The sequence below is a fragment of the Euprymna scolopes genome, chromosome 41, assembly GCF_053919585.1.
Source record: "Euprymna scolopes isolate OS-2025 chromosome 41, ASM5391958v1, whole genome shotgun sequence".
Taxonomy (NCBI): Eukaryota; Metazoa; Mollusca; class Cephalopoda; order Sepiida; family Sepiolidae; genus Euprymna; species Euprymna scolopes.
Genome location: NC_136522.1, coordinates 66,754,992 through 66,827,080, shown reverse-complemented (window position 1 = coordinate 66,827,080; position 72,089 = coordinate 66,754,992). Strand labels below are relative to the sequence as shown.

At 32.8% G+C, this 72,089-nt stretch overlaps 3 protein-coding genes across 3 annotated transcripts in view; 2 read left to right on the top strand and 1 right to left on the bottom strand.

Moving 5' to 3' along the window:
• Positions 1–4,426, top strand: part of LOC145266578 (uncharacterized) — a 106,701-nt gene extending 102,275 nt beyond the window's left edge. Inside the window, exons 11-12 of the mRNA XM_080122418.1 lie at positions 1,256–1,340; positions 3,673–4,426. Coding sequence (XP_079978544.1) covers positions 1,256–1,340; positions 3,673–3,764 — 177 coding nt within the window. The 3' untranslated portion in view covers positions 3,765–4,426. The remainder of the gene's footprint in view (positions 1–1,255; positions 1,341–3,672) is intronic.
• A 22,170-nt stretch (positions 4,427–26,596) lies between these two features.
• LOC145266577 (NADH dehydrogenase [ubiquinone] iron-sulfur protein 6, mitochondrial-like) lies at positions 26,597–47,870 on the bottom strand. The gene is made up of 4 exons (XM_080122417.1): positions 47,653–47,870; positions 42,660–42,713; positions 29,265–29,384; positions 26,597–26,955 (listed from the first exon to the last, which is right to left on the bottom strand). The coding sequence occupies exons 1-4, from the start codon at positions 47,806–47,808 to the stop codon at positions 26,824–26,826; spliced, it is 462 nt and encodes a 153-aa protein (XP_079978543.1). The 5' UTR covers positions 47,809–47,870; the 3' UTR covers positions 26,597–26,823.
• Positions 47,871–50,988: 3,118 nt separating this feature from the next.
• On the top strand, positions 50,989–69,364 carry LOC145266576 (large ribosomal subunit protein mL62-like). The gene is made up of 6 exons (XM_080122416.1): positions 50,989–51,229; positions 55,631–55,676; positions 57,227–57,286; positions 63,516–63,598; positions 66,123–66,292; positions 69,116–69,364. Exons 1-6 carry the CDS (start codon positions 51,032–51,034, stop codon positions 69,207–69,209), a joined length of 651 nt encoding a protein of 216 aa, XP_079978542.1. The 5' UTR covers positions 50,989–51,031; the 3' UTR covers positions 69,210–69,364.
• Positions 69,365–72,089: the final 2,725 nt, after the last annotated feature.

The following is a 72,089-nucleotide window of genomic DNA, read 5'->3' as shown; positions in this document are numbered from 1 at the left end:
TTTCCGAAACGTTGTCGTTTTTAAATCATTTTTGAGGTTTTGATATTTCGTTATTTTTTTCTGTTCAGCTGTATTAAGACCACAGTCATTTGAAATTGTGGCGTCAATAATGAGTTCTTTCGGGCTTGTTCCATGTTACAATGTTTGGCTTGATGGCTTTGTCTTTTATGTATTTGCCTGCCTGTGTCTTTGTCATTAGAACACTGTCACCTTTCCGTTTGATGCTTCTGGGCTTGACCTTTACTCCTGATCTTTAATGGAACACGTACATCAAATCTGTTGCCAAGGCCGCTGGAAAAATGGTGGGACCTTTCTATCGATCCGGTAAATATCTCACTGCTGATGCTATTCTCTATCTATATAAGAGCCAGGTACGTCCAAGGATGGAGTATTGTTGCCACATCTGGACAGGAGCTGCTAGAAAGGACTTGTCCTGCCTTGATAGAGTTCAAAATAGACTTCGTAGCCTCATAGGAGATGTCCTTTTCTCTTCCTTGCAACCTCTATCTCACAGAAGAGATGTTGCGAGTTTGTCTCTGATGTATCGTTATTTTCATGGGAAGTGTTCAACTGAGCTTCAATCTATGGTCCTCCCTCGCCAAACTTTCACAAGAAACACTCGTCTAGCTGTACACACTATCAATAATTCCCCCCCACTCTTTATCTGTGACTAAACCTAAACGTAGATTCCATGAACAAAGCTTCTTTCTTAGAACTGCATGCCTGTGGAATTGTCTTCCGTTTTCCTGCTTTCCGGCTGACTACAATATGGTTGTGTTCAAGTCTAACGTAAATAAGTTCTTGATGAGCCGTTCTATATAAGTTATCAAATTTACCAAATTTTCATTACTAATGATTACTATATTGTCCAATTTCTACTGTACACTCTTTAACCCTTATCCTTGAGTGGCTTCTTGGCCTTGATAAGTGGTGATGCCTTTTAGTGGAAATATTTACATACTTTGTTCTGACAGACAGTGTAAAGACCATCTGTCATCTAGACATTAGGTGGCTCGGGCTCTCAAGCACTGAGTCGTAAAACCTGCACTGGCCATTTGCTTTATAGGCGAGCCATTTTTCATAGTGTGGATGTATGCGTGCAAGTAATTGTTTTCCTTTTCAAGATGATTTTATTTTTTTTCCTCTGCGGTGAAAATATCTGCCCAATATTTGACGCCCCAGTTGTTGAACGTCGGCTGTGCTATTTGAAATTGAAATTCATTTTCCTTTTTTTTTTTTTTTCTTCCGTTTTCAGGACGAGCAGGCCTCTTCCAGCAATACAACACCCTCTATGTCTTCCAGCGGATTTTGCCCGGATATGGCTAGACCAAATCCACCAGGTGAGATCAATGTTCATTGCTGTATATTAGTATAACTAACTGTTCATTGCTGTATGTTATAGTATACTTAATTACAAAATACAATTAAATTAGACTCTGTGCCTAAATCAAAACGTGGATTCCATAAACAAAGCTTCTTTCTTAGAACTGCACACCTGTGGAACTCTGTTCCGTCTGCCTGCTTCCCACCTGACTACAACTTGGATGTCTTCAAGTCCAACGTTAACAAATTCCTAATGAACCGCCTTAAGTAAACACTTCATTAAATCTCCACACTAATTGCAATAACTCTTATCCCTGAGTGGCTTCTGGGCCTTCATACGTGGTGACCACCATGTAAAAAAAAAAAAAAAAAAAAAAAAAAAAAAAAAAAAAAAAAAACAATTATTAGTTGCTTATCTATAAAAGTCTGTGTGTGTGTGTGTGAGGACACTTCTCAACCTATATACTCAATGAATTTTTGATCTACAGACTTGAAATTTGGTATATAGGGTATTCAGACATGTGTAAAACTTTTTAATCAGTTTTCATCCAGAAAAAAAGGGCTGCTAAGGGGTCAAAATAAAAATTGGTACTTGGGAGTCATCAGATTTTTTTCTGTTTGTCAACTATTTCACAAATGCGCATGCGTGAATCATTCACATTACAGATTCATTCAGAATAAGTAGGTTTGAAAACACTTTTTAAAGATCATGTCAAGCTGGCCTAATGGTTATAATACTTGACTCACTGTCTTTAGGCTTAGGTTTCAATCTCAGGTCGAGTATTTTTTTATTTACAAGAAGTGAACTGTTTAGAAAAAAACATAATACTCGCATGCACATGGCTCAGTTTCTGTATAAATTAAAATATAATATTCCTGTATATTTTACGACCGGACAACGCCGGATGGCCTGCTAGTAATCTATATTTGAAGATTTTTATGCAAGTGAAGAGAGCATAAAGTGGGCATTGGGTTTACTTACTTGTTTTGTCCTTTAGTCCTCACATTCCATAAGCGATGTTTCTGACAAAGGGGGAAGAATTGCTGCTTTCTGAATTGGAATCTGCTCATTTAACAGTTATCATTTTTGGTCTTTTAATAGTATAGTAGCTCCTTAGATCAAGTGGTTTCATGCCTTGTCTGGTGCAATTTCTCCACATGTTCATATAACATTTAGGAGCTTTACTTGGTCATGGCTGATGGAATAAGAATAATCTATCAGGGTTACAGAGCCGGAAGATATGAGGTCCAACTCCTAGGATTTAAAAAAGAAAATTCCAACTTCGAACCCTAGAATTCCAAAATATCTGTACCTGAAGAAGGCCGAAGGTTACATCAGCTGAAACGTAAATATAACAATGAGAATGGTCTTACGTTTCTGAATTTTTGAGATGAGGATTGGTTATTCGCATTATTTGGATTCTTAAGACTACTGTTCTCATCTTGAGTGTCATTTTCACAACGTTTACAATTGCAAATTACTTAAGACCTCTATCCAGTCATGGTTGATGGAACGGGAGCATACTACCTCCGTGAAGTAAATAGAAGGTTCCGTTCAAAATTTCAGTCCATATTCCCGAGTTCGACAAGATACAGCTGAAGAAGGTCGGAGGTTACATCATTATTTATTACAGATGATCTTAGTGTGACGGGGAAACAAATAACGACAGTAATCAACCGTTTTTTTTTTTTTTTTTTTTTTTTTACATGGAAGTCACCACTTATCAAGGCCCGGAGGCCACTCAGGGATAAGGGTTATTGCTTGTATAGTAATCAGTGGGACAATATCGTAGTAATCGCTAGTAATGGAGATCTGATAAAGTGTCTTACTTAAGGGGACGGTTTATCAGGAACTTGTTTATATTGGACTTGAAGATATCCAAGTTTTGTCAGGTGGGAAACAGGCAAACGGAAGAAAGTTTAGATGAGGATTCGTTATTTGTATTATTTGGATTTATCGAACTACTGTTCTCATCTTGAGTGTGATTTTCACAACGTTTTGGTTGATGTAACATCCGACCTTCTTCGGGTGTATCTTGCCATCCAGTTATGGCTGACAGAACAAGAGCATGCTACCCCCATGAAGTAATAAAATGGTTCTGCTCGAAATTCCGTCCAAATTTCCAAGTTCAGCAGAAGCATTCCCGAGTTCAGCAAGATACACGTGAAGAAGGTCAGAGGTTACATCGACTTAAACATTGTGAAAATGACACTTAAGATGAGAACAATAGTCTGAAAAATCCAAACACTGCAAATGAATTTGAATAATCTAAATTATTAATCCTCTTCTCAAAACAAAAAAAAATTCCGAAAATCTTAAAAAGTTTAACTTTCGTTTTGATTTTCCAGATGCTGCATTGTCCTGGTTCGGACCCAGGAATATGGACCCACCGATGCCTGGCTTTTTCAATAAACAACCATGGAATAACGCACCATTTTGAAGAGATCTCTACGTCTGCATTCCTAAAATGGGAAACTGATGGTCTTATTCAGCTGAATGATCCGTTTTTCCAAGAGCAATGTCATTTCTTGCTACTGAACTGCAGTCGACACTTTGACTTGCGAAAAATGGCTGGATCAGCAAACCCTGCTTGGAAAGAAACAGAGAGAAAATCCTTTTTGCTGTCAGGTTTCGAAGAAGCTATCACTTGCCTTTTTTCTAAAGAAAAATGAAGGAGAAACCGAAAAAGAAACGGTGGTGTTCTGACGTCTGTTTCTCTCTGTATTATCAAGAAATTACTACAACAAAGTTTTGTGTTTGTACTACAAACATGGCAATTTTATTCATGTGTTCATTCATAAATCCATCCATTCATAAATCTATGATTCTACTCACTCACTCATTCATAAATCCATCCATTCATCGAGCAGATTTGTGATGTTTATTTTTGTATATCTTCACAAATATTTTCTTCCAATTAAAAAAAAAAAAAAGACACACAAAACAAACAAAAAAAAAGACATTACCAATGACAAAACACCCTTCCTCCCTAAAAAAAAACAACCTAAAAACCAATTTAAATATTTGTGAAGAATTTTTGTTTTTTTCGTTTTTCAAATTATTTTTTGTTGTAATAAACCAAATTTTAATGTGACCTCAAAATCTGATCTTAGCTGACCCCTTGATCTTTAACTGCTTAAAAACGACATTTACAGGCGATTGTATGGTTATTGCCACAACGTTTCTTTTGTTTTTATTAACTCTGCACCTGTGGACTTCTCCAGGTTGTACCTTTGTAAGCTTCCGACGATTTGAAAATGAACACTATATAAGTAATGACCCTTTGGTTCTTATATACAATTAAAAAAAAAAAATATATATATATATATATCTATATATAGAAAATACAGATAAATCTATATGATGTATACACCTGTCAGGGAACAAAAAATGTCATATTCCAAAAACCACGTAAATTGGACAAGTAGTATTCTTTGTCTTTTTTAACTAAGAAAATCAATTTTATAAATAAATATATATATATAGACGGGCCTGTCTCGTGTCGCAATCTTAAAAAAAAAAAAAAAAATGAGTGCAGATAAATCCACAATAATTAAAAACATATTAAATCAGCCTTGTAATGCTGCTGATTTCACATTAATCGCTTTAAATTGTTAAAAAATGTTGTTTTTTTAACAAAAAAAAAAACCTACTTGATCATTTTGTGTGATTTTTGGAATATGAAATTTTCTGTTCCGTGATGGATATATAGATCATGATTTTTCTGTAGTTTTGATAAGGTGGAATTCTAAATTAGAATTGGCCATTCTATAGATACGATGAATATTTTAGGAAATTTATTAGCAGAAAGTAACCTATTCAGTTTTTTTTGTTTTTTTTTTTCAGATTAATTGCTCAAATTTTTTCAATGTTTCTATAAGACGAGATCCATATCGACTCTAATGTTTTTGATTTCCATTTATAGAACCGACTGGAAGTGGTCGAGCCATCAGCAATACTTGTGCAGAGTAGTGGATTTTGAAAGCTCTATTACATACTTACTTGTCATGTCAAAATTAGTACAGGAATGTTTTTAAGGAAAACAACAAACTAAACAGCATCTTAAGCAGGTTTAAAGACTACCTTCCTCACTCCGTACCCCCCTTACTCAAGGAGAGCAAGACGCGTTCTAAAAAAAAAAAAAACATCCGTTTCCCGTGACTCACCCTGTATAAATTCCAAAAGTTGCGAAAAATGATCCAGTAGATGTGCAAAAATTAATCCACAATGACAGCCTGCCATTTTGTATTTTGAAATGGTGGAATTTAATTAAAAGCAAGGGAGATAAGCCACTTTTGTCGGAATGATTGATTGCAGTGACATCACATGTATTTTGAGAACTCTTCTGCATTAAAACATACAATAAAAATCTCTAAATCTGATGAACTCGCTAAATTTTATTTTTACTTATAATTATTTTTTTTAATGGCTTTTCTTTTTTTTTTTTTTTTTTTGTGATTTTTTTGTAGTCTATACTAATTTCGACATGACACATAAGTACATAATAATGTTTTCACCTGAAGTGCATTACTTTAAAACATCACCAAACAGTCAGTTAGTACCAACATAAATGAGACCACTTTTTCATTTTATTTTCCCGTGACACTTAAGGTTAGAGTCAATTCTCCACCCCCATTTCCACGTTAAGAATGAGTTTAATTATTTTCTTCAAATCAAGAAATTAAATTTTATTTCTTTCATTTGTAGAAGGATATATGGGGGGGGGGGGGGCTGAAAAATTTTGTTCTTATTTAGAATTCGACTTATTGAAAAAAAACAAACAAAAATACAAAATAATCTATTTGATGTACATCCTCATCTGAGAACAAGGATGTCATATTCCAATAATCATCTAAATTTCTCAAATGCTTCTTTTTTATATAGAAAATCATTTTTAAAAGTTTTTAGCGATTTTTAAGAATAATTTGTGTCCATTACATGGCTGACTTTGATCTTGATAGGTCGAGTTGAGTTGTCTTCCCCTTATTTATAAATAAAGGTGGAACAAAAAAATAGCGTCTTGTTTCATAATAAAATTTGCTTTAAAAAAAACAAAACCACCTGATCAATTTACGTAAATTTTGGAATATGACATCTTTGTTCCATGGCAGGTATATACATCATAAAATTTTTCATGTATATTTTTTTTTAATCACGTCAAATTCTAAATAAAAACTAAAAAATTTTAACCCTAAATCTTTTACGTTAGTTAAATGTCATTTGCCTTTTTTACTTTATTTTTTTTTTGTTGTTTCAGCTTTCAAATCGTAATCGATTTGGGCTAGTTCGAGTTTATTCTGTATATTACAAGTGGAAACATTCTGCCAATATGGGTCTCTTTCTATAGAAGCATCGGGTTTGTATTAGTGTACACATAGATTCGAAAAAGTTGTCAAAAAACAAATATATAACAAATAAATGTTATCAAAGGCAAGATAAGTTACTTTTCTGCCAAACTGGATATATTTTTTGTGTTTTTATTCAATGTAACATATTTATTCAGCTCGAAAAACGTACAGTGTTTACCGATGTATTCGAAAATTCAAGATGGTGTCTCACACCCTCTTTAACACCGTAAGTTTGGGAAAAGGTGTTATAAATAATAAACTATACAAAATACTATTAAAAACCCGCCGAATATATGTCCACCTATGTCATGGTAACATATATTGAGCGAGTTTTTAGCAGTATTTTATTCGGTTTTTTATTTATAACACCTTTTCCCAAACTTACCATGTTAAAGAAAGAATCAGACGCCATCTTGAATGTTCCAATACATCGGTAAACACTGTATGGTTTTCGAGCTGAATAAACATGTTACATTGAATAAAAACACGAAAAATATATTCAGTTAGGTAGAAAAGTAACTTATCTTGCCTTTGATAACATTTATTTGTTATATATTTGTTTTCTGACAACTTTTTCGAATCTATGTGTACAGTAATACAAACCCGAAGCATCATATTTTTTCAGTATGAAAATCCTTAATTTTTTTTTTTTTTTTTCTTTTTGAAATTGAAATCTTATAAACAAAACTTTGTTGGATGTATGTTCATATTTTATTGATTGTAAGATTTTTAATTTTATCTTTCTTTTTTTTTTCTTTTTTTGTTTTATTATCTCCATTTAAAAATTAAAAAAAACAAACAATAGCGGTCCTGTGCTTAGGAGGTATTAAATTTATTTATTGGGGGGAGGGGGGAATATCACTAACATTAAAAGTCCAAGGAGCTCATTCCTTGCTAAACTGTTGCAATTCTCTGTAAAATATTATCAATTAAAAATTGATACCTCAGATGTTTAAACTTTGAAGAAAAAATAAAGTTTTTGTCTTTTTTTTTTTTTTTATTCTTCGCTTAATTTCATTAAGTGGAAAAAAATAAAATAAATTCTCAAAATTATTTCCGACATTTTTAAAAAGATTTAATTCTCCTTCATTTTAATTTTTTTAAAGTTTCAATTAAATTAAAAACAAAAAATTTGTTTGTATTTTTGGTCAAACTTCAGACCAAATCACTCACCCTATAAATTCTATAACCCCCTCCTCGCCAACATTTCACCCTTATAGGCAACTAGTGGTGGTTACCCGGCGTTGCCCAGGTGTTTGGAGGTGTGTGTGGGGTGGGGTGGAGGGATTAGACCAAAAAAACACTGTTTAAAAAAAAAAAAAAAAACGTTGGCTGGGTGTTTGGAGGTGTAAAAAAAAAAAAAAAAAAAAAAAAACAGGTTTAGTAGAAACGTAGGCTTGAACCCCGAACCTTTGACGCAGAGGTGGAAAGGAAATGAAAAAAAAAAAACCCTGCAACCTAACCCTCTCGACCACGGAAATAGATGAATTGATTAGTCTATTAAGTTGACGTTTATAAAGCTAAATTAACAGGTGCGAGAACGTTAAGTCGCGTGATGTTTTACCTATTTTTGCGCTGAAAGGCAGTTTCTGTTTTCCCCGCTACGCGGCGATCAAAAAATATCTCGAAAATAGCTTGTAAAAGTCGGGTAAATTAAAGATAGCTGTGACCAGAGTTCCTTAGTCGTAGATATTATTATTTAGACAGCATATAAAAAGTTTTAAGAAGGAGCGAGCCAACCGAGAATCATGGCCAAAAAAGCCTTTTGTAGACATACACAAAAAGCGAACACATATACATACATATATTTTCGCTTTTATATATATAGACTGAAAAACAAAAAAAAATAGACACACGTGCCGTTTTTGTGTTACTAAGAGGCAGTGAGTTGGAGGGGAAAGAAAATATTATTATAAAACCAATTCTCTATTGATTGTTATATTGTACCCAATATATAGTAACGCTGCCCCCTCCCCCATGGTATAGCCCAGTGGTTAAATAGGCTTAAATATTTAATTCATGCAGATTTTGTATTTCTTATTACATATTTATTATTATAGAGTTAATTCTCTATTGATTATTATATTGTACCCAATATATGAGTTATTTCAAAAGTAATAAAAAAAAAAAGAGAGCTCAATGATTACTATGATATTGTCCCATTTACTATTGTACACTCATTGACCCTTATCCTCGAGTGGCCTCCGGGCTTTGATAAGGCGTGACTCTTGTAAAAAAAAAAAAAAAGAAATATTTGGTTGTTTTTTCTTTATATATATATATATATATATATATATATATATATATATATATATATATATATAATAAATGACAAAAAGTTATATTCCAAAATTCATGATGTTGACCATCTTATAATTTATTCCTTTAAATCAGTTGACTTATACAATTCTTGGCAGTATCTGTGAATATATATATATATATATATATATATATATATATATATATATATATATATATACTGCTCTTGTTGCTCCTACACTATTCCAACATTTTACATTAAACAAACATTAAACGAACAGTTAGCATGCATTGTTTCCAATGAACGTGTACTTGTGCCGTTGTCCATTATCGCAAGCAAGTGATCAAAAATCAGCAAGACAGTCTTTTTACATACATGCGCGGTCAAAGTATTTCTTTTTATATATTCCCTTATATTTCTTTTTACATACATACGCGGTCACCGGTTTTTCATTCTCTGATTGTCGCTTTTCCATGCAGCGCTGTTGATCCCTTCATACATAAAATCTTCTGTTTAATCCAAGATGAATCTACTCATGCATAGAAACACAGTGGAGACAAGCTGGGCTTTTTAAAGGTTTTATTTAGAGTGTTTACAAAATGGAGAGAGACTGCGTAAATCATTTCCTACTTAATTTTCTGTTTTAGCTGTAAAATGTTCAATGCGTGGGCAGAGTCTTGAGGCAAGATTCACTTGGATTCTCTCTGCTTTTTCCAGGCACATGTCACCTCTCTCGCTCCCTAAGTCCAACTGCTAAAAACTTTGTTCTCTTCCCTGAACACATGATATCATATCTATGTAATATCATTCGACACCTGTATCTCTAACGCATTTTGTGTAGGGAGGTAACATTTGACCGATCTTCACCTCACACATGCTAGGTGCACTGGGTTTATTTCCATTTACTGCCAGGTCATCCTGACATGTACTTAATGTAACCCTTGCCAAGATTTTTACTAGTTAACATAATCTCTACTTACTACTGTAGGGTCCCAATATATAATAACAGGTTCAGAGCTAGATTTAAACATATGGGTATCTTTATATGTTTTGCTCGGGAGTTAACCCTTGATTCCTCCCCTTGCCTTTGCCACCAGGTTATTTTGACATGTACTTAATGTAACCCTTGCAAAAATTCATACTAGTTAATATAATCTCTATTTACTGGCATAGGATCCCAATAGATAACATTCATTTCTGGGAAATGCTGGGTATGTCTCGAGAGGGTTGAATTTATTACTGGCAGTGTATTTATGCCCTTAAGATATTAGGCTCTATCCCGGATATTTAATATTGTTAAATGTAAAAATTAAAAAAAAATAAAATAAAAAGTGATTGTTTTATCTCTCTCCTATGGCAAGAAAATGTGACATTAGGGTCAGAAAGCGGGTTTAAATAGCTAGCACCCCCCCCATACACACACACGAGGATAAGCACTCTGGTCTGGACAGACCTGTCAGCATTTCCTGGTAGGAACGCCTCAGCAATAAACTAATTGCCTCTCAAAGAGAAAAGATAACGCATGGGAGTGAGGATCTATTTATTGGCGTAGGGTCCCAATTTAAAAGAAGACAAAAAAAAAAAATGAAAACCAGAGATCAAGAAGAGAGAAAAAGAAATAAAATCCAGTCAAATAGTGACACAAAAAAAAGAAGTAATTAGGCCTCTAGCAATTTGAAAGAAATGAACTTTTTCTCATTAAAAGAAAGCGAATTTTGATTAAAAAGCAGAGAGAACTCACATCGTTATTTTATATAAAACAATTAGTGTGCCGTGGCACATTAGGGTTCTGTAGAATGATTACTGGTGTGTCGTGAAGGAATAATAGCTAGAAGTCGTTTAATTTCACGTTTAATAAAGACATTTAATTTTTTAATCATAAGACTGACTAATTGGTCAGCTTTTTTAATGTTTATAATTGTGATGGGACGATTGTATTGGGATAATCATGATTTTAACTCTAATATAAAAAAGCTATAAAAATCTGCAATTCTTGGCTTTTCATTAGTAGAAAAGAATGACAGTCTAATTGGATCCATCCCCGCCATTTTTAGGGCCACAATGCAAACATGGCTGCCGCTAAAACAAAACAGGTGATAAAGTATTCAACCAGCTGTCAAAAACTTAATTGAGATGTCATAAAAAATTTATAGTGGACGCGTGTACAACTTCAGCCAGGACAGACGGCAGGTGTTTCTTCCTTCTCCTCGTTTAAAACAGTGGTTCCCAACCACTGTGTCGCGGCACGTTAATGTGCAGCAGAATGATTACTGGTGTGACATGAAGAGATAACAGCTAGAAGCCATTTAATTTCACATTGTTTAATAAAGACATTTAATTTCGTAATCATGATGACACCACTAAATTTCAACTGGAAAATATCTCCATTTTAAAAATTTTCCTAGCCAGAAATTTTTTTTTTTTTTTTTTTTTTTTTAAAGAAACTGAAGCAAAACACATTTTGGTATTATAAAGAACATGCTAGAAGGAAAAATAAGCTACTAAGTCCCATCCCTTTACAGTAGAGATCCCTAAGTGTAAGAAAGTCTTTTACTCCAATAGTTTCTTCCCCAGAACTGCAGGTCTTTGGAACTCCCTTCCGGGATTCTGCTTTCCTAACTGTACTGATATGCAGAAGTTCAAGTGTAATGTGAACAAACATCTTTCTACTCATCTCCCTTCATAATGCCCCCACAAATTATGTCCCCGATAGTAGTCCCCTACTTCAAAGTGGCACTTGCCTTGTTTGGGGTGAAAATTGCATTTAAAAAAAAAAAATACAAATTGGCTAGACCAAATCAAATATTGACTTTTCTGATGCCATGCTATGGTCTAAATTCAAGAATTCAGCTAAATTTATTTTATATATTAGATTACAACAGTGGTTTATAATATGCTGCAGAATGATTACTAGTGTGACATGAAGGGATAACAGCTAGAAGCCATTTAATTTCACGTTGTTTAATAAAGACATTTAATTTCTTAATCATGAGGACGTAGCTCAATTCGAAAATCGACAAATTTCAACCTTTCGCGCATACTAATTAGTAAGTTTTTTTTTTTAATGGTTTATATTATTGATGGTTATCCTGACATGTACTTAATGTGACTCTTGCCAAAATTCATACTTGTTAACATAATCTCTACTTACTGCCATAGGGTCCCAATATATGAACACTGTTATTGATGATGTGTGATTTTTAATTTTATCGGGAACTTTATTAAATTATTAGTCTTATTTTTTTTTTTAAATTATGTTTTTATAGAAATTTTTGTGTTGTTGATAAGAATTTCTCTAACTTTGTTGTTTTGTGTGTTTATGTCATATGTATGTGCGTGGCTCAGAGGCTAAGAAATGAGGGTGCAGAGTTGTGTGTTTTGGTTTCGATTAAAAACCGATCATTTTAAAAGTAATACTTATAAATATTACTTTGTTTACAAATCTATATAATTATAAGATTGTGTGGACCTTGCTTGCTTGCATCTTGTTTTTGATGATCAGGCAATTCCATCTTTTAAATAGGCATGACAGACAGTGGTGGGATCCAAATTTTTTAAGAATAAGTTCTAAGTTACGTGAGTCACGCGACACATGTGGAGTTTGATAGTGGGCTAATTAATACAGGTCTGAATAGAGGTTTACATAATTTTAACAACCGGTTTGCCGAACTCATAATATTTTAAGCACCGGTTCGCACGAACTGGTGCAAACCGGCTGAATCCCATCACTGATGACAGGTGAATTTATATGTGTGTGTACGGGTGTGGCTCAGAGGCTAAGGAATGAGGGTAGAGAGTCGTAAGCGTATATATATGAGAACAAGTAGTTAATAAAACATGTTAAAAAACACTTTGAAAAAGAGTAAAAACCATATTTAATTTTAAAAAGGAAACACTAAATAAGTGGATAGTCCTTAATTCGCGGAGTTTCAAAGAAATATGTTCCTTCTCATCAGAGGGTAGAATTTAACAAAATGCGGGATCGGATTTTGCTTGAAAAAGTATTAAATGAAACTACAAGTAAGTCATAGATCTTACTTGATAACAAAAAGTGAAGCAAAGGGAATAGGGTGAATAAAAAAGGTGATTTCACGTGAATGGATAGTCTGGTGACGGGTAAAATCCAAAAATGCAGAATCCAAGAAAGTTAGTTAAATTTCCATTCGCACAAGTAAAATCCAAGGGAATCGCGTAATTGGAAGATGATCCAAAGTAATCCAAAAGACAAAAATCCGTGGAATAATTCACAAATAGGTACAAGGAAAAGGGTATGAGTTCCAATAATATTATTAAAAGAAAGATAAAATGTGCGTAAAAAAATGGGAGAAATTTAAAACTCGACTGTCGAGGCAAGGTTAAATGTAGAAAAATGAGAGGAAAAAAAATTGAATGGTGATTGAATTAATTTTAAAAATTTTATATATATATATATATATATATATATATATTTAAGTTTTTAATCTCACTACTATATATTAGGTTCAATATAATAATCAAGAGAGAATTGTCTCTATAATAATAAATACATAATCTGCATATCATATTTAAGCATATTAGTAGTAAACAGGCTTAAACCCGTAATGCGGTAGAGGAAAAAATGTGAAAAAAAACAAAAAACTATCTTATTGATGCGCTCACTGTGATTATGATGTCATGGGCAGTCGAAATAGCGTCTTTTATGCAACGTCATTGACGCAAGGTTTGAATGACTTGCAAAAATGTCAGTGAAAAAAATCGACCCCCTCCTTGTAGAAAAATGAATTAATGTTTTTAGCCAATTTTTCGATATTTGTCATCCGGAGGGTGGAGCTTCAAAATGAGACTGATCTTGTGAAAATCCTTCGCCTCTGTCAATCATTTTAGACAGACATAGATATATTTAAACAGACAGGTGAGATTTATATAATAGATGGATGCATATGGGCGTGGCTCAGAGCCCAAGGAATGAAGGTGGAGTGTTGTATGTTTTGGTTTTAATTCTAGCTGATGGCACCCAAGTCAAATATATAATTTTTTAGTTTTAATCTCACTACTATAGATTAGGTTCGATATAATAATCGATAGAGAATTGTCTCTATAATTATAAATACGTAATCTGCATGAATTAAAATATCATATTTAAGCGTATATTACGACTTGGCAACGCCGGGTGGCCTGCTAGTCTGTTATAAAATATCTATATAGATTGTGGAATGAACAACTCGATGTAAAACTAAAGCAGAATAGACTTCGCAGCGTATGTTTTATCGTTTATTACGACAGATTTAATGACAAACGAGAAAAAAAAAATGTGACAAACAAACAAGTCTTAAATCGAAGCAGAAATTAATAATTTCGTATTATTTAGATTCTTCGGACTACTGTTCTCATCTTGAGTGTCATTTTCACAACGTTTAGGCCAATGTAACCTCCGACCTTCTTCAGGTGTATCTTGTCAAACTCGGGGAATCTGCACGGAATTTGGAACGGAACACTTCATTTAATTCATGGGGTTAGCATGCTCTCGTTCCGTCAGCCATGACCAGGTAGAAGTTTTAAGTAACTTTTAGATTCTTCGGACTACTGTTCTCATCTTGAGTGTCATTTTCACAACGTTTAGGCCAATGTAACCTCCGACCTTCTTCAGGTTTATCTTGTCAAACTCGGGGAATCTGCACGGAATTTGGAACGGAACACTTCATTTAATTCATGGGGTTAGCATGCTCTCGTTCCGTCAGCCATGACCAGGTAGAAGTTTTAAGTAACTTTTAGATTCTTCGGACTACTGTTCTCATCTTAAGTGTCATTTTCACAACGTTTAGGCCAATGTAACCTCCGACCTTCTTCAGGTTTATCTTGTCAAACTCGGGGAATCTGCACGGAATTTGGAACGGAACACTTCATTTAATTCATGGGGTTAGCATGCTCTCGTTCCGTCAGCCATGACCAGGTAGAAGTTTTAAGTAACTTTTAGATTCTTCAGACTACTGTTCTCATCTTAAGTGTTATTTTCACAACGTTTAGACGCCTCTCCAACCTCCTCTATCCATGACAAATAGCACCCTACCTGAGAATTCTACCTTCAAACCTCTTTGGCCTAACATTTGCAGGCAATATGAACTGGAACAAATACATAGAGGACATTGCAAAGGCTGCTGCAAAGAAGGTTCGGTTCTCTCTATCGAGCTAGAAGACTACTCACACCTGAGAGTATCCTGTACCTTTATAAGGCCACCATTCAACCATGCATGGAGTATTGTCATATCAGGACTTGTGCATTTTAATGAAATTTTTCTCCCTCTTAGATAAAGTCCAAAAAATGGTTGTCAATCTAATCGGTCCCACTTTGTCAACTAAGCTCCAACCCCTGTCCCATCACCACAATGTTGCATCTCTGTGCCTGTTTTACAAATATTTTAATGGAATGTGTTCTGATGAACTCATTTCACTTGTACCCCCCTCGACGTACATATCCCCGACAAACCCACTTAGCAATAAGATCTCACCCCTTCACTGTTGTTGTCCCTAAATGCCAGAAAGCTTTCTATTCTAATAGTTTCTTCCCTCGAACAGCTAGACTTTGGAATTGCCTTCCTGCTGCCTGCTTCCCTGACTGTACTGATATGCAGAAGTTTAAATATAACATAAACAAATATCTTGTTTATCTTTCCTAGACATGGCCCCAAATAGTAACCCTTTACATCCAAGTGGCCATATGCTTCGTTACGAAGGGTATCTTGTCAAACTTGGGAATCTGCACAGAATTTCAAACGGAAACCTACATTTAATTCACGGGGCTGGTATGCTCTCATTCCGTCAGCCATGACCAGGTAGAAGTCTTAAGTAATTTGCAATTGCATTTTCAGTATCACTCGCACTGAGGATTGAACCTTCTACTATGAATTTTGCATTTAGCACTTAAACCTCCTCCGGCATGTAATACGCCAAATCGTACAATCATTTGCTAGGTCTTCCAGCCTTCGTGGTGAGATGTCAGAAATTTCTAGCATAGCTGATGCCGCAGTCTCTTCTGGATTGTTGAGTAAAGAAAATTCCATTAAAAAAAAATCCTTTGTGCTGCTGACTTTTTCTTTTTTTTTTTTTTTTTTTTTGAAAGACTTAATTCTAAAATTTGTTTTTCCGAAAAAATGGGTTGAACATCCATTTTATGATGGATATGCAATAAAGTATAAATTCAAGATAATTTGTAGTAAAATATTTCGGTGTATAGATTTTCAATGTATATATATAACAAGAAAAATCGATGATAAAAATAAAAATCAAATAAATTACAATATTTATTAATCCATCAAAAATTCAAACACGGAATTATAGCAGAGAAAAATACTTAATCCATGGGCTTTCAAAGATAGACTCTTTTCATCAGACGATAAATATTAGTAAAAATATATATATATATATATATATATATATAAGTGATTAATATAAATTTGAAAAAAAAAATTTATATATCTTCAAATTCATACCAACCAGTGATGTATTCTTTTTACTAATGTTTCTCCTCTGATGAAAAGGGCTATTTTTGAAAATCCGTGGGTTAAGGATTTTTTCTTTATTTTAATTTCTTTTTTCGAATTGTTTATGGATTAATAAATATCGAAATTAATTTTATTAATTTATTTTCATCATCATTTGTTTTCTTGTTTTTTAATTGCTCTATCTAGTATATTGAGCTTTTTATCATCTCAATAAGTCACCATAAAGATAATATTTATCTTTATAATTTTGATTATTTATATTATTTTATTCGATTTAGGTAAACAAGATTACCATAAGTCACTACAATAAATCTATTGTTTTAGTCTAAAAAGACATTGTCAGGCACGTCTTACGCGGGGGCAATCCATTACTCTAATTTTTAGTCTTTAATTTAAAGAACTGGCCTCGAGTAAGAATTTGAGGTCTATTGTCACCTAATGATGTCTTTTAGACTGAAACAGTAGATTTGTTGTAGTGACTCATGGTAATTTAAATTGAATAAAATACTTAATTTACTTAAATTGAATAAAATATCCTGCTCTTTGATTGAATACTATCAACAACCTTCGTTTAAATTCAATGATTTTTACTTTTGGATATTTTAACCTGGAATAATATATATATATATATATATATATATATATATATATATATATATATATATATATATATATATATATAAAAGAGAGAGAGAGAAACTTTTTCTTGTATATAGCTATGAAAAGGCTAACATTTAGCTTTGATGTACACTGATCTATGTGTGTCTTTGTATGTGTCTGTACATATGTATATGTGGCAATACGAAAAAAAATAGTCAATTTTTTTTATATAGTTCACATCGATTCTTCTGCAAAATTTATTTTACATTTACTAATTAAAGATAAAAAATCTAATATTAATAAAATATATTTCAATAACGGCTATAACATCCTCAAATGTCTGCAAAAGTGACATAGAATAATTAACGCATTTTATAACAAAAGATTTATTGAAGACAAAAAAAAAAAAAATACCCCAAAACACTTCTAGAAACATCTTAAAATGAGTTTGATGTTAAGCAAGAAAATAATTATGAAGATTAAAAAAGATCCAAACCAATGTATACATACATACATACATATATATATATATATATATATATATATATATATATATATATATATATATATATATATGTATATATGTATATATATATATACTGTGTGTGCAAAATCAAGACTTCAAGACAAGGTGTTGATGGCAACAAAAAGTGTATTTCATTTTACGTTACAATTGTTTCAATGTCTAGTTCGAACAATTTCAAGCATTATATCGTTTGAAAATTTTCAAAAACCAGCATTTCTTCACACTTTATGAATAAACACACTTTAGGCAATGTAGCATTAATATTTAAATGGGCTTTTCCTTAACCACAACCAAGGTAAATGTTTCTCGCATGTTTTTTCCCGTTAGGGATCCCCCCCCCCTCTTTTTTCTTTCTATTCAAAAAATGCTACATTGCCTAAAGTGTGTTTATTCATAAAGTCTGAAGAAATGCTGGTTTTTGAAAAATTTCAAACAATATATATATTGAAACAATTGTAACATAAAATGAAATACATTTTTTGTTGCCATCAACACCTTGTTTTGAAGCCTTGATTTTGCACACAGTATATTAATGCTCAATTATGAAATGTGATAATTTTGTAGCTTAATCCTTAAGTCAACCATTTTTGGCTTGAACCTATTGGTATATGAAAATGTACTGAATTACACAAACTCAGTATATTACATATAAGTCTATATATATATATATATATATATATATATATATATATATATATATATATATATATAGACTTATATGTAATTATATATATATATATATATAGAGAGAGAGAGAGAGAGACTTATATGTAATATATATATGACATATATAATATATATATATATATATATATATATATATATATATATATATATATAGACTTATATGTAATATATATATATATGTAGACTTATATGTAATATATATATATATAGACTTATATGTAATATATATATATATATATAGACTTATATGTAATATATATATATATATATATATAGACTTATATGTAATATATATATATATATATATAGACTTATATATAATATATATATATATATATTACATATATATATATATATATATATTACATATATATATATATATTACATATATATATATATATTACATATATATATATATATATATATATATATTACATATAAGTCTATATATATATATATATATATATTACATATATATATATATATATATATATTACATATAAGTATATATATATATATATATATATATATATATATATATATAGACTTATATGTAATATATATATATATATATATATAGACTTATATGTAATATATATATATATATATATATAGACTTATATGTAATATATATATATATATATATATATATATATATATATATAGACTTATATGTAATATATATATATATATATATATATATATATAGACTTATATGTAATATATATATATATATATATATATATATATAGACTTATATGTAATATATATATATATATATATATATATAGACTTATATGTAATATATATATATATATATATATAGACTTATATGTAATATATATATATATATTTATATATATATATACAGACTTATATGTAATATATATATATATATATATATATATATATACAGACTTATATGTAATATATATATATATATATATATATATATATATATATATAGACTTATATGTAATATATATATATATATATATAGACTTATATGTAATATATATATATATATATATAGACTTATATGTAATATATATATATATATAGACTTATATGTAATATATATATATATATATAGACTTATATGTAATATATATATATATATATATAGACTTATATGTAATATATATATATATATATATATATATAGACTTATATGTAATATATATATATATATATATATATATATATATATATATATATATATATATATATATATATAGTTTGTTTGTCAAACTTCATTGTTAAGCTCATTGGATATTAGACGTTCCAAAGATAGTAATATGTGATTCTAGAGCAGTTATAAATTGAGATATTTTACTGATCTCTCCCCACCCAAAAAAAGAGTTTTGTATCAAGCAAAATTGTTTGATTTTTTTTTTTATTTAAATTATAGCTGTTTCGCCACAGCCATACAATCATAATAACAAAATCTGTGTCTGAATTTTCGGATTTGTAGAAAAACAAAAAAAGATTTTCACAAAAAAAAAAAAGCAGCATCAGTTTTTTTTTTTTTTTTTTTTTCGATACATGCAATTAATAACATCCATGGTCAGCCATTTTTAATTTTTAGAGAGTTTGCATTGAGAGAGTTTTTTTTTTTAATTCTTACCAATGCTTTGATTGTATGGTTATGTTGAAACGGCTGTTTTTATTTTTTGTAAAAACACATTTTCTTTGATACGTAACCTAAAAGACATGTTGAAAAGCAATTAACGACTTGTCAGTTTTTTTTTTTTTTTAAAGATTTAATATGATCTTTCTTAAAATTCATGCGTCATTTTTATTTTCCAATTTTTTTGTTTGTTTTAATTTTCAAAAATTATCTTCTGGATAATGTAAATACTTTATGTACTCCCCCCCCCCTGTAAATATCACTGTCCCCTGTTGAAAAAAATGAATAAATAAATGAATAAATAAAATAGATATCCCTGTAAAAATTGTCATGTTTTTTTTTTTCAATATTTGTTCCAATTTTAACCCAATATATCGAGCATCAGTTTTTGAGTGGCATAAGAGATTCAAGGAAGGCAGGGAGTCTGTAAAGGATGATGAGAGGTATAGGAGAAGTAAGGAAATTGATTGACCAAATAAAGAATTTCATGGATAAGGACCATCGTGTGTCTATAGAGACAATAAGTTTGATGTCAGTGTGGGAACTGTACGCACAATTATTTGCAAGAAAATGGAGATGCGGAAGATTTGTGCAAAGTTTGTCCCAAGGATAACTCCATCCTTGTTACAGACTATATGACCAAAATGGGCATCAAGAGAGTTCCTCACCCTCCCTATAACCCAAACCTTGCTCCCTGTGACTTTTGGTTATTCCCTAAACTCAAGGAAAACCTTCCAGAAGTTGTTAGAACGGTACAACAAGTGCATTGCAGCTGGAGGAGATTACTTTGAAGAGGACTAGAGTTTTATGTTTGTACTATCAATAAAAGTGCTTATACGAAAAAAGTCTGGAAACTTATTGAAGACACCACTTAGTTTATTCTGAGCTTTTCATTAGCTTACTAACATTGGCTCACCCATTAGAAGCTCAAGCTGAGAATCTGTAAATTCTGCTCCCGATTATGGTTCCTATTCTAGCTGATAGCAAGTAAGTCATATATATATATTTTTTTTATTCAGCATTTCACATTGGGCTAAGATCATAGTGTAGTATCTGCTCTGATGTTACACTTCAGTTAATTTGTTCTTAGTCAATGGAGGGGAAACTCTTCCACACTAAGGCGATTCTTATTTTTGCCTCTTTTTGGGGAGCTGGTTTTTCTGCCCACTTTAAAAACGACCTTGTGTCACATATTGCTCTCGTGGGGAAGCAAATAAATACCAATGACATACTTAGTAGAAATAAATGTAATTATATGGCACAATCACGTTGACACACTGGTTAAGCAATGATTAGCCTGGCCAGTACCAGAAGGGTGACCATTTGAGAAGACTAGGCGCTGTATGTACCACACTGAGTCATAAGAAATTTCCACGTTGGTATCTGCGGGCGCATTAATTCACTGGGAGCGATGCACCCCCAGTCTAAGTTAAGACATGCATCTAAGAGAAGGTAACTCCGATGACGTCGGCAGCAGGATGTTGGATGAGGATGAATCTCTAGCAGATCAACGGTTCTATGATATTAAGAGTTTGCATTTATTTGCTTCCCCACTGAGCAAATTAGACACAAGAATGTGGAGAGTTTCGGGAAATGGAGACCAGCTCCCTGGGGAGTAGGGGAGCTGGACAGTGACAATTGGTATGAAGGGTTCCCCCTACATTGACCAATAACTGATTGCTACAAGAGCAATGGTCTTATATGTGAGGTTGATTGTAGTATCTGCTGGAACAGATACTACACTTTTGAACCTTGATCTTAGCCCAAAGGCCAAGCAATACCTTATGGTATTAAGAGTTACGTTATTCGACTGCAGCTATGTGGATGATCTAAGGACAACGAATTGGTGCAAACAGGCGAGTCAGATGCCACAGCGCTGGGGAAGGTAATGGCAACCTACCCCATGTATTCTGCCAAGTTTATAATCATGTGATGTCTTCAGAGGAATCGGACCAACAATGAACCGAAGCCTATGGAGAACACCAATCATGATTTCATGCCACGATACAAGAAGAAGAAAGAAGAATAGTGTAAGTATAAAGGGGTCACCATTTCATGTTGTAGACCAGAATATAAATACCCTGGCTCGCTACAAGAAAAAATAATGAAACGAATTGAATGAAGGAAACAAAGAACTCAAATGCTGGAATAAAATAAACACGTCGTTTATTTTCTGTTGAGAAGGGACACATGGCCAAGGATTGCCCCAAAAGAAATCCGACCTAAGCCCCTATAGCTGCCGCAACTACCCGAAACACAGAATCTTTTATGGCAACATCGGCCACGACCAGCCTGCCCACCGTATCTCTATGAACAACGTCAACTATCGTGGACAGAGTTCGTTTCACTAGCTAGGAGACTCCCTTTCTCCACGGGCTACCATATGCTGAGAAAACTTCAAATTCCCAGTTCAGCACCTGACAATCCACAGAAGAAACGAAATGCATCTCCTGGATCGCAGCAACATCCACTTCCAGGGACAAGAGGTCGTGCCGGAGGCAAGCCACCCGGCCTGGTGATCTCAAGCCCCTCGCATTCAGACTGGCCAAATTTAAAGACATGGTACCTATCTTAGGATGTGTCGCACTTGGCTCCATAATAATAATAATAATAGGCAGGGTCCGGCAGATTGGCAACATAAACACCGATTGGCCGGCTCTCATCCCACCAGGCAAACCACCAAACCCCGGTCAGCAGAAGCAGCAACAGCAACATCCAAACCAGACGACATTGTCCTGGACCCACATTGCCAGTAATAAAGACATTGAATGGGGTCCACAAACCCAAAAGTAGTATTGGAAGTATTTTTAATCTATAAAACTACATAAATTTTTTTAACTTTATTTTTTTAGTACTTCATTGGAAAATTATTTTGTTATTAAGTCATTTAATCTCCTGCAATCGCTGAATCAACTTGCTTTTTCCAGGGTGGGGCAGAGCAACTTGCTTATTGTTTTAATTGATATTCCAAATAAGCAAGTTACTCTGCCCCACCCTGTAGAACTCACAATAGTTCTAAGCTTTTAGGGATCATCAGTTGTTTACCATGAAACACTGTTTCGAAGATTTAAGTTGTGTCTGTGCGTAGGTTTTTAATGTTTTTTTTGAGAATTTGAATTAATTTAATAAGATTTTTTTATTATTAGTGGCCTGGCAAGGCCACAGGTGAGACAACCAAGCAAAAAAAAAAAAAAAAAAAAAAAAAAAAAAAAAAAAAAAAAAAAAAAAGCTCAAGCAAAATTCATCCCAAAGCAGAAAAACTCAAGTTGACCTGCTGCCAGGACAATGTATATATATATATATATATATTACACACACACACACACACACACACACACACACACACACACAAATGTAGGCAAATTTCAGCATGTTTTATTGGTTTAAAAATATAGTTTCTTTTTTTACCAATTGTCATAAAATTTTAACCATAGAATTGTATTTTAATCTTCAAAAAGCCTGCAAATTTTCATGTAGTTTCGTCGGATAGATCCAAAGATATGAGCCTTTCGATATTCAATTTGGCTACGAGTATAGATTTTTTGCAGTACAAAATTTTATTATGGCTATGTAAAGACCAATTTTAAATCTGTTTGAAAACATTCTTTATTTTAGATTGTGAAATTAAAAAATTAATATATATATATATTAGCAGAAGTACCTGTCATTGACTGGGTTCAAAAAGAGACTAAAATACAAAAAAAATGATTGATGTATGATAATATGAAGGGTTATGTAACGAAATAACTTCCAATTTTGGAGTATCGAAACCAAAGCTATCATGAAAAAAAGAATTTTAATTTTATCGTAAAATGAATGATTAAAAATTCAGTATCTTCCTTGTCAGTCAGAGGAGAGCAAATCCTTTTTGACCGAGGTAATTCTTGCCTCTCACAATCTTCATTTATACCGTGGCATACACTGTCTACCTCACTTAATTCTTTCATTTATTAAATAATATTAAATGAATCGCCATCTAAAATATAAATGGTTTTTATTTTCTTCCTAAAATCTATATATATAAAAGCGAAAATGTGTGTTTCTATGTATGTATGTGTGTTTGTATGTCTCAAAAAACTTTCGACACGGGTCAGGGATTTTCGCCAGATCGGTATCATTTTAAACTTCCACCCTTCGCCCGACAAATATCGAAAAATTGGCCCAAAACGTTAATTCCTTCACCCTAAAATCAGCACTTTTCTACAGGGAGGGGGTCAGCAAAAACCGTCCGAGTTTGCTTCTACGCATGCGTCATACGACATCGTAACCTGATTTAGTTTAAATATTTGAAAAACTGACACAAGTTCGTCAATGTCGTCTTAGCTTAGTTGCTTAGAGCGCTGCATCATTATCTAAAGGTTTTGGGTTCAAATCGTGGTCTGAGATGTCTTTTTTTTTTTTCGATTTTTAAAATTTTAATATTGAAGCAGGGTTATTTAAGCCATTTTTCACGTGTTTTCAGATTTTTTAACGTTCTTTTTTCTGTTTTTTTTTTTTTTTTTTTTTTTACTTCGCTTATTCTTAGGTTTTCATTAACACCCCCACGTGACCACACCCCCCCAAAAACACCCGGGCAACGCCGGGTACCCCCTGCTAGTATAATTTAAATAAAATAATTTATTTAGGAGTATTTTCGAAACCAATTTAGGTGACTGAAATAGGATTTAACCAATATTTTAATAATTTATGATAAAAAAAAATGGAAGAGTCAAACTAAATGCTTTTTAAGTAACTTTGATATTAAAAAAAAAAAAAGATAAAAAAAAGAAAAATCAGTTACTTACAGTGGACAAGAACAGTGACAAAAAATATAATCTAACCATTCCATTTTTATCATAAAATATTTAAATATGGGTCAAATCCTATTTCGGTCACCTAAATTGGTTTTGACGTTACTAACAAACTTATTCTAAAACTATATTTTAGTAAAAAAAAAAAAAAAAAAAAATTAAAAACCATCCTGTGAAAGCCAAATAGACTCCATAATTTTATTATACCACATCTGTTCAAACTGAAACCCGTTTATCACAATATTCTTATGTGGATCTATATTAAAAAAAACTTGTTAAACTTTGTAATATTTTCATTCCATAGAGGTAGGTGTGAATGCAGACACCATAATTTTATTATACCATATTTCTTCAAACTGTAACATAATTATCAAAGTATACTTACGCAGATAGATATCAAAAGTCTTTGTTAAAGTTTGTGGCATATTTCGATTCTATGGAGGCCAGGCGCATACGCAGACCCCACAATTTTATCATATCCCTGTTCAAGCTAAAATATGCTTATGAAAGTATTCTTATGCGCATTTATATCAAAAACCCTTCTAAAAATATTTTCTTTATTTCCATACTTTGGGGGTGAGGCACGTATGCAGACCCCACAATTTTAATAAACCACCACTATTCAGAATGAAATGTATCTATTTTTGATCCTCAATACCTCTTCTATCATTGTATGCGGTCAGTTTTCTAAAATAGAATTCTATAATATAAATCTCACCTGACTGTTTAAATGTATGTATGCAGGTCTGTCTGCCTAAAACTTTCGACACAGGCGACAGATTTTCAAGAGATTCGGTATCGTTTTGAAACTTGACTCTTCGGATGACAAATATTGAAAAATTGACCAAAAACATTAATTCCGTCATCCTCAACTGGGCACTTTTCTACAGGGAGGGGCCCGCTTTTTCCACTAATATTTTCAAAAGTCATCCCCTCTTTTCAATTAACTAGCCTTAATTTAAACATTCATTACTTCTGGTTTAGCGATGGGCGCAACAGCAAAGACGTCATTATTTCTATTTTTTTTTTTTACACTATTTCCTCCTTCACAGTACGGGTTCTAGCCTGCCTGTCTACTTGCCTATTTTTCTTTTTTGCTGAACAAAACTCACAACACCTGGGCACCCAGGTTAGTATAACATAAAATAAAATAGTCAATCATATAGGAATAGGAGCCTATTCGTGTACACTCACACGCATTCAACTTTATTACATGGATAGATAGATATACCACCTTTTTTTGGTAACTTTATAAGTTTGAAATCTCAGCGACTATTGATCAGAATTTAACAAATGAAAGCTCATTGGAAAGGTAACGACCTGAATTGTGTAGTGGGCTATGAAACATTTGTCCTTAAGGTCGCACATTAAGAGAATCATCCATCATGCAGAGCCTATTTTTGGCACTTTTTTTTTTTTTTTTTTTTACAGCCATAAAATGTTTCAATCATAGTCATTTGTTTTCCTAGTTTTGCATATGAATTACAAAATATCTGATATTTCCCCCTAAATCTCTGGCCTGTATGGAGAGAAGACTAAAACTTGATGCTATGGTTTCAAATGATCTGAAATAACAGCAAGGGCAGACTTGATTCCAAATAGTTCTCATATGTTATAGCTGTCATGTGAATGATTCACGCATGCGAATTCGTGAAACAGTTGACAAACATAACAATCCAATGACCACCCCACATGCCAATTTTTTTAAGTTTGACCCCTTCAGCAACCTATTTTTCTGTATGAAAACCAATTAAAAAGTTAAAATACCCTACATACCAAATTTGAAGTCTGCAAATCAAAAATTCGTTGAATATATAGGTTGAGAAGTGTCTTCACAGACACACACAATCTGGATAATGTAAAATATATTTAAATGTATATCTTATGACCGAGTAACGTCAGGCGCCCCTGTCCCCTCTAGTTAAAGATAAAAAGTAAAAGACACAAAAAAGATTTTCATTCAAGATTGAATTTATTTACACTAAACTTGACAATTCACAAAATGCGTGCAGCTATCTCGAGCAATTAATTTTCAAACAAATATGTGCCGAGAAGTTTGACAAATAGCTAAAATCAAACATTTAAAAAAAAAATTTTGATTACTGTAAATACCACTTAAGTCTTTTCATTTTATTGAAAAATTTTCCTTTTCAAATTGACACAATTAAAAGAGTTTCGTCCTAATTTGAAGGTCGGACTTGGCTGACATATTCTTCGTATGATATACAGGCTCCATGCTCGGCTTCATTGTAAAATTTCTTTTGGATAAACTTACGACCAGAGTAACCACAAATGGACACTTCTGGTTTATCCTAGAAAAAAAATAAAAATAAATAAAAAATAGATAAAAATGAATATACAACAAAGTAATATAAAAAAAAAAAAAAAAAAAAAAAAAAAAAAAAGGAGGAGGAGTCTTTCTTTAATTGGAGGTAATCACTTATCAAGGCCTGGAAGCCACTCTAGGATACGGGTAAGTGTTAGATGGTTAAACAAGATCAGTAATGGTGGAACTTTGCTACGGCTTACTTATTTAAAAAGGGCAGCTCAACAAATTACACTTGGGAATGGGTAATGTTTTAGTCAGTTGGGAAGTAGCCCCACAATATTGTGTTCAACATAAAACTAGCTGTACCACCTAGCCTTGTCCAGGACGCAGTTATTTATTTTAGTTTTTGCTTTTTATTTGTTTACATAATTTTTAAACCTTATACAGGAAATGAAATAAAAATTTTAATTGCATGGGACACAACTACATATATTTTTCAATAATAATACATCATATTCGTAAAAGATGGAGCCATTTTTAGAAGTGTGAGAGCTCGAGGCGTAGCAGAGCATTAAAAAAAAAAAAAAAAAAAAAAAAAAAAAAAAAAAAAAAAAGAAAATGCATACAAACTTAGCCCGATCTCATAAATTTATTTCAAACCGAAAGGACCTTATCAAATGATAAAAGTTAGCTGGGAGTTTATGAACAGAGTGAAATGGAATAGTTTCAAAAGAGTCGATAACTTAATAGGTCCCAAACTGTCAACCAGGCTTCAGCCCCTCTTCCATCGACAAAATGTTACATCTTTGCCTGTTTCACAAGTATTTTAATGGTAGATGCTCTAACAAACTACAAGCCCTTGTACCCCTTCGACGTAAATACCCAACAAGCAGCATAATCCCACCCCTATACAGTAGAGATTCCCAGATGCCAGAAAGCCTTTTTTTTTTTTTTTTTTTTTTTTTTTAAATTACATTTTCAAGTACATTTAAAAGTACATTGCCACTTTGGTGTAGGGGGCTACTATCAGGGGCAGCAACTGCTGGGGGCACTATGTTGGGATTTGGGCAGCAAGATGTCGGTTCACGTTACACTTGAACTTTTGCATGTCAGTACAGTTGGGGAAGCAGGGCCCTGGAATGGAATTCCAGAGTCTAGCGGTTCTGGGGAAGAAACTACTGGAGTAGAAAGATCTTTTACATCTAGGGATCTCTACTGTGTGGGGGTGGGATTTAGCTGGCTGTCGGGTTTGTCGAGGGTGTCTACGTCGTGGGGGCACAAGTGTCTGCAGTTCGTCAGAGCATTCACCATTAAAATACTTGTAGAACAGGCAGAGGAATGCAACGTTTCATCGATGGGACAGAGGCTGAAGCTTAGATGACAGTTCAGGGCCTATCAGATTGGCGACTCTCTTTTGAACCTTGTCTAGGAGCGAGAGACTAGAAGCAGATGCACCAGCCCAAATGTGACAACAATACTCCATACATGGGCGAATGGTGGCCTTATAGAGGTACAGGATACTTTCAGGTGTCAGTAGTTTTCTAGCACGGTAGAGAGAGCCTACCTTTTTCGCAGTGGCCCTGGCAATGCTTTCAATATAATTGTTCCAACTCATGTTTCCTGTGAACGTTAGGCCAAGCAGTTTAAAAGATGTACTCTCAGACAGGGAGTCACTGGCCATTGCTATTGGTGGCAGAGAAGGTTTCTTGTAATTATTTAAGGAAACCAGTTTAGTCTTGGCAGCATTGAATGTGACCATCCATTTATGTCCCTATTCCACTACAGATTAGAGGTCATTCTCTAGTGTTTTTGCCATTTCTTTAGTTATGTGTTCATTTGTTTTCCTGTCATGCCTGTTATAGAGTGTGGTGTCATTAGCATATATACCCATCTCAGAGGCAGTTTTGTCGGGGAGGTCATTAATAAATATTAGGAACAATAGAGGCCCAAGGATAGACCCCTGAAGCACTCCGGCATTTATATCATACTGTTCAGATATACGACCGTCGAGGACAACCTGGATTTTTCTCTTATCTAAGAAGGATTTAATTATGTTAAGTAGTTTCTTTCCCAGAACTGCTAGACTTTGGAATTCCCTTCCGGGTTCCTGCTTCCGATTGTACTGACATGCAGAAGTTCAAATGTAATGTAAACAGACAACCTGCTGCAAAAGTCTCTACGTAGTATTTTTTTTTCTAAATAAAATAACCTTTTTCTTTCAATTTGTGTATTCATTTTTAGTCATTGTACAAAGTTTCGAATCAATCGTAAAAAAAATATGAGCCTGGGACTTAATGGGTCAAAATCTCATTTTAAAGAGGAACAGAATGGAGAGGCAGGGTGATTACATACCAGATTGATGTAAACCTTGGGATGACCTAATGATCCACCTCCATCACTCCACACATTTCGGGCATTCACTACAACAACTGGATCTTCAGCAATCAGGTCAATGGCAAAGTTCTGGTTCACCTATATATAAAAAAAAGAAAAAATAGAAAAAAAAAGAAAAAATAGAAAAAAAAAGAAAAAATAGAAAAAAAAAGAAAAAATAGAAAAGAAAAAATAGAAAAGAAAAAATAGAAAAGAAAAAATAGAAAAGAAAAAATAGAAAAGAAAAAATAGAAAAGAAAAAATAGAAAAGAAAAAATAGAAAAGAAAAAATAGAAAAGAAAAAATAGAAAAGAAAAAATAGAAAAGAAAAAATAGAAAAGAAAAAATAGAAAAGAAAAAATAGAAAAGAAAAAATAGAAAAGAAAAAAAAGAAAAGAAAAAATAGAAAAGAAAAAAAATAGAAAAGAAAAAAAATAGAAAAGAAAAGAAAAAATAGAAAAGAAAAAATAGAAAAGAAAAAATAGAAAAGAAAAAATAGAAAAGAAAAAATAAGAAAAGAAAAAGAAAAGAAAAGAAAAATAAAAATAAAAATAAAAAGAAAAATAAAAGAAAAATAAAAATAAAAATAAAAAGAAAATAAAAATAAAAATAAAAATAAAAAGAAAAGAAAAAGAAAAGAAAAAGAAAAGAAAAATAAAAGAAAAATAAAAGAAAAAGAAAAAGAAAAAGAAAAAGAAAAAGAAAAGAAAAAGAAAAGAAAAAGAAAAGAAAAAGAAAAGAAAAAGAAAAGAAAAAGAAAAGAAAAAGAAAAGAAAAAGAAAAGAAAAAGAAAAGAAAAAGAAAAGAAGAAAAAGAAAGAAAAGAAGAAAAAGAAAGAAAAGAAGAAAAAGAAAGAAAAGAAGAAAAAGAAAGAAAAGAAAAAAGAAGTAAATTATTGTCGTCTTAACTGCAGGTAGTATCTGTTAATCTACCTCAGAGATTCTGGAGGGTTATAATACAGAGGATAGATGCAGTTCCTTACCAGTGATGAAGGCAAACATCTAGAAAAAGAGGACTGTTGAAAATGACTTAATTCTAAAACCGAAGAATATTTTAACACATATTTTGTGTGATTAAACCACATAAGAACAAAGTAGCCTTAGGAGAAAAAAAAGCATTGATTAACTCGATTTTAGCATAACATTAAAAATAAAGATCAAAGGTTTCTCCGTTAGCCTTCCTCTTTTATTCTAGAGAATTAGCATACAAGGGGTAGTTAGAGTTCTTCAGCCGTGGTGAGGACAAGCATCTATGACAGAAAAAGAGGAATCTGTTGACAAAAGAACTGGATAGAGGAAGCCATGATGGTGTCACAAAACACCTTCCAATTTGTCATGAGCCAGCACAGAGGTAGTGAGGCCCAGAAAACTGTCATGAGAATGCTCATGTCCGTGCACAATCTTGTCTAAATGGAGATAGTAAAACTTAAGTTGCATATCATTCAATTTGAGTGAAATTCCGACAGCAGCGTGACAAAAGGAAAAGGAAATTTCTTGATATAAAATTTTTCATGTCATACGGTGATAATGCTGGGGAGCTATATGTTTTGGTTTTTATTCTAGCTGATGGCACTCATGTTTTTTTTCAGGTTGAATTCAAGTTTCACTTTTCTTTCTTTTTTTTTTAAATTGTTAAGTGGAAGCACAGAATAGTTACATCGTGGTTTAGTGGGGGATGCCCTTTTCTCTACCCTGCAACCCCTCTCCCACAGAAGAGACGTTGCGAGCCTATCCTTGTTTTATCGTTATTTTCATGGCAAGTGCTCGTCTGAACTCCAATCCCTGGTCCCCCCTCGCCAATCTTTCACGAAAAACACCCGTCTAGCTGAATCCACTGTGAAAAATTTCCCCCACTCTATATCTGTGCCTAAATCAAAACGCGGATTTCATGAGCAAAGCTTCTTTCTTAGAACTGCACGCCTGTGGAACTGTGTTCCGTCTGCCTGCTTCCCTCCGGACTACAACTTGGATGTCTTCAAGTCTAATGTTAACAAATTCCTAATGAGCCGCCCCCTAATTAAACACTTCCTAAAATCTCCTCACTAACGTGATGTACTTACAATAACCCTTATCCCTGAGTGGCTTCCGGGCCTTGATAAGTGGTGATCACTGTGTAAAAAAAAAAAAAAAAAAAAAAACCCTCCCCATGTTAAGAATGGCTTATTATTTGAAATAAACCGCGCTGGAGACTTCTTGAATCTGCGTTTATCGCAACTTCAAGCATTATTAAACAACGTGGAGGTTTCTATAACATAGCGCGATTAATAAGTAAACTTTTATTAAAAGAACATTATTTAACTGTAGACACAGGTTAACCCCCTCACACCATTCAAACACCCCCTGTAATAATTAACACACAATCTCAATCAATAAATTACATAAAAAACACTCATTTCATTTGTTACAAACCTATATTTGAATTTCAACAGATATATCTTTTTTCCAGTAAGAATATTAACTGTGTTCATATTTTTAAAATTACACTAACGACTATATGACGTCACTAAAATTTCCTTATCTTTAACAGCGCCAGCTCTCCCCCCTCCTTTTTGAATTTCCAACGTCTTTTTGCCGTTTTTCTGAAATAGAACTGCATCACACTGTGCACATGAAACATTTTCAAATATTTTGTACTGGTATTTTTTGTTTCTTAATCTCATTCATCCAGAGGAAGTCTCGAAATAAAGACGAAACGTTGATGAACACATAATAGGGTTTGTTCCTTTTTATTTCTCTATTTTGTTGGAATACTATTTCCATTATTTTCATCATATATATATATTCAATTCATACACACACACACACACACACATTTTCTTCATAAGTTTTGGTTTCGATTAGTGGTGGGACGATTAATCGGAATCGGAATCGTAAGAATCGTGTATTTTGGGAGGTATCGGAATCGGAATCGCATCGTTAAAAAATACCTTAATTTTCCGATTCCTTCATTACGATTCTTTTAGTCTGATGTTGAAAAAAAGAAAAAAATGTCCTGATATTTCTAACCACAAGAGAGAAATGTAGCATGTTATAAAAAGAAACCAAAGAAATTCATTACTAACAGGGCAATGCTTAGTGCCCCCTCCCTTACAAGATTCATTCATTCAGATCTATTGTAATCAAAACTACAAAAGAGTTAACTTGAAAAGAAGTAGGCAGGGCTCTACATTGCGAGTAAAAATTAAAAAAAATACGCTTATCTTTTTGGCGATTGTTTTTTTTTTTTACTAACAAATCTTCTAGTAGTGAATGAAAATGCTTTTTCAACTTATATTTTCTTAAAACAAAATGAGCAAAATCAAATTATTTAAACAGTAAAAGGTTTAATAGAACAATATACTTTTTTTCTTTTTTTAAAAGAAGGCTTTTGAAAGAAATATCTCTAAAATGAAATTGATCACGTATTATTTTGCAAAATTTTGACAGTAGTCGGCTTCTTTTGAAGTTTCAAAAAGAATATCATTGGAATAACATTAGAACTATACATGCTAAGTGGTGGTTTGCGGTTAAGGTATTCAGAAAATGAAAAAACAAAAACAATTATTTTGCTATCTCTTAAATACAGCTTTATATTTAATTTAAGCTACTACTGGGTAAGTCAATTTTCAAATTTTTTTTTTTTTAAGTTTACATTCTATTAAAATATTCAGCTCATGAAGCAATTAGATATATTTTTTGGAACTTCTTTGCAGATTCCCCCCAAATAAAATAAAATATGGCTGAATCCAAGTTGAGCGTTACAAATTTCAGAGAAATATTGGTTTTAATTTAGATTAAATAACATTTTTGGTATGATTTTACTTTAGGGCTCGTCTCACGTTCGTATAGAAAAATATATTTTTGAAAGTAGATTTAGGTGTGCTGAAAACGCCACCCAATTCGAGTAACTCTTTATAAATTTTCTTTTTATCCCGAAAAAATAAAACTTATTCTAAAAAAGACATGGGGCTTATGTTTTTTGTACCCCCCCCCCCCCCAAAAAAAAACACCATGAACTTTATAAACAATCAAAAACACATGTTAGATGCTTCCTTCGATATTTTAAAAACTATTGCCGGCCCCAATTTTGAATGCAATATTTGTTTATAACACCCCCGAAATTATATGAAAAGTAAGATTTTAAAGGCAAGTCGTGGTAGTGTATTATCGACATTTACAAAAAAAAAAACAAAAAAAACAATTGCCTTTCCAAAATTATCCGCAATTTTTAAACATTAATTTCCATCTAATTTTAAATTGTCCGCGAAAGATTACTACGCTTATGTCACTTTAATACGAGTGTGGGTGCACATATGGCACATGAATAGCCTTAGTGTGCACTCAAGCGTACCTTAACGAAAGCTGTAAAATGCCCAAAAATAGTCTGAGGGTTCAGAGGCTCATACCCACTAGCGTAGCTGGGGGGGGGGGGGGCGGTCAGCCCCTGGTGACAGCCATAGAGGGGTGACAATCCCCCCCTCCAAAAAAAAAAAATTTTTCAGCCAAGCTTAGGTGCAAAAATAGAATTTATTTATTATATATTATGGAATTTTTACGTTTTAATTTAAAATCTTTTTTTAGAATATTATAAACTCTTAAGAAAATTAGTCATTGCAAAACCTTTTGTCGATTTTTATTGAAAAATTTTGTACTTATGAAATCAGTTGATGACATTTCATTTTTTTTAACTGTGGAAAAATGAGAAAGAAACGATATATATATGGTGCTCGGTAAAAATGGCACTGGTAAAAATGGCACAAGTGAATAACTAGGTAAAAATGGCACCAAAAGGTGCTACTGAAGTTATGGGGTCCCAAATTCTAACCTCATTTAGGGTTTTATAAAAGTTCCTATTTTCTTGCCGTCAACGGGTCAGTTTTCATCGGAACAAAAGATTACAATTACCTCAGTTTAGAAGCATTGTTTATCTAAAGGTTCTTATTTAATTGCACCCCCGCTAGGGCAAAGTTAGACACAAGGTTGGTTTTAAATCTGGGGAATATCCAGCTCCCCAAAAAGGGGCATTTTCGATCGGAACAAAAAATTACAATTACCTCAGTTTAGAAGCATTGTTTATCTAAAGGTTCTTATTTAATTGCACCCCGCGAGGGCAAAGTTAGACACAAAGTTAGACACAATGTCGGTTTTTAATCTGCAAATTAGCAAAATTACCAACTAGTCACTCAGAGCAGTTTTATTAGTGAGGGTCGAAATCGCAGTGTCTTTTTTTTTTTTTTTTTTGCCTAAGTCACCATCTAGGTGTCACCAATTTTTTTTTAACCTTCCTTAACTTCAAAGAGTAAATACAATATATACAACTAAAAAAAATAATTTTTAAAAATGCTGATTCTATTCATGAAAAATTCTTTTAACTAGAAATTAAAACTTAGGTAAAGATAGCTGACTGACAGCAACAGGAGCACTGGTTAACTACTGAACCACGTGGAAAGGTGTGAGGGGGAGGAAAAAAGGAAATTAAATGATGATAATAAATTATGATAACTGTCTTTGAAAGGCACTAAACTCCTAAAATTTACTTCTTTAAAATTTTAGGCGGCATTCCCCGGCGATTTTAAAGAACTCTCTCTCAAAAAAAAAAAAAAAAAAAAAAAAAAAAAATTTAATTTTTAAGGTTTGGGAAAGATATATTTATTATAACCGAATTCCTGTATGAAGACTGGATCTACTTTATTGGACGTTAATTTGTGAGATAAGTAATTTTTCAATGTTTAATATGTTGTTAAAGTTTCAATTATCAATTAAATTTTTTTAATTGCGTTTTATTTTCAATTTATTTTAAAAAAACAGGGTTTAAAATGTATTTTTCAAGGTAACAAGCTTCGAAAGAAGTCTAATTAAAAAAAAATCACTTAATTTTTAATTTCGACAACCCGAGAATTTAATTATTAAAACAAATATTGAAATGTGACATTTTTTTTTAACATTTCTATTAGTTCAATTAATTTTCTTTCAATAATTCATTTCACTCAACAAACTTCACCATTTTTTGTTTTGTTTTTCTTTTATCTTTTTCTGTAATTTTGGTAATTATTTTTGCTCAATTTTATCTAGTATTTCATTTGTTTTTATAGTGGTATCGTTTTTATATATGTTCCTTTGATATACCCTATTTCAAAATTAGTTTGGCTAAACTTATTCTTTACGTAAGAACCAACGTGTAAAAGCAATGAAAAAGTAAGAAAAAACAATAGGTGTTAACTACACTTTGTGAATTATGCACGTTCATTTATAAATTATTAAATTAAATATTTATCTTTTTTTTATATTTAATTAGTATATATTTTCTTTCTCTTCCGCAATATTTTTTTTTTATTTAATTCATTAAATCTGTTAATTATGAGGACCAAAATAATGAATTGTGTTAATTTATTCTCTAATTTTCTTTTTTTTGTTCTGTTATATAAATTCTATTTTATTTGTTTTTGCTCTGAAGGATAAATTCTATTTTCTTTGTTTTTTTTTTCTGTATTCCAATTAAGTAAAATAAATTTTCTCTAAAATAAATTTTGCAAATTTTTCCGTTTAGTTTACAATAATTTTATTTAAACCAAAACACGACTGTGTAGGCATAAAATATCTCTTCCAAAGTTAGAGAACATATTTGGGAACTACCCGACCATAAGTATAAAACTACCTGGTATATTTCAAAACAATAATTCCCTAGGAATCGGAATCGTACTTGGTATCGGAATCGTTAATCAATATTTTCCTGGAATCGGAATCGTATAAAAATTAGGAATCATCCCAACACTAGTTTCGATTCAAGCTGATGCACCCAAGTCATATGGATATATTTTTTTATTTTTGAAATTGCAACTTTATAATATATAAAAATCAATAGAACATTAACTATTACAATATATACGAAATCTGGAAGAATTAAAATCTCATATTTAAACATACTTTATGACCGGGCCATACCGGCCATCCCTGCTAGCTTAGATAAATGCTTTTGCAGTTTTAACAAAAGAGCTACAGTAATATCAGAGCGTCTCCATTTACGCTGAACATCCACAGAATGCCAACATCAATATATTACATATGAATAAGTCCCCTGTGGAATTTCCACAGGTCCCGCTAGTTTGGATTAATAAGACTACTGTTCTCATCTTCATTGTCATATTCTGCACAATGTTTTGGCTGATGTAACCATAGGTTCACCGACGCAATGGATAAAGTACTAGGTAACATTTAGTCGTACAAAGTGGATTACTCGAGACTTTTACCTGATCATGGCCGACGGAGAGCGAGCTTGCTACCCCTGTTGATTAAATAAAGGGTTCTGGTCAAAATTCTTTGCTCTGAGAAGGGGTTAGTTTATTGCTAAGGGTATTATATTTCAAAACTATAGAATGACATTTTGACCCATAGTCTAGAATTAGATATGTTCAAAAATAAATAAACGCGTGGATCATATCTTTCACAAAACATCTTAATTACCTCCCTTTATTTTGTTAATTCCTTATCAGTTTTAACAACGAAAATACATAAAAATTTCAAAGATTTATTTTTTGACACATCTTATCCACATTAGAAATTTTCTCCATTCTCCGAAGATACATATTTTTGTCGTAGAAATTTATTATCTATTTATTGATACTGTAGCACCTTTGACATCCTTACGTATGTAAGTGTGTTACGGTTTCCAGATTATAAATTATTCAATTATCCTATTTATTAAAAAGGAGGACAGAAGCTGACAACATACTACGAACATTAAATTAGTGTATCGAGTGACGCTAATTTTATGTTCGTAGTATGTTATCACCTTCTGTCCTCCTTTTTAATAAATAGGATCTCCCGATCATCGAAGACGCAACATTAAAAAAAAAAAAAAAAATAAAATAAATAAAATAAAATAAAATAAAAGATGATGTCACTTTTGGGCCGTATATGAAACTAAAATATACGTCCTTGGTCATCTGGCTAGGATCCAAGTGTAGTATCTGTTCTGTCTAAAAATGGTATAATGACATTGTGGGGTTTCCATTTGCGACAAGTGTCCATACAATGGAAATATGTCACAGACTCGTATAAGGATATTGGAGATAACCCGTAATAACCAGATATATTCTGACACTACACTAACCAGATTACTTAGATAAATACTCTTCCAGTTTTAACAATAGGGCTACAATAATATCACGGTGTCTCCATGCTGAACATCCGCAGAATGCTCAGCAGCAATATATTAAATATGAAAGATGCCGCTGTGGAATTTCCACAGGTCCCGCTAGTTTTATTTATCTCTCAACATATCATATCCGCGCATATAGACAAGAATGTTATCTATACACTCATAAAGTAGAGTTATTTGTCGCACTGGCATTGATATTAAAAGCCCACCTTTTCTATTTAAAATGATTAAAGCAAATTGATTAATGTATTGTCATAGATATGCGACTTACTTATTAAAGATTAACTAATTTGCATATTCCTTAGAAAAACAAACTTTCATTAATTAATTTTTCATGGTTTCTTATTGGATAAATGGTTACAGTTAACTATCACGCTCCGTCCTATTCATGCATAATTGCATAGCATTTAGGATAGAATGTTCTAGCACATACACACACGTTAAAATTAATAGAAATTTGATGAAAATGTAATTCAAAACATGACAGCTAAAAAAAAAAAAGAAAAAAAAAAATCAAACAAGTATTATTTTTTATCTTTTTAAATAAATACTAGTCTAGCTGTTGGCCCGTAAAGAGTATGATGAAAGATGTTCAAAATAAAGTGATTTTGAGATTATATTGTCTTGAGAAAACATTTTTAAGTGATGACTGAAAAAAAAAAATAATAAAACTCGGGAAGCCTCAAGAGCACTACTACAAGCACTAATTAAAATTGAGGACCTACTAAAAACACTACTAAAACCAAATTTGTACTTCTCCCCTCTTTGACGAGAAAGTATTTTTTAAGTAAAGCCTAAAAAGAATTTGTCAGAATCTGAGTGTTTAGGAGTGCTACTAAAAGCAGTAAATATGATATTTTTTATTTACTTATTTTTTTTTTACAATGGAGTCACCACTTATCAAGAAAGGGAGGCCACTCCAGGATAAGGGTTAATGGGCATACATTAGTCATTGCGATTGTGGTGGGAATTTTTATAATTATATATTTAAATCAGTTTTTTTTAGGGTTAAATTACATTTATTTGTAAGAAAAACATGTTAAAATAAAAATATATTGTTGAACTTGTGTATGCTTTGAATAGCAGCAGTGCCTTTTAATATTGGACTTAAGACAGGGTGGCCATGAAATAGGTAAGCAGACAATTTTTTTAAAACTGGAAGCCAGATGGACAGTTTAAACGCCCAAGCAAGTTGATATAAGTTTTATAATTATATAGATTTATTCAAAATTTATAATTTTTGGCTTTCAGGGAGGTTTAGACAATACTTTTAAAAATGATCTTGTCTGTCTGCGGAATGGTCTATCAAACTACTGTCAATTTTTGGTCTACAAACTTTCAATTTGATATATGGAGTATTCAGACATGTGGAATAAAATTGATTTGGTTTTTAACTAAAAAAAATAGCTGCTAAGACATCAAAATTGAAAAAAGTTGGTGCAATAACATGTTCTTTAATTTTTTAGATGAGGATTGATAAATCAGACTATTCTGACTACCATTCTCATCTTGAATGTAATCTTCAACCTTCTTCAGGTGTATCTTGAAAATCTTTCTGTAGAACTCAGGAAGTCCTAAGTAATCCACAAGAACCATGGCGTAGTGGATAGAGTACTTGGTACATTCAGTTGTAAGTTACACTCTGCTGGAGATTGAAGGTCCAATCCTCAGCGCAGATGACACTACAATACAATTGTGAATTAGTTAGGATTTCTACCCAGTCGTGCCTGACAGAACAAGAGAATGCTACCACCGTTAGAAATTCTGTGCACTCACAACCGTATAATTGAACAGGCCATACATACGTTCGGAGTACTCTGAATTTGGTGTCAATTTTAAGGTTTCTGTTGGTCATGAATGATGACAATCTCTTGAAGATGAATTAAGCTGCGGCTATGCGACTTTGTATTTTAGTTATACACCTTCCATTAGATGTGATCCAGTATCCCATGTATTTGAATTTATCAACTTTCATAATTGAACAAAATATATATTTAAAAATGGTTTGATTATTCTACATTTAAGTAGATATCTCACTGCTGATGCAATCCTTTAACCGTAGAAGAGTCAAGTACGTTCTAAAATGGAGTACTGCTGTCATATTTGGGCAGGAGCTGCTTGGCATGCCCTATATTGTCTTGATCGAGTTTAAAATCATTTTGGAAACCTAGTAGGTGATGCCCTTTTCTCTTCCCCACAGAAGACACGTTGCAAGCCTGTCTCTGCTCTATTGTTATTTTCATGGCAAGTGCTCGTCTGAGTTCCAATCTATGGTCCCCCTTTGCCAAACTTTTACAAAAGACTTTACTAGCTACAACCACTATCAGTGCCTAAATCTAAACACAGATTCCACGAACAAAGATTCTTTCTTAGAATTGCCTGCCTGTGAAACACTATTCCGCTGGCCTGCTTCCTAGCCGACTACAACATGGTAGTCTTCAAATCAATGTAAACAAGTTCTTGTTGAGCTGTCCCCATAAATAATAAAATTCTAACCAATTTACACCATCAACGATTACTACACTACCACCTTATTATCCTTGAATGGCCTTCGAGCCTTGATAAGCAGTGAATCCTTTGTAAATATAAAAAATAAATATAATTTTTTTTTTGTTTTTACAAGGTGGTCACCACTTATCAAGGCCCAGAAGCCACTCAGGGATAAGGGTTATTGCATGTACAGTATGTTAGGGTGGAGATTTAATAAAGTGTCTACTTAAGGGGGCGGTTCATCAGGAATTTGTTTACGTTGGACTTGAAGACATCCAGGTTGTAGTCAGGTGGGAAGCAGGCAGACGGAACAGAGTTCCACAAGCGTGCAGTTCTAAGAAAGAAGCTTTGTTCATGGAATCTATGTTTTGATTTAGGCACAGATAAAGAGTGGGGAAAATTTTTGACAGTGGTTTCAGCTAGATGTGTGTTTTTCGTAAAAGATTGGCGAGGGGGGACTATAGATTGGAGTTCAGACGAGCACCTGCCATGGAAATAACGATAAACCAAAGATAAGCTCGCAACGTCTCTTCTGTGGGAGAGAGGTTGCAGGGAAGAGAAAAGGGCATCCCCCACTAAGTCTATTTTGTACTCTGTCAAGACCGGATAGGCTGTTTTTAGCAACTCCTGCCCAGATATGGCAGCAGTATTCCATCTTTGGACGTACTTGGCTTTTATATAGATAGAGAATTGCATCAGTAGTGAGATATCTTCTGGAGCAGTAGAAGGATCCCACCATCTTTCCAGCGACCTTGGCAACAGACTTGATGTACGTGTTCCATTTCAGATTAGGAGTAAAAGTCAAGCCCAGAAGCTTGTCAAAACATGGAGCTTCTCCTAGACAAGAGCCATCCATTTCAATTGATGCCAGCATTGATGATGTAAGGATAGGAATTTGGTTTTAGATGCATTAAAGGTAACCAGCCACGTCTTCCCCCACTGAACCACGCGCTCGAGATCAGAGGAGAGAGAATCAGAGAGAACTTTGTCATTTACAGCCTTTGATGTGTTGCTGTAGATCGTCGTGTCATCAGCATAGATGTCAACGAATGATTTAAGTATGTGTTTAGGGAGATCATTGATGTAGATCAGGAAGAGAGTTGGGCCCAGGATGGACCCCTGAGGGATTCCAGCATTAATACTGCAGGCCTCCGATTTTTGTCCATCGACCACTACTCTTATGAGCCTATCAGAGAGAAATGATTTAATGATAGAGAAAACATTTCCAGTTATACCGTAGCTGGAAATCTTGTGAAGTAAGCCTTTATGCCATACCTTGTTGAAGGCCTTTGATATGTCAAGAGCAATTGTCCTAGAAAGGAAGCCTTTGTCAAGAGATTCACTAATCCTATGAGATATAACCGTTAGCACATCTGCGGTAGATCTTGCAGAACGGAAACCATATTGCGGGTCACTAAGAAGGTTATTTCTGCTGAGATGGTTGACTATTTCTCTATTTAATATGGATTCCAGCAACTTACTCATGACACACAGGAGACTTATTGGTCTGTACTGAGAGGGAGATGACATCACCCGTATTCTTAAATACAGGGCAAACTGATGAGGTTTTCCACGGTGTTGGAAAGCACTTCTCCTTAAAGCAACGCTTAAATAGTTTTGTAAGTATGGGAGCAAGTTCTTAAATAGTTTCGTAAGTATGGGAGCAAGTTGAAGCTTTTTTAACACTATAATTGGGATGCCGTCAGGGCCAGTTGCTTTACTGGAATCAAGGTTCTTGATTAGCTTGGCGACCTCATGCTAAGATATTTGTATGTTTCCTAGCGTGTTCTGTGTTATAGGAGGAAATATGGGGAGTTGATGGCCTTCATCACATAGGGTAGAATTAGCTACAAAGTTCTTGGCAAATAGTTTGGCCTTGTCTGAAGCTGACGAGATGACCTCAGACCCATTGATAATGGTTGGGATAGAACGCACACTTCTGTTCAGGATCCTATTTGTTATTTGCCAAAACTGGTGGGAACCAAGCCGCTGCTCACCTACTTTGGATTTAACGGACTGAGCATATAGCATTGCATTTTTATTACTTTTACAGTGGTTGCTGGCGTTCCTGAAAAGCAGCTTTAGTCTCAGTGCGTTGGTAGCTATTGAAAAAGTGATTTCTGTGCGCGATAGCAGCAGCACATTCTGGCGAGAACCATAGCTGGCTGTTAGGTTTTTGTTGGAATTTTTTCGATGGTATGAATTGATCTATTATGGTATGAATTGATCTATTATGGTATGAATTGACCATTCGGTAAGGTCTGATACTGTAGAGGACACATCCTTTTGAAACATGGAATGCAGATCTGAGTGAAGTCATAAGCAATGGCAAAATCATGACAGAACCTTCTCTCATCGTCCGTCTTATTTGAGTGGGTCAGCCATTCCATGTTATAGAGGTTAAAGTCACCATAGATGTGAATGTTAGCCAAGGGATGTGCAGACAGGATGTGATCTATTTTCTCAAATATACTCTTAAAGATAGTAACTCCGCTGTTATGGGGCCGATAGAGGGCAAATATAAATGCAGTGGTGTAAGCAAGTGCAACCTGGAAACACATATAAGGTAAATTAGAATCTTCTCTAGAGATATCCCTGCCACACGGGAAGCCATCTTTAATGTAAACACATATTCCATGCCCATGACGGTCTTGGGGGTCAGATTTAGATGTTAAGTTAGAGTATCCGTTAATTATGAACTCATCTAGGGAAGTGGTTGGCCCTATTCTGAAGTAAAAATATACTCACCAATTTTTCTTTACCAATAAACCTGACACGTCTGTAATCATCTTCACTGTATTGCTGAAAAAGAAGGAAGACAGTTTTTTTTTTGCAAAGTTCAAAAAGGGGAGATAATCGACAGCAAAGTGAGATAACTCTGTAATAATAAAGCAGACTCAAACAAAAAAGAAAGAAAAGGTTCTTTGTTATTGTACCTATTTACTATGCCTCCCCACGGGACAGAGTTAGACACCAGGGTCGTTTTTTAACGTGGAGAAAAGGTACAAAAATAAAAAATTGCCTCAGTCGTGAAGGACTGATCCTCCACCGAAAGAGAACAAGAAATGGAAGTGCAGCATCTGAAGAACACATAGCGAAATTCGAAAATTGAAATATTGAATTTCAACTGAAACCACTGGCATCAACTAAATTGTCCGGTCATAGTATAACACAGCCATTGCTTTTTTTACTGTGTCGTTACATTTAAAACCTCTCGGACCCACACGCCGTTTGACACAGTCATAAAGGAATAAATAAACGTGAGTGATAAAGCAGAGCTATAATAGAGCATTTTAATATTTATGTATCTCAAACAGAGATCAAGTTTTAGCCCCAGGAAGGGGGTCTCTAGGTTTTTGAGAGCTTCTCTGAAGTAAAATAAAGCAGACAACTGTCCCTTTTTATAAGGCTACACCCGGGACATAGAAGACAAAGAGAAGAAACAGTTGCTTTAAAAAAAAAAAAAAAAATTGTATGTTTTCAGCATTCTAAATTCACTTTTTAACAAATATTCATAAAATTGTTTAAAAAGGTTTCACATCAATTATTTCGTTGCTGCTTACGGATTTATTATACTGTGCTAATTTTTAAATAGTATTTTCAAAATAAAATCAAGTTTTATGCATAGTAAAAATTAAAAAAAAATATGCTTAGTGTTCATAAGTGTGCAAGGACAAAAATAAAACAAAAGTGTACCTTTTTAGCATCCCAAATTCATTTTTCAAAAAAACGATAATATCAAGAAATCATTAGGATTTAAAATCAATTATTACTTTGTTACATAAAGACTTATTGTATCGTTCAAATTAAAATCGAGTTTTACGCATAATAAAAAAAAAAAAAAAAAAAAGAAATCCAAACAAAACATTATTTTCAGTTTTTGTTTTTTTTAACCAAAATAAACATTTTTGATTGCTGATTACTTATTGTGTTATAAAAAGAAAAAAAAAAGGCACTCGTTGCTATTTTGACTGAAACAGAAGTTTTTTTTTTCTGGGGGTTGCTTAATATCCTTAGTTTACCACCTCTCTCCACCCTGACAAAGCCGGATATCCATGGTAGTTGTTAAATAATAAACTGACATTTGTACCTCAAAGGATTGATGATTTCTTTTTCCAATTTTTAGATATTATATGTCTGCGTTCTCCACTTTCAATTGATACCATATTCATGGTGGTCCGTTTTGTATTTTTTTCTAGTTTTAGCTAGACATACACACACACACTCTTCATATAATAGAAGAGTGGGGAGGCGTACAGCATTGCCTGATCGTAAAATATGGTTAAAAAAGAAAAAACAGGATTTGTATGCCATCTTATAGCGTTATTAATAGAAAAAAGAAATGCTTCGTGGTGGACAAGTGTAAGCAAAGAACAATGCGTAGAACAATGGCCCATGCAAGAGCGTAAAAAAGGCCAAATTTGGCCTAATAAAGGCCAAATTTTCAAAACGTTGGCGGCCTCGATTGCTGTACATTTAGTCTAATAAAAAAAAATGTTGAAAAAATAATAAAAAATACATTTGTTCGGGTTTTATTTCCGCCTTAAGGTCTAATAATGTGTTTTATATAAAAATAAATAATTTTTTATAAATTTTTGTCAGTCAAATAATTTACGCCACTGAAATACACATTTGCCAAAGTCTCACTATAGACAACAACAAATATTGCAGGTTCTTCAGATGCTGCACTTCAATTTCTTGTTCTGTCAGTGGAGGAGAAATCCTTAACGACTGAGACAATTTTTATTATTGTTCCTTTTCTCCACATTAAAAAACGACCCTGGTGTCTAACTCTGTCCCGTGGGGAGGCATTTTAAATAGGGACAAATATTGCAGTCATGACACAAGCAATCTAAAATATTCGTTTCAGAGTTATGTCCCCTGTGTATAGCCTCCTACGGCCTACTTTATAACGTATTAGACAAATGCAATTTTACTCAATTTTCCGTAAAAATTACTTTTAACTACAAATAACTTTCCACTCAATGAGTTTTCGTAATTTTTTAGTATATTATTCGGGTTTGTATTACTGTACACACAGATTCGAAAAAGTTGTCAAAAAACAAATATATAACAAATAAATGTTATCAAAGGCAAGATAAGTTACTTTTCTACCAAACTGGATATAATTTTCGTGTTTTTATTCAATGTAACAGGTATCAGCTCGAAAAGCATACAGTGTTTACGGATGTATCGGAAAATTCAAAATGGCGCCCGAGTCTCACTTCAACACGGTAAATTCGGGAAAAGATGTTATAAATAATAAACTATACAAAATACTGTTAGAAACTCGCTAAATATATGTTACCGTGACATAAGTATAAGTTGACATATATTCGGTGTTTTTTTTAATAGCATTTTGTCCAGTTTATTACTTATAACATCTTTTCCCAAACACCGTGTTAAAGAGAGAGTGGGGCGCCGGGGCGGGGCGGCGGGCGCCATTTTGAATTTTCCATTACATCGGTAAACACTTTTGACACCCCTAACACGAAACTGCGAATAAAATATAAAAATCTCGTAATTTCTCTGTTAAAAGTGGGTTGTTTATTTTCTTTATGGATTATACTTCCAAAATAAACTATTACAGTTATTTTAAAAGTAATAGAAATATTTTTTTTTTTTTTTTTTAAACAGTAATGAATTTTCCGAACTCAATATTTTTCAATTTTTAAACTTTAAAAATCTATCAAAATTTTTCTATTGATTCTATTTTTACGATATTTTCAGGGTCAATGTGAAATTTTATGTTCTTTCCAATAAACCGAATATAATATTTTAGACAAACGTTTTTTTTTAAATTCACGCCCCCCCATTTGTGTAAGTGTCACACATTTTCAAGTTTCTCTTAAAAAGTAAATAACTTATGTTGAATAGTTTTATATATCACAAATTGAAGAGAAAAGGTCAATAAATAATATATTCAAATTTAAAACAAAAAAAAAAAAATCCGTTTTTTAGAAATTTACCTGTAAAGTCCGAAGTTTAAAACCTTTTTTTAAAAAAAAAAAAACTTTTTTTTTTTTTTTATAAAACCTTGGTCCTTGCTCCTTTAATTGAAAAAAAAAAATTAGGGCTTGAATTACATTTTTCGAGGAGTTATAAGCTTGGAAAGATGGGGTGGAATTATTCAGTATTTTCACGAAATTTCTGATACATCTAACACTGCATGTTTTTCGAGCTGAATAAACATGTTATATTGAATAAAAACAAAAAATATATGCAGTTTGGTAGAAAAGTAACTTATCTTGCCTTTGATAACATTTATTTGTTATATAACCCTTATCCCTGAGTGGCCATTGGGCCTTGATAAGTGGTGAACTCCATGTAAAAAAAAAAAAAAAAAATTTATTTTTTTGACAACTTTTTCGAATCTGTGTGTACAGTAATACAAACCCTGTGTTTTATATAAAAATAAATAATTTATATTTTTATAAATTTTTGTCTGTCAAATAATTTACGCCGCTGAAGTACACATTTGCCAAAGTCTCACTATAGACAACAAATATTGCAGTCATGACACAAGTAATCTAAAATATTACTGTCAGAGTTATGTCCCCTGTGTATAGCCTCCTACGGCCTAATTTATAACGTATTAGACAAATGCAATTTTACTTAATTTTCTGTAAAAATTACTTTTAACTACAAATAACTTTCCACTCAATGAGTTTTCGTAATTTTTTTAGTATATTACTATTTTCGGCATGACAATTAAGTACGTAATATTGTTTTAACTTAAAATTACTTATTTACAAAATAAATCGATTTATCCAGTTCATTTTTTTATACGGTAACAATCGTTTATTAATTTGTTGCGTGAAAGTACAAAATAGTTAACAACCCCGGGTTTGTATTACTGTACAGATGATTCGAAAAAGTTGGCAAAAAAAAAACAAATATATAACAAATAAATATTATCAAAGGCAAGATAAGTTACTTTTCTACCAAACTGGATATATTTTTCGTGTTTTTATTCAATGTAACATGTTTATTCAGCTCGAAAAGCATACAGTGTTTACCGATGTATTGGAACATTCAAGATGGCGTCTCACACCCTCTTTAACACCATAAGTATGGAAAAAGGTGTTATAAATAAAAAAAACTACACAAAATACTATTAAAAACCCGCCGAATATATGTCAACCTATGTCACGGTAACATATATTGAGCGAGTTTTTAACAGTATTTTATCCGTTTTTTTATTTATAACATCTTTTCCCACACTTACCGTGTTAAAGAGAGAATCAGACGCCATCTTGAATGTTCCAATACATCGGTAAACACTGTATGCTTTTCGAGCTGAATAAACATGTTACATTGAATAAAAACACGAAAAATATATCCAGTTTGGTAGAAAAGTAACTTATTTTGCCTTTGATAACATTTGTTATATATTTGTTTTTTGACAACTTTTTTTAATCTATGTGTACAGTAGTAATACAAACCCAAATTATATGCGTGCGAGGAACGTGTATGAGATTATTCGATAAAGGTGTAGATTTTTTCATTTAAGGTTAAACAAACACTCTCATAAAAAATGTAAACGTCAGCTAATATGTTAAAATATACAAAATAGGTTTGCTAGTTTTAATGTATCATAATGTAAATAAGTTAAGTAAAATTATTATTTATCACAAAGAATGAACGAAATATTGTGAAAGTTATTCGACTTCGAGATGGACACCTTCAAAACAAAACAACCCCGAACTTATGAAAATATGGGTTCTTAATAAATACTTACCTGCCCAGTGTGGGTAACTGTCTCAACAGTCGTCGGGTCACAGGTCTTGGGGTCCGCGAAAGATTTTGTGGAATAGGCCAAAGAGGTCCGGGCTGAATTTCGAGCCGATAATCGAACACCCAAGGTCGTTACAACAGCTCGACTGAGAGAAGCCATGTTGGAAACGACGATTAGAGAGTGGCAAATTAAGGGGGAATAACTCTAGTGTAACTTATTAGTACTTAAAGAGGAGGCACTTGACCCCCCCCCCCCCCGAAAGCCATTTCAAATGAAAGGGAGGCAAATGGGTACTTTAAAACTTCCTTAACTGGAATAATTTCGTTTCGGTTAATTTGGGGGTTTTCGATAGCCTATTCTTCTGACGCTATGTTATTTTTCTTTAAAAAAAACAAAAAACAAAAAAAAAAGATCGTAACAAGAAAGTTATTTCTTTTCTTTTTTTGTTTACCCCCCCCCCCAAAAAAGGCATACTGCCATGTGGACGTAAGAAGTTACTATTTGAGACCATGTCTACAAGGGACTGTTTAAGGAGATGAGTAAGAAACTTTTGCCTGTTAGTACACTACAGTCAGGGAAACAGGACGCAAAGTGGGATTTCGAAACTCTAACAGTCCAAGGAAAGCGACTATTAGAGTAGAAGGCTTTCTGATATCTAGGGAGTTCTACAGTGAAAAGGTGGGATTTTGTTGCTAGACGGGTTTGTCAGGGGTGTATTTGAAGGAATTACGAGTGATAGGAGTTTGTCAGAACAGATTCCATTAAGCTTACAGTTATATCGCATAGGATTAGCAAATCTCTCGACGGTGGCAATCTTTCTAGGGCAATTGCTCTTGATATATCTAAAGCATTTGATAGGGTATGGCATAAAGGTTTACTTCATAAGATCGCTAGCTATGGTATAGCTGGAAAAGTCTTCTCAATTATTAAATCATTTCTTTCTGATAGGTTCATAAGAGTAGTAGTTGAGGGGCAAAAATCAGAAGCCCACAGTATTAATGCCGGTGTCCCTCAGGGGTCCATCCTGGGCCCAACTCTTTTCCTGATCTACATTAATGATCTTCCAAATCACGTCCTTACATCATTTGTAGACATTTATGCTGACGACACTACCATTTATGGTAGCACATCTAAGACAGTAAACGACCAAGTTCTCTCCAATTCTCTCTCCTCTGATCTTGAGCACGTAGTACAATGGGGAAAGGAGTGGCTGGTTACTTTTAATGCATCTAAAACCAAGCTTCTCTCTTTACATCATCAACATTCTAATCCACATTTGGCATCAATTGAAATGAATGGCTCTCGTCTTCAGGAGGCCTCAAGTTTTGACAAGCTTCTGGGCTTGACCATTACTCCTGATCTTAAATGGAACACGTACATCAAATCTGTTGCCAAGGCCGCTGGAAAAATGGTGGGATCTTTCTATCGATCCGGTAGATATCTCACTGCTGATGCTATTCTCTATCTATATAAGAGCCAGGTACGTCCAAGGATGGAATACTGTTGCCACATCTGGGCAGGAGCTGCTAGAAAGGACTTGTCCTGCCTTGATAGAGTTCAAAATAGACTTCGTAGCCTTGTAGGAGATGTCCTTTTCTCCTCCTTGCAACCTCTATCTCACAGAAGAGATGTTGCGAGTTTGTCTCTGATGTATCGTTATTTTCATGGAAAGTGTTCAACTGAGCTTCAATCTATAGTCCCCCCTCGCCAAACTTTCACAAGAAACACTCGTCTAGTTGTAAACACTATCAATAATTCCCCCCACTCTTTATCTGTGCCTAAACCTAAACGTAGATTCCATGAACAAAGCTTCTTTCTTAGAACTGCACGCCTGTGGAATTGTCTTCCGTTTTCCTGCTTTCCGGCTAACTACAATATGGTTGTGTTCAAGTCTAAAGTAAATAATTTCTTGATGAGCCGTTCCATTTAAGTTATCAAATTTACCAAATTTTCATTACTAATGATTACTATATTGTCCAATTTCTACTGTACACTCTTTAATCCTTATCCTTGAGTGGCCTCTGGGCCTTGATAATGTGGTGATGCCTATGTAAAAAAAAAAAAAAAAAAAGTACTTGTAAAACATGCACAGGTATACAACATTGAGGAGGCTCCATGTTTTGACAAACTTCTGGGCTTGACCTTTACTCCTAATTTAAGATGGAACTCGTACAGCAAATCCGTTGCCAGGGCTGATGGGAAAATGGTTGGATTGTTCTACCATTCCAGTAGATGTCTCACTGCTAATGCAATTCTCTACATGTATAAGAGCCAAGTGCGTCCACGGATGGAGCACTATTGCCACATCTGAGCAGGAGCTGCTAGAACCAGCTTATCCTGCCTTGCTAGATTTCAAAATAGACTTCGTAGCCTAGTGGGGGATGCCTTTTCTCTTCCTTGCAACCTCTTTCCCACATAAGAGACATCGCAAGCCTGTTTCTGCTTTATTGTTATTTTCATGGCAAGTGCTCGTCTGAGCTCCAATCTATGGTCCTCCCTGGCCTGTCTTTCACGAAAAACACTCGTCTTGCTGAAATCACTATCAATAATTTCCCCCACTCTTTATCTGTACCTAAACCTAAATGCAGATTCCATGAACAAAGCTTCTTTCTTAGAACTGCACGACTGTAGAACTGTTCCGTTTTCCCACTTTCCAACTGACTACAATATGGTTGAACAAATTTTTGATGAGCCATCCTCTTAAATAATCCAGTTTACCAAATTTCGACTACTAACGATGATTGACATGTTCCCCTTTTCCCCTTGACCACTGTACACTCATTAACCCTTATCTTCGAGTGGCCTCCAAGCCTTGATAAGTGGAGACTCCTTTGTAAAAAAAAAAAAAAAAACGTGGAAACTAGCAAAATAATCACTGCTTACTTCCCCTGATATTCTTTAGAGAAATATGGTCTCACCTGTCACTTATCTGTAAAAAACGACAAATTTGTTTGCTTGTAAATAATAATTAAAAAAAAAAAAAAAAAAAAAAAAAACGAATTGATCAATTTTGTGATTTTTGGAATATACAATATTTATTCCGTGACAAGTAGGTTCAATACAAAAGTTTTTCTTCATTTTTTTTAAGTGCCAATCCGAATAAGCACCCGTATATCATACACATTTTTATGTATTTTTGTTTTAGGAAATTCTGGACAAGCACATAATAAAGTAAAATTTCGTGTTTATTTGTTAAATAAATAAATGAAACTTTAAAAAAATAAATAAATAATTCTTTTTAAGTTTTTAAAAAATATAATTTAATACCTCTCGACCTTGTGGAACTTTTAAGACTGATTTCCAATCATGACCTTCGAGAGGTCAAGTTTTACAAGGGGAGACAACTCTTTACCTTCAATTGGGAGAGTCGGCACGAGAAGCAATGGCGACCCACGTCTTGCGATCGTGTATCCAGCGATGTCCATTAGCTTCAAGATCGGCTTCGACTCTTTTACGAAGGACATCTGACCACACAAAGACATTTCTTCCTCCGGTCGCTACTTACAAGAGCAAGCAAGCCTTGGATATTCTTTATCCGAACAGTAAACACGATTTCAGAACATTACCTTGCGTTCACCAGGTACAAAATAATGGATGTTTTTTTTTTGTATCTGTGTAGAATAGTTAACACTCGATAAGTCATACTCCCCCTCCCCTCCAAAAAAAACAATACAAAATTTGGTTCTTATTCAGAATTTAACCTAATTTTAAAAAAAAGGTAAATTTTTACGACGTGCTCCAGCGTATTATAAGCACACCAACCTCCCCATGTTAAGAATGGCTAATCAAGCCGTTCTTAACATGGGGAGGTTGGGGGGGGTTATTCCGAAAGCCGTTCTTAACATGGGTGGATGTTTATAATACGCTGGGGCAGGTCGTAAAATTTGACCCCCACTCAAAAAAACAATTTTTGTACCGCGTTATTTTTTTATTTTATTTTTATTTTTTTTTCAGGTTAAATTCAAGTTTCACAATATTTTTTATTATTATTATTAAATTGTTTGGTGAAAGCACAGAATAGTTACAAAACACCCTCCCCATGTTAAGAATGGCCTTCGAAATCCAGCACGCTACCAAAAATACATAAGTACCAAAAACAAAACTAAAAAAAATCGCGTACCCGTCACGGAATGAAGATGTCATTCCAAAAATTACGTAAATGGTCAAGTAGTTTTATATTTAACGAAGAAAATTAAATTTGGAGTAAACAAAAAAGGAGTACCGCCTGCGCCTGCGCCTCTCTCTCGTCGTCATATCAAAAAAAATATTTACTTTAAGGTCCGTCTCACGTTCGTATATAACAAAATATATATATATATATATATTTTTCTTTTGTAGATTTTGGTGTGCTAAAAACGAATCTGAAAACCGTTTCCGTCGCAAACAAATAGTTTTCATGATATGAAGAAATTACTTTTTCGAAAAGTGGGTGATCACTTTTCCATGTAAATTTAACTTAAAATGAGTACCTACTTTCTGGCCACCTGAGAGAGGGGGCATTTTAGTGTTAATTGACTAAAAGGTTGTTCTGATTTATTTTTTTCTGTTTTTATCTTTGGTACTGGTCGCGGTAAGAGTTCCCTGCCGAACACCCTCCAAAAACAACGATGTCTCCCGTTTCTCGCGCAGCCGCAAAGGACATGTTTTAGTTGCCATAGTAACAACACTTTTTATCGACATTGTTTTACTGTTTAAAGACATTACTACACATTTATTAATAATATCTCACTTTTAATCACTTTTATCGACTTTTTAAAACTTTTTTTTTTTACTCTTTTTAAATGACAACGTTAATGTTTATGAATATTGAAATAAAACATTATGTTTATGAATATTGAAATAAAACATTACTACACATTTATTAATAATATCTTTTTTTTTTTTTTTTTTTTACTGTTTTACTGTTTGTGTCACTTTTATCGACTTTTTCTTTTATGAAACTTATCGGCGGTTCTTGAAATTTACTTACCACAAAATGATGATAGAATAATAAATTTACTTACGTTTAATCAATGTTATTTTCTTTTTTAAATAGCATTTTCTTTTTAAATGACGACGTTTTTACTGTTTATGAATATTAAAAGAAAAATAATTACTAAACATTTATTAATAAGAAAATGGGTGCTACGATTTAAAATATAGCGCGGATCATAAGTGCACTAGTAGTGCACTTATGATCCGCGCTATATTTTAAATCGTATTTATAAGCTTAAAGTTTAATGTTATTATTTAAAAAGCCATTCTTAACACGGGGAGGGTGTTTTGTACCTATTCTCTACTTAAACCTTACAATTGAATAAAAAAACATTAAACTTTAAGCTTATAAATACGATTTAAAATATAGCGCGGATCATAAGTGCACTAGCACCCATTTTCTTATTAATAAATGTTTAGTAATTATTTTTCTTTTAATATTCATAAACAGTAAAAACGTCGTCATTTAAAAAGAAAATGCTATTTAAAAAAGAAAATAACATTGATTAAACGTAAGTAAATTTATTATTCTATCATCATTTTGTGGTAAGTAAATTTCAAGAACCGCCGATAAGTTTCGTGGTAAGTAAATTTCAAGAACCGCCGATAAGTTTCATAAAAGAAAAAGTCGATAAAAATGACACAAACAGTAAAACAGTAAAAAAAAAAAAAAAAGATATTATTAATAAATGTGTAGTAATGTTTTATTTCAATATTCATAAACATAATGTTTTATTTCAATATTCATAAACATGTTTTATTTCAATATTCATAAACATGTTTTATTTCAATATTCATAAACATAATGTTTTATTTCAATATTCATAAACATAATGTTTTATTTCAATATTCATAAACATAATGTTTTATTTCAATATTCATAAACATAATGTTTTATTTCAATATTCATAAACATTAACGTTGTCATTTAAAAAGTGTAAAAAAAAAAAGTTTTAAAAAGTCGATAAAAGTGATTAAAAGTGAAATATTATTAATAAATGTGTAGTACTGTCTTTAAACAGTAAAACAATGTCGATAAAAAGTGTTGTTACTATGGCAACTAAAACATGTCCTTTGCGGCTGCGCGAGAAACGGGAGACATCGTTGTTTTTGGAGGGTGTTCGGCAGGGAACTCTTACCGCGACCAGTACCTTATCTTTCAATAAAGACACGAGAAAATTAAAAAATAAAGAAAAATCAGTATTATTTTACTTTAAGGCTCGTTCTTACATTCGTATAGAAAAAAAAAAAAGCTTGTATTTTTGTAGTTTACGGTGTTCTTTAAAAGAATATAGTAACCGTTTCCAGCGCAAATTTACCGTTTGTATGGTATTAACTCCTTAGCTCTGGGACTATTTTCCATTTCACAGCCCAGCCTTTGTTTACGCTACGCACGAGCATAAACGAAGGCTGTTAAATGTGCACTCGCGTACCAAACTGTCTTGTCACAGTGTAGTATTGGCGAAAAATTAAAATTAGACGAAAAACAAGTAGTTCTCTAAATATTAAACCATGTAATTCTATGTTATTACAGGTGGCCATTTTGTGTGTGCACTCACTGCTTGCTTGATATATATAGAATTACATGGTTTAATATTTGGAGAACTACTTGTTTTTCGTCTGGTTTTAATTTTTCACCAATACTACAGTGACTACACTGAAATTGTATTGTCTTAACAGAACAAAATATATTTTTAAAAAAAAACTGAAACTTTGTCGTGTGTAAAGCGTAAAAGTTGAAATAAAATATTTTTAAAATTTCTAAATATTTAAAATATATTTGAGAGTTTGTATTACTGTACAGATAGATTCGAAAAAGTTGTCAAAAAACAAATATAGAACAAATAAATGTTATCAAAGGCAAGATAAGTTACTTTTCTACCAAACTGGATACATTTTTTTTTTATTTTTATTCAATGTAACATGTTTATTCAGCTCGAAAAACATGCAGTGTTTACCGATGTATTGGAAAATTCAAAATGGCGCCCGACACTCTCTTTAACATGGTAAGTTTGGGAAAAGGTGTTATAAATAATAAACTAGACAAAATACTATTAAAAAAACACCGAATATATGTCAACTTATGTCACGGTAACATATAATGAGTGAATTTCTAACAGTATTTTGTCTAGTTTATTATTTATAACATCTTTTCCTGAACTTACCGTGTTAAAGAGAGTGTCGGGCGCCATTTTTGAATTTTCCGATACATCCGTAAACACTGTATGCTTTTCGAGCTGAATAAGCATGTTACATTGAATAAAAACACAAAAAATATATCCAGTTAGGTAGAAAAGTAACTTATCTTGCCTTTGATAACATTTATTTGTTATATATTTGTTTTTTGACAACTTTTTCGAATCTATCTGTACAGTAATACAAACCCATATTTGAAAACATTAATAATTCATAATATCGTGGTAAAACTTTTAGAATGTGTGATATTGTGATTTGACGTTTTTTTTTTTTTAAACCATGAAACTTTGCTGTTCGTAATAAAACAAAGTAAAAATATTTAAATAATTTTTAAAAATATTTTTTTATGAAATATTAATTAAATATTTTTTATTTTATGTTTTAAAACTTTAATAATTCGTAATATTGTGATTTGACAGTGTAAATACTCATGTGACCCTTCTAGAGTTGTTAAACTTACTTTCGAGTTTGCCAGGCTTAACTGCCAGCCTGCCTATTTATCAACATGGGGTCTCGCATCAAGATGAAAATTGGTGTAAAGTTCCCAAATTTTCGAGGTATACCTTTTTGTCAAGGGGGAAAAATAGATGTGTACAATCACTCGGTAGAGGTTTTCATGTTTTGCCGGATGTTGGCAATATCAGTTCAGCAGTCAGACAGGTTTGCATAATTGTTGAATTAATTTTGGAAAAATGAGTCTGAATAAATAGTAAGTATAGTTAAAAATTATAAAATTTTTAACGTTTTCGATCGGCACTAGCTTATCTCCTTTGTCTACATATCTTGTTTTTTGTTCTTTTCTTTATTTTAGAAGAATCCTTCAAATGATGAGGAATTTTCTGGTGTGATTCCACTGGGTGAGTATCACCGTCTCTTCAGGACGACAATATCCTATCTTACATGTTCTTGTTTTATGTATCCAGTCATTCCAAAAATCGTTTCGAATTTTAAATCTCAGAAATTAAAAAAAAAAATGGGAACATCTAATGAAAACAAAAATAAAATATAGCATTTTTGTAGATTGGGGATCTTTTTAAACCGACGCATTTCGGGTAAAAACATTATTACATTCTTATGTGTCATGTCAAAATTAGTGTAAATTCTAAAAATTATGAAAAATGGTCCAGTAGAAGATGTGCCAGATGTATTTTAAACAACAAAAAAAAAAATCATTCGCAATTACATTGTGTTTAAAATTGGCATAAAAAGGCACCTTCAGTCTTTGACAGACTATGGATATTTATCTAATGAGTAACTGATAAAAAAACCTGAAAAAAGTGCTCAATACTACTGTAGAGCAAAATACCAGAATCGAATTAACAATCCGATAGTTTCTTCAGAATTGACATCTAGGTGACTTCATCTGTGAAGTCATCGACCCAGCACTGCCACCAGGCTGGAAAAAAAACGTTGCAGTGGTCAATGGAAGCAGCCTTGAATTGTCATGCGTGGTCAGCCAAAAACTTGTTAGAAAAAGCCGACCCAACCGATCCAGGGTGAATATCACAACCATGATCATGACCCTCTTTTCATTGACACCGTAATCCACACGACTACTTACATTCTCTGTGCACTTTCAGCTTCCAATAATACGTCAAGCCTCACAGCTTGTGTTCCTTGAAAAACAAACTCTTATTTTTCAAATGGCTTTTTTCATTCTTTTCCTCTTTTCTCTTTCCTTTATTTCTTTTTCTTTTCTTTTGGGGAATTTTCTCAATTCTTGAAATGCCAAATAAAGAAAACATCCAACTGAAAATGATAAAAATTGACAGCACCCCTTTTCACTGATACTGCAATCCGTACGATCTCTTAACTTCACTGTGTTCCAATAATATGTCGTGCCTCATCACAGAACATGTACACAGCTCGCCTTCCTCAGAAAACGAACCTCCCCATTCTACGAACGGCTTACTTACATGCAACCCAAGATCGTCTAATTTGCATGCAATCGACAAGAATTCATGTTAATTTGTGCAATTGTTGAAGATAAAATCAACTGGGCGTCGCCTTTTGGATTTTTTTCTATTCTGCAGTTTAACCTAACATCATCAGCATCATATGAATCCAAAGATTCTATTGTTAGCATTGGTTTTCCCGATATTTTTCTTATAAGAATTATTTCTAGAAAGACACCGTGTACTTATGGGAGGGACCACGAAAAGGTTACCAACAATCTAAGCGAAACTGATTTCTGTGGAATGAACTGGATTCGAACCTGGGATTACACCTATGTATGTTATACAATTTTCTCCACAGTGATCTGTAATTTCTAAATATTTTATTTAAAAATAGTGTTGAATTTTCATATTTCATTTTCAATCTCCTCTTAGAGTTATTGTACCTCTGCTGGAATTAATTTCTAGTAGACGCCATATTTATGCTTTTCCTTGAAATTTTATATTTATAGAAAAACTCGATTTCAAATATTCTAAGTCCAGTGGTCCTGGTGGTCAGAATGTGAACAAAGGTAAGTTTTTTTTTTTTTTTTTTTTTTTTATTCAGCATGTGTGTGTGTGGTGGTGGTGGTGCTTGGAGTAATATTTATATTTTATAAGCAAAAAAAATATAGATATACGAGCATGCCATCAAGCATTGCCTAGTTGTAAAATATGATATTTTAATTTATGCTAATTTTGTATCATTATTATAGAGCCAATCATCTATTGATTATTATATTGTACCCAATAGTAGTGGTTTTAAAAGTTTTACAAAGCAATATGACTTGTATTATAGAGTCAATTCTCTATTGATTATTATATTATAGCCAATCTATAGTAGTGACCCCCATGGTGTGGCCGGGGCATAAAATATGTTTAAATATAATAGTTTAATTCATGCAGATTTATTATTATAGAGCCAATTATCTATTGATTATTATATTGTACCCAATATATAGTGATTTCAAAAGTAAAAAAATATGACTTTGTTGCTATCAGCTAAAATTGAAACTAAAACATTTAGTTCTCCAGTGATACTTGCTACCATATGACCTAAGGGCATATGTGTATCAAAAAATTAAAAATTACACAGTTGAACGTATTAATGTATATTTGTGCATGCGTAGAGGATACACATTAGTTCAACTTATGCTTGCCAACGTTCAAATTTATAATTTTGATCCCTTAGCAGCTATTTTTACCGGCTAAAAGCCAAAATGAATTTGTTCAACAGGTATGATCTCTCCTCCTCCATATGTCAAGCTTAAAGTCTATAGACTAAAAATTGACAGAGTAATTTGGTAGAGACCTTCCTCAGACAAACTGTAACATAGTCGTTACATGCTGACACTCGGGACCCACACATTGTATGCAGGTAGTTGCAAGGAAACAATTCGACTCGCTTTTTTTCAGTTGAAACAACAGACATTTATTTACAGGTACTTCCAGAATAACACCTTGTTCAAAAGTCTTCTCCTACTCTCATGTGCTTACTGTATATACTTGTGTATTAGTCGATAAGCAAGTTAAGACCAAAAATTGTGTTTTTTTAGGTATTACCTGTGTATACGTTGACTGTAGATTCTAGAAAAGTTAAATGGTCCGTCTCATGGCTCTTTCTTGAACAGATAATTTCTTTTTTGGGGAGAAAGACATATCGTAAACACTATATTTCTTAACCTACTGAAAAAAAACATCATATAATCACCGAATTCATCATATCGAATTTAGGCTTATAGCGACGTCTGGAGAGTGAACATTGCAAGAGCTATTCCAATTATTATTAAGCCTCCCACTGAGAAACCGTGCATATGCTTAGATGCTGGCAAACACACTGCAGTGGGGTTCAGAAGGAGTGCGATTAATTACTAGGATTACCGGTATATACCGAGTGCACAAAAAAAATGGCGTTTTCTATGCTATGACCAAGTGCCGAGTTGCCCTTTAACAACATTTCCAAAAACATTACCTAAGTATAAGTCGACCCCCCCCCCCCCAAAAAAATAACCTTAAAATCGTCTCTCAGAAATTCGACTTCTACACAAGTGTAACAAGATTTTGCTGTGTTAAACGCGTGGTGCTCTTTTTTTTTTCCGGCCATGTTTCGGACACGTCTTTCCCTGTCAATCTCAGGCCACATGTGTAACGCGTCTACTTCTGTCCTTCCCAGGCCAAGAACATGTCTTGAATCCTCTACATCTCGAACACCTGTTTCCTGAACAAGTATATCCTTTTTATCTCTGTTGTCATATCGCATATCCGGCTTGGTCATTTGCATATGTTTCCTCCTGCGAACCCAGTATCAACAGCTCTATTACAAGACAAGGTCACTTTTATACGTAAGCAGAGATGTATATTTTTTTGAAGCAGCAGAGTGGGGAGGAGAGGATAGGGATTTATTCACGACATAATATTTTATTCTGGTCTAAAGTATTTCAACAAACATCATCATCATTCGAACTATTGTTCTCCTCTTGGATGTTATTCTCACATTTCGACCTATGTAACCTTTGACCTTCTTCAGGTGTGTCTTGTCAAACTCTGGAACTTATATGGAATTATGAATAGAACCCTTTATTTAATTTTCAGTGCGGGTGATACTAAGAATATATTATTTTTATTTATTGATTTTATTTTTTTGAATCCTTGGAGATGAGGTTTCATAATTTGTGTATTCATTTTTTTGCGGGCTTTTATCCTCATCGTCATAGTTGTTTCGGCCAACTCATCCTTTGGCCTTCTTCAGGTGCTTAACCATAATAGGATAGGAATGCTGAATCTTGTAACTGTATCCTCAGTAATTACTGCCTTTCATAGTTGTTGTTGTTGTCTCAGCACGTTTTGGGCCAAGTAAGCTTCTGAACGGCTTTGGGTAGGATTGAAACCACTATCTTCAGACAATGTTCCCCTGGAACCGTAGCGACTTGGTGCCTCTATCGGGGATACAGTTACAAGACTCAGCATTCCTATCCTGTCATGGTTAATCACCTGAAGAAGGCCAAAGGATGAGTTGGCCAAAATATGGTGAAACAACAACAATTATGAAGATAAGGATAACAGTCCACAAAAAAAAAATGAATGCACTAAAAATACAATTATGAATTACTTAAGACTTCTACGCACTCATGGCTGATGGAACAAGAGCAATCTACCCTTATGTGCTACAAAGCTACTTAACGAATTTCAACAAATTTGGTATGAAGCACCTTGGGATAGTAGATGTTGCAAAGGGGATAATACTGCTACGATCAATATCACAAACGATAAACACCTATGAGTTCCAAATGAAATTGGTACTTGTGAACTTTTGTCATCGTTCTATTTTTAAATAGTTTTTTTCAGGTTAAATTCAAGCTTCACAATATCTTTCTTTTTTTTTTCTTTTTTTTTATTACATTGTTTGGTGGAGGCACAGAATAGTTACAAAACACCCTCCCCCTCTCCATGTTAAGAAAGGTTTTCAAAGTAAGAACGTTATTATTTCAGCACGGTGGCAAAAGTGTACAAGAACCAAATTACTTTTTCTCCCTTCATGCGTATAGCATTAGGTACTTCTTTATAATGGCTTCTCGACTGTGGAGCACATTACAGCACAACTGCTTCCTTGCTGATTACAACTTGGTCATCTTCAAAACTAAAGTCAGCATATTTTTATCATAAATTGTGGCTTTAAATAACACAAAAAGGGTTGATATGGTCATCTACATTCGTACTGTTTTGCTGTATTACAGCTCTTCAATGTGGCTAGAGTAGTGTCTATCCCAAGTCAGGAATCAAACCTACAATCATCTAGTTGATAGTTCACAGTTCTACCTCCAAGTCACAGGATCAGTGTTCGTAAATAGTATCTCCAATATCCTTATATACGCATTGATGAAATAAGAAATTCAATGACGCATCTCTGCCTCTGACACATGTCCATGACAGGGATTGCTTTCATAGTCTGACACTATCAATATCTGCAACAGAGATGAAACTTTCAGGTCAGGAATGCATAAAATTGCAATTTGCAATCCCTTTTGATTCGTTCGGACAGAATAAAAGAAAAAAAGGAGAAGGCATTAATTTTGGAACAATACTTGTAAATAGAAAGACATCAGAAACCAGAAAATAAAGCTGTTTTCCTGTCTGTTTATTTGTTCACAACTTGGTTACACTGGTTCACAAATAGATTTCAATACTGAAAACGGACTCTTATATACTTTTATTCCTGTACGATTTCTATATATATACTATTTATTCCGAAAGAAATCAACATTCCAGAGGTTATCTCATTTACATATTACATTAAAGAAAGTCTGTTTTAATAATTAGCTGTGAGTTTTTAATGGAAATCAATAATAGAATTGTATTAAGTATTCTATTTAGAAATATTGTATAAAGTTAGTTAATTCATTTTTAATTAAAATCAGCTGCGTTTAAAGATGGAAGTAAGTTTTCATTTATTTTTTTAATTTAATTTTTTTTTTTATTACATTTTCACCCCAAACAAGGCACATTGCCACTTTGGTGTAGGGGGCTACTGTCAGGGGCAGCAACTACTGGGGCACTATGTTGGGATTTGGGCAGCAAGATGTTGGTTCACGTTGCACTTGAACTTCTGCATGTCAGTACAGTTAGGGAAGCAGGAACCTGGAATGGAATTCCAGAGTCTAGCGGTTCTGGGGAAGAAACTACTGGAGTAGAAAGATCTTTTACATCTAGGGATCTCTACTGTGTGGGGGTGGGATTTAGCTGGCTGTCGGGTTTGTCTACGTCGTGGGGGCACAAGTGTCTGCAGTTCGTCAGAGCATTCACCATTTAACCTAGGAGTTATTTCCCTTTAATCTGTGAAATTTTATTTTCCTGTTTGAATTTCATAAATGAAAATGGCTAAGTTTTATGCTTCCAAAAAAACAAAATATGGTCAATTTTCAGGAAAATCATAGATTAAAATATTTGGTATCTTAAATAGCATGTGACTAAACCCTCAGTCCGGCAATATGTTTTTTCTTGGTGATGCCGGGTATGTACAGATAGTAGATTGGGATGTTCTGTGGTGATTAGATTGAAAAGTCTATTCTCTGCGTTTTAGTATGTAAATATTGCTTTGTTCAAGCAAGAGTTTGTCTTATCAACCCGATACCAGGTGAGACCTTTATGATGGTAAGTTTCAGTTTAATTTTTTATATTTCCAGAATGTTCGAGTGTCACATTTGGAGTTGCTCTTAGTTACTTATCAAAAAATTTTGATTGATCTTGGTGTAGGGTTTTGTTTTCAGTTGTATCCCTGAATGGAAAGACAGACACCACAAATATAAATTGTATGACCTTTGCCTTCTCATCTCTCCAACAAATCTTTTTTTTTTTTAAATTATTTTTTAAGTTAATTGTCAAAGGTTTTCCAGCCATTATTTATATCATGTTGAATATGAAGAATTAATTATCAAATTAAAACATAAAATTAAGTTTTTTTGTTTGTTTTAATTTGGTGTTTTTGGTACATTATTCTATTATTACTCCTTCTTTGTTTATTTCCGTATTCTTTTATTCTATTATTCACTTTTTCCTTTATTCTCTTTATATTTCATTCCCTTTTTCCTCTATTCCTTTATCCACTTATTCGTTTATTCCTTGTTCACCTTTTTCTTATGCACCCTTTACTTTATTGTCCCATATTTATTCTTTCCTTATTCCTTTATTCATCTTTTCCCTTATTCCTTTTTTTATTTATTCTCTAATTCTTTTTATTCCCTTATTCCTTCATTTTTTTTTAATTTAATTTTAATCTTTTATTTATTTTATTCTTTTTTCTTTATTACCTTATACCACTTTTTCTTGTATTTGTTTATTCCTTTATTCCCTTATTCCTTTTCCCTTATCTTATTTTTCTATTTCCTTATCTTCTTATTCTTGTATTCCCTTATTTCCTTCATTCACTTTTTCCCTTATTCCTTAATTCTTTTAGTTTTCTGTTTTTCTCCAAATTGGCTCATTAGCTTTCACAAAATTTTGATAACACAAGTAGTATTAGTAATAGTGATCATCGTTACAGGGGTCTGTCTATGTGCACCTTCATCTATGACCCTAAATTATTAATTCTGGATAAAAGAGGAACGAGCCCCCAAAACAGATATTTTAAAATTCTAGGAATCAGAATTGAATGTTTGGTATACTGACTTTGCGGTCTTGTTACCAACCCTAATGTTCTACGAATAGTTGGTCCATGTCCAGATTTCCCCTACATTAAAAAAAAAAAAAAATAAATATATATACAGAACAATCTGTTTGATGTGCGTACACATGACAAAACAAATATATCATATTCCAAAAAGCATGTAAGTTGATCAAGTAGTTTAATTTTAAAATAAAGAAAATTAAATTCTATGAGTAACCAAAGAGAGACTCTCTTGTTCGCCATTTTGAAAACAATCTAGCAAAATAACAAAGGGAACTAACTCAACAATAATTCAAATTTGTGGGATTTATGTTGTAATGCCTACAAATTCCCATTAATCGCTTAAAAATGATTTTCTTTGTGAAAATAAAACTTTTTGATCAGTTCACATAATTTTTGGAATATGATGTTTTCGTTTTGTTACTAGTGGGTACATCATACATGTTTTTCATTATTTTTGTTCTTTTTTAGGGGGAATTCTGGACAAGAACCAAATAATTTCTTTTTAATTTAGCCTCCTCTTCCTCCTTCTTGTAAATCAAACTAACAATTTTTATTTTACTGTTGCCATTGTTTGTGGTTTTCTTGTTTTTTAACTTCAGTCAACACAAAAGTAGAAATACGATTCCATCTTGAATCTGCAGATTGGATCCCAAATTGGATCAAACCAAAACTACTAGAAAACGTGAGTATCTTTTCTTTTCTTTTTTTTTCTTTCGTTTTAAAGAAAATCTATTTTCTGCTTAGCTGACCACCCAGCATTGCCTGGTCATAAAATACGTCTTAATATGATATTTTAATTTATGCATATTTCATATTTATTTAATATAGAGCCAATTCTCTATTGATTATTATATTGTACCCAATATATAGTGGTGATTTCAAAATCAACAAAAGAAAAAACTTATTTTAATTAGGGAATACATAAGAGTTGTCTCCCTTAAAATTGATTTTTGTTTTTTTCTTTTTTTGTATAAGTTTTAAAAATATGCAAACAAATAAAAATAAAAAAACAGCTAGTTTTAATATATATATATTTATTATTTTTATTTTAATTTTATTCCTGTGTCGATATAGTTATGGCCTGTTTTCAGTGCATGTGTGTGAGTAAAATATAACGAACAGTGTATATCCGCTCCTGAGTATAGATATAAGCGTATGTTTGCTTCTAGTGTGTGTGTGTGTGTGTGTGGATTGAACGGCACCGGTCAGTACTCAATGCCCATAAGAAATGTTTTTAATTTACGAACCGCAAGACAAAAATATTACATTCTCAAGTACCTTATGCCGTAAAAACCAAAAGATGGGATAGATAAACTTAAAAAGGGAATATAAAAAAAAAAAAAAGTTTATCTTCAAAGACCTCACTTGTCCTCTCCCCGCTCATAACCCCCACCCATGTTACATTCTAACTTTATAAACGAAATAAGAAAATGTTTTTGTTTGAAATATCAGTTCTCTACGATAATTCTTGGCCTGAAGACGTAATTCCACAACGCGGGTGATTACAGAAACATGTATGCACATATGTAGCCATCAATGTTTGTATAAATAAATTTCATATATATATATATATATATATATATATATATATATATTCATTCTCTGTGGCTCAGTTCACCGACTAACTAGCGACAGGTTTTGTTGCAGGAACTACGAACATGGTCAGGCTAAAAGTGACCACTTCTGCAAAGCACAATCCATAATTGAGTACTCTAGTCATCTTGCTTCAGGGTGTTCCAAAATGGTTGACCCCATTCTAAATGCCCACATCTCGGAAACTACTTGATGGATCTTAAAGAATCTAAATACACTTTATGTTGAAGGTCATAAGTTTCATTGGTTAAATTTACAAAGAAAAGTACAAATATTTGTTGGTTCTATGACGTTCACATTTCCTTCAAAGAAAAATGGCCCATAAACCTTTTTATTGGATATTGCACAAAACACATTAACTTTTGGTGAGTCCCTCTCGTGTTCAACTGTGCCATGAGGATTTTCTTCGCCCCATATAGAAATCAATTTGTGAAAATCTGCCTAAAAATTAAAACGTTTTGTAAATATATATATATGTCATGAAAATCCACATGAAAATTTAAGTTTTGTAAATATATAAATGGGGAAAAAAAGCAGATCTAAATCGCCTCTCCTAAAAAAAAATGAGAAATAACCCCCCCTCCCATCTAAAAAAAAAAAGAAAAAAAAAGCAAACTGTCCTTGTGCAGACAGTACTTTAGCCCGGATTGACTTGTTTTTTTTTTTTTTTTTTTTTTTTTTATACTTGGCAACAATTTTAAATGTGATATTTGTTCAAAACAGATCCGAGTACCCTAAAAACCAACTTTTTAATTGTAGTCTTCATTTGGTAAAACTATCAATCCAAATTTTGGTTTAAATAGTTTTATTAAAAAAAATTTGTAAATATATGTACTAGTGTTAGGATGATTAATTGGAATCGGGAATCATAAAAGTCAGAGTTTTTTGGGGTATTGGAAGCGGAAATATTTTAGCCTATTTTCCGATGCCAAAACCGATTCTTTTATCTTTTTTATTTTAGTTTAAGAAACATCTTCCGCTGCTTGTAGTAATAAAAAAATAAATATTTATTGATTTTAAACTTCCAGTAAGACTAAAATCTCTAGATCATCCCCTCACAAGTGTGTTTTTACGCTTGAGAAAATATGTACACATTTAAGAGGTGTTTTTACAGTAATCGGGACAAACTAACACTTATAGTTAAATATTTAGATAATTATAAAGAATCGGAATCAGGAAAATATTGGAATCGTCCCATCACTAAAATGCACTCTCCATAAAAAAAAATCAATCTTGGTCGCAAATAAATAATATAACTTATTGTTGTTATTATTTTTATTTATTTATTTATTTTTTTGATAAAAATATCAATGCATAGCTTAATTAAAGGTGTTTAAATATGTGAAAAACGCACTCTTGTTCGTGAAAATATGGTTGAATGTGCCAAGGTGAAGGTTAAACTGGTGTCAACCGAAATTTGTCCTTGAATTGAAGCTGGTCAGGGCCCTTATTTCCTACTTTGTCCGTATAATCCTCCTCCTCCCCTCCTCTATTTGATTTGAACCACATCACCATTCTTTAGATTTTTTGTTATTTAATTTTTAATTTTTTTTTTTTTGAGGGGATATTTCCTTGAATTACAGTATTAATTGTTGAACATTACCTTCTCGCAGGAGAAAAGCCGAATAAACAAAGATGGTTACATGATCATCAACTCTGACCGAACGCGAAAGCAACTCCTCAACCAAGCTGACTGCTTGCAGAAGCTAAGAACTTTCATATTCAATGCAAGCTATCAGCCTCGAGAACCGACGAAGGAGGAACAGAAGATCCAAGCCAAAAGGTAAAAACAAAGTAGTCAACCATAGACGAGGACATCCCAAAGGTTCCCTTATCAGCTATTACACCAAGATATAGGGGAGGGTGCCACTTCTTTCTAAGGATTAGTACACTTAACCTTGATCCTCCCCTTATAATGCTGAGTGTTTAAGCAAGGGGGCATCAAATACCATTTTTTAAAGTTTGGTATGACTCTACTTAGGATTGAACCTGGGTTTCACAGCCCAATAAACAAGCACTCTCACCATTGGTGCTTATTTGTACTTGGTTCAGCATTCACCCTGGAGTGGTTGGGCTGGTTTTATACAGAGAATTTCTTGTCTCAAATGAATACTGACCAGGTGCAATGGTCCACCGCAACAACAATATTGTTATCTATATAATTTATGGTTTGCACTTTTACCAAGTACATGCCATAGTATATACACGCTGATGACTGCGGATTTTGTAATCAAACAAACGACTTGTTAAATCAACAAAGTTTTTTTTACATTACATTGATAATATGACGAGAGAGAGAGTTTGAGTCAGTATGGCCTAGTGGTGTGTGGTTGTCGGTGCGGCAACAGCAGAAGTGTGTCAACTGGCTTTTTTTTCTCTCTCTCTCTCTCTCTCTCTCTCTCTCTCTCTGACTGCCTTTGTTTCTGACTTATATTGACATTCACCCACATTCCTTGATCGGAATCTGATTGTTCGCTTATTTTGACCTTCAATTTGAAATTTTGATTGTTTTTATTGCTCTGCACTTATAGCAATTCCAATCCAGTTAAAATATTTGTTATCGTTGTTCCATGATCTCGATTCTTTGATCAGAATCTAGTGTTGACGTCATCACTAGTAATCTGATTTACATCTGGTTTTGTCCAGATCGGTGATTTTCCAGCATTGTCCATCACTTTTGCAACAATATCAGTGTTAGACAATCAGAGTTCCAGCAGCGAATCCCATAGAAGTGAGGGCCCAGAATCAGCTCGGTATCTGAGACAAGTTTTCCGCTAGCCTCCACATTGTTTTTTTTTTTTCATAACCCTGAGGAAGGGTTGATTTGATGACTTTGTAGATGAAATTATCTGTATGATAATTTCGAAGGACGTGACCAAACCAGCTAGAGGTGATATTTTACATCGAGAACAAACAGCTGCATTTGAAATGAATGCTAATATTTACTTTGCCTTCCCACGAGAAAAGGAACAAAAAATTTTAAATGATCTCAGTCGTGAAGGATTTCTCCTCCACTAACTGAGAACAAAAATTGAAGTGAAGCAGAACAGATACTACCCTTTGAGATATTAAATCCTTTATTCAGGCAAAAATAAACATGAACACAAAACTTAAGCACAAGGCCAACTCGAAAGGGGGGAAAAATGGGGGTCGTTGCTCATCCTTGTCACTCTAGAACTAAACAAAAGTTTCTCTTAGCTAGTACTTTTTCCACCATAATACTGCATTTGCCCTTTCGTACTTGAGGACGTCCTACTTAGCACCCAATTTTTAAGACATTTTTTTATTAACGTGTAAAAAAAAAAAGATAACAATAAAGGTTATACAATAATTCATTTGTGTTGAGGGCGGGGGAAGAAGAAATACAAGCAGTGGTTAGTGGGATCCTCCCAACCCCATCTAGTTGATAGACTGCCCGTTCGACTTTGGTTTGTAAAGGAACCTCAGCTCTTGCGGGACAGTCTCTATGTGGGGGGAGCCCTCTAGATGGGACGAAATGGAGAAAAGAAATTTTTTTTTTTTTTGCCAGCAAACACAGAGGATGTGACGTGATCGAAAACCTTTTGTAGGTCGCTTGCTCTCATTGGCTACATTTCACAGCCGTACAGTAGAATGGTATGGAGGAAACTCTTGGATGAATGTATTAAGTATTTGGAGAGTAATAAGTTCACTCACAGTCCCTAGCCACGAATATATCCTTGTTTGGAGAACAACTTGTTTGCTGTAGACTATTCATAGAAACCTCATATTACCCTTCCCCCTCCCCAAGTGGGAGAGAAAGAGAAAAAGTAATATGACAGAGAAAAAAAAAAAAGGAAATAAGTTTATCAGTAGAATAATGTATATGAAGTTATTCACAAAGGAACACAAACGAAAGCAAAAATACGATTTTTAAATCGAGGTGTAGTGGTGATTTGGAACAAAAGAACCAGACAATAGATTATCCATAGATGCAAGGATAAAATGATTCCAAGCCTCTAGTTGCTGTATCAGATAGATCCCTAATACCACTGTGTGTCAGACCAATGAAAACCTGACTGATGGTTAAAGCTGAGCTGGAATCCAAACTGGGCCCTTTGAATCTATTTGTTTCCAAATGTCGGCTGGCTGAGTGCAAGGGACATAACTCTGCTTTCTAAACAAGACAACAAAGGACAAAATTCCTTCTCTTATTGTCCTTAGGTAAATATCTGTTTCCACCTAACAGCTCTAAAATCACTACATCCTTTTTCTCGAAACGTGAGATTACCAAAAAACACTGTCAGCTTTAGACTGGCTACTTGAAAGACACTGCTATTAATACCAAAGGTAAAAAGCACACGTAAGCAGCTAAAGATATTTTGATGGAATGAAAATTAAAACTTTACAATATAACCAATATAAAACTTTACAATATAACCAACATAAAACTTTACAATATAACCAACATAAAACTTTACAATATAACCAACATAAAACTTTACAATATAACCAACATAAAACTTTACAATATAACCAACATAAAACTTTACAATATAACCAATATAAAACTTTACAATATATAAACTGTCAGTTTACGCAATTTTCGAAATACAATGTTTTAAAGGGTCTTTTTTATTTCTTTCAGGATGGAAAAGATACAACGGTCAGTCCTAAAAGTAAAACGAGAACATTCTCTCAAGAAGCAACGACGACAAGCACCAACAGTTGACAGTATATAAGAGATATCCATTCTCACACACACACACACACACACACACACACACACATATATATATATATATATATATAATCCAGTCAGACACTAAACATCACCTAATTCTTCTCATTTGATAAGGCTCTTTTGGGTTGAAATAAATTTATGAGATCAGGCTAAGTTTGTTGGTTGTGTGTTTTCTTTTAACTTTTATTTATGCTCTGCTATGCATTCAGCTCTCCCACTGAAGATTTCATACAAAAATGATTATCCTTTATATATATATATATATATATATATATATATATATATTCCTATAAATTTATTTGTTTTTGTGTATCCATATTAAAAACACTTTTTTTCTATTTATTTAAAAAGAAAACAACTTTGTTATATATGGCTCGTGGAATTGTATTCACTAGCAAAAGATCTAGCTAATTTGCATATTCTTTTAAACATTCATTTTAATTAATTCCGTATTAGTTTTTTCGGTTTTCTTATGGGATGACCATCTTTAGTTAACTATTATGTGTAATTATATTCATGCAGATATTCTACATGATTTATACTTGCGTAATATTTGCATAAAAAGGTTATAGTAAACACAAACATCTTTTACTATATATTATGTATGCGTATATATATTTGTTTATTTAAACGCATGTAACGCTTTATATTTGGGTTTTAGCTGGGGAAAATTGGCGCAAAAAATGGAATTTGCCAGATGAAACTTGAACGATGGCATTACGACAGCATTGCCCGGTTGTAAAATATGTTTAAATATGATATTTTGATTAATGCAGATTTCATATTTTTTATTATATTATATTGGACCCAATATATAATAATGATTTTAAAAAGTTTTTAAAAAAATGACTCTCCACCACAAGAATCAAAACCAAAACGTTTAGCCTACGATTTACTTTTTCCTTTGACGTTAATGCTGGAGTTATCAAAACATGTTTGCTGCAAAGCTAAAAATTAAAACATAAATCAATAGCTATTACGTTACGCATGCATATTCGTAATGCCGTCATTTAACCATCACCTGGCAAATTCCATTTTTTTTAATTTTCACATTTTCGTACCATTTTTTCCTGGCTAAAACACAAATATAAAGTTTTGCATGGGTTTGAATACCCAATATATTAAGTTTCATGTCTGTAGACCCAAAACTGACAGAGGAGTTTGGTTGGAAAAATTTTTTAAACAGATATATATACGCATACATAAATATATATAAAGAGGTTTGTGTTTACTATAACCTTTATACACAAATGTTACGCAAGTATAAATCATGTAGAATATCTGCATGAATATAATTACATGTAATAGTTAACTAAAGATGATCATCCCATAAGAAAACCGAAAAAACTAATAGGAAATTAATTAAAATGAATATACAAAAGAATATGTAATATATAAGCATATTCTACAACTGGGCAATGCCGAGCAGCCTGCTAGTAAATAGATAAAAAAATATATATATACAAAAATAATAAAAATAAAACAATCTGAAAGTGAAGAAAAATGGTATTTGGAAAATGTTAAAAAAAAAAAAAAAAAAAAAGAAAGGGTTCAAATTAAGTTAAAAAATAAAATAATTAATAGTGTTGAGCTTTTCTTATCTGTTCACAAATAAGCTCCTATATGGTTGACTATTTTAAAAAACTGATTACATATAATGATAGATGTATCGAGACACAGGAATGGGTATGTTTGATCTGGCAGAACGGTGGTCCATTAAAATTGTGGGGTCTGCGTTCGCGCCTGGTCCACAAAGTATGGAGATAAAAAATTAAAAAATTAAAAAAAACGTTTACAAGTGTTTTTGATATAGATGTACATAAGAATACTTTGATAAGTATGTTTCAACTTAAATAGGGATGGTATAATAAAATTGTGGGGTCTGCATTTGTGCCTGACCTCCATAGAATGGAAATAGGCACAAACTTTAATAAAGACTTTTCATATCTATTTGCGTAAGTATACTTTGATAATTATGTTTCAGTTTGAAGAAATATGGTATAATAAAATTATGGGGTGTTCGTTCGCGCCTGACCTCCAAAGAATGTAAATATGTCACAAAGTTTAACAAGGATTTTTAATATAGATCCACAGAATATTGTAATAAGTGTTTCAGTGTGAACAGGTATGGTATAATAAATTATGGGGTTTATCTATTTTATTTTTACTTTCATCATATTTTGCTTTGGTTTTGATACCCCCCCCCCCCAAATTCGAAACTCTCTCTTTACAACCCTTCCTTTTCATAACCTATCATACTTTCATAAATCAGAGTCCATTTTCTGTAGGCTGTTTTTGAACCCAGTCAATGACGGGTACTCTTGCTAGTATATATATATATATATATATATATATATATAAGGTATTTGCAGCTTCTCTTCAATTTTCAGATTTTTTAATCATGTCCAACCGCATTTTATATTTCCTTTTGGTGGAGTGATTGTTGCTATTTCTTCTGATAATTTATAATTCAGATATTTCGGAGTATAACTCCATCCTCAGAATTTTGCACATTTTTTTTGTTCTTTTTTCTTGCCATGTTGTTAAGTTGGAGAAATGAAGAATCAGTTAATAAAGGTCTACACGTTGTCTCTCAGCAATTGCATTTTGAAATATATATATATATAATGATCTAGATAAATTGTTTAGGCCCGAAAAGTCTGATCTATAATATAAACATGGTATCTCTGTTGTTCTGTCACTCTCTTTCTGTCCAAGGATGCAATTGAAAAAAAAGCCCTGTACCAAGATCAAACAACTTTTCTTGAGTAAAATTGTACAAGAAATTTAATAGTTGTATTAATTTTGTATTTTTCCATTGTTTTTTTTTTTTTTTTTTCTAATATTGTTGGATCTGCATTTTTATCAAATATGCACA

Bases quoted from the DNA above. Each gene is read 5' to 3' on its own strand.
- LOC145266577 (XM_080122417.1), bottom strand. From the start codon at position 47,808: ATGGCTTCTCTCAGTCGAGCTGTTGTAACGACCTTGGGTGTTCGATTA. The intron at 42,714-47,652 runs GTAAGTATTTAT...CTTCTTTTTCAG, and splicing joins CAGTTACCCACACTGGGCAG to CAATACAGTGAAGATGATTA. The intron at 29,385-42,659 runs GTGAGTATATTT...TTTTATATATAG, and splicing joins TTATTGGTAAAGAAAAATTG to GTGAACCAGAACTTTGCCAT.
- LOC145266576 (XM_080122416.1), top strand. From the start codon at position 51,032: ATGGCGACCCACGTCTTGCGATCGTGTATCCAGCGATGTCCATTAGCT. The intron at 55,677-57,226 runs GTGAGTATCACC...TTATATTTATAG, and splicing joins TTCTGGTGTGATTCCACTGG to AAAAACTCGATTTCAAATAT. The intron at 66,293-69,115 runs GTAAAAACAAAG...TATTTCTTTCAG, and splicing joins CAGAAGATCCAAGCCAAAAG to GATGGAAAAGATACAACGGT.